Source organism: Dipteris shenzhenensis, chromosome 27, assembly GCF_047967505.1.
Source record: "Dipteris shenzhenensis isolate YYH24624 ecotype China chromosome 27, Dip_SZ_1.0, whole genome shotgun sequence".
Classification (NCBI taxonomy): Eukaryota; Viridiplantae; Streptophyta; class Polypodiopsida; order Gleicheniales; family Dipteridaceae; genus Dipteris; species Dipteris shenzhenensis.
In genome coordinates, this window is record NC_141622.1 from 49,079,688 (window position 1) to 49,151,776 (window position 72,089).

General features: G+C 44.4%; 1 protein-coding gene across 1 annotated transcript; it reads right to left on the reverse strand.

Annotated features, from left to right (window-relative positions):
- Positions 1 to 9,584: 9,584 nt before the first annotated feature.
- On the reverse strand, positions 9,585 to 41,117 carry LOC147884424 (cytochrome c oxidase subunit 5C-like). Its single transcript, XM_087398976.1, has 2 exons — positions 40,976 to 41,117; positions 9,585 to 10,021 (listed from the first exon to the last, which is right to left on the reverse strand). Exons 1-2 carry the CDS (start codon positions 41,067 to 41,069, stop codon positions 9,918 to 9,920), a joined length of 198 nt encoding a protein of 65 aa, XP_087255102.1. The 5' UTR covers positions 41,070 to 41,117; the 3' UTR covers positions 9,585 to 9,917.
- Positions 41,118 to 72,089: the final 30,972 nt, after the last annotated feature.

A 72,089-nucleotide genomic window follows, 5' to 3' on the forward strand; every position in this document is an offset into this window, starting at 1 on the left:
AATCTTTGAAGATAAACTTCAAAAGTTAGATTCAATTTTGACATATCGAGGGCCTTGAGCTTGCCGACGATATCATAGTCATCTTCCTTCTTCAGGAACTCCTTCCTGAAGATACCCTCAAATTCTGTCCAAGTATCAGGCTTAGGCTGAAGTTCTTTCCACCAAAGCAAGGCTTTACCTGACATAAACCCTGCTGCTAGCTGAATCTTTTTCTCATCTGGATAGGGGTGAAATTGGAAGTGTACTTGCCACTTGTGCAACCAAGTGTCAACCACCTCCTTTGTTCTTGATTTCTGGTCACCTGAAAAGGGATCCGGAGTGATATTCGGGCCTAGCACGGAGGCCATGGCATCCACATGCGTGAGTGCCTGAACCGTGCTAGCCAGAAGAGTCAAAGTAGCTTGTATCCCTTGGAGTTGCTGTGTCAACCCCGATTGATTAGCGTTGATCTGCTCAAATTTACCATCCAGAGCAGTCGTGAACTCACTGAAGGCTTTCTTAGTGATCAGGTCGTCATAGAGACCCTGATCATCCTCTCCCACTGGAGTGTAATCTAAGTCCTGCTCTCCCATAGCGAACTCGGGATTCGGAGCATCAGACATGGCTGAAATCTGATTTGATTACAAACGGAGAGAAATAACTGACTGAAACGAAGCACGGAGGGAGATGGAGCAGAAGAAAACCGTCGCAGATAAATCTGACAGAAGAGATGCTGAAATCTGGAAGACCACGAGTCCTGGTGCCTCCCCGAATCTGCTAACCGCATGCGCAGTCTGCAATAGGAGCTGTGCGGACTGCTGACGTGGCCTGTACGGCTGCTGACGCAGGCCGTATGGTGGCTGCTGGTGCTGACGCAGCTGCTGTTCGGTACAGCAGCAGATACAAAAACAGGCAGGACAGTCCGTACAGGCTGTACGGCTGTCGCTGGAGCTGTACGGCTGGTACGGCAGCTTTGGGAGTTGCGCAGGGCTATCGTAGGCAGGGCGGATGCAGAAGAGCTGTTCGAACAGGGCGCGGCTGAAGAGGGCGAGGCTGGCTGGCACAAATTTCGAGGTAGCTTCTCGAATCTTGGGCTGCTTGTGGGTTGCCTAGCACCCAGCCCCCACCTATATAGGGTGCAGGGCTGCCTGATTTGGAAGCTAGGCTTCCAAAAAAGGCTAAGCCCCTCCAGCTTTGGAGGGGTGCTTTTTTTCGAAAAAAGCACCTGAGCCCCTCCAACTTTGGAGGGGTGCTTTTTCGGAAAAAGCACCCTGTTTCAGCGCAGGCTGTTCGCAGCCTGTTGCGCTGGCTGTGGACAGCCTTTTACACAGGCTGTCCCGCCACACTGCCTCGCCTACAGCGCCCCTTCCTACGCTCCGCATCCCCTACTCCCTGGCTGTCTATTTCCTGCCCTACTCTCCTTCCTTTCTGCTCTCCTTCTCCTCCCTCAAAACTTCTCTCTGTAGCCTTCAGAAATTTCGATTCTATTTCACACCTCTTCTTCTTCCTTTTCCAGATATTTCTTCACCCCTTCTACCCCAGGTAGACAGCAAAAACGCAGCAGGAAATCTCGAATTTTAGGGCATACCTGGAAGAGAAATCCGTCAAATTTCTCGCATCAGAAGTTCCTACCTCAGGAGTTGGCTCTGATACCAACTGACACATCCCAGCACTCCTGAAACCCCTGATCTGCAAAATAACCACACACAACATCAGAACTGAGCAGGCTGCTCGCCACCCAACCGTGACATCTACGGGATGTGATCCCGAATCAGAAGATGTCCCCCCGAGCCACGAGCTGAGCTATTGGCACGAACTCCCAATCAGATCCCAACCAGCCTGGTGTCCCATACCACCCGGTGGCGCTGTGAAGCCCTGGATCTGCCACTGGGCCTTGGGCTACGCTAAGATGCAGGCGCGCGTCCGCGACACAATCCAGGATCAGACCTTGCACCTGGGAACGAGACTTGCTCCCAACTGCACACTGAGAACTGAACCCCCTGGGCCTCTTTTATAGACTCGGGCCCCGGCGCCAAAAATAGCGAAGACCTATAAATAGTTCGTACCCTTGCCACTCAACCCGAGAATCAAGCCTGCCTAGCTCTAAGCCTCCCCAGGCTAACCTGAGCTAGTTCTGTGTAACTAGTACACGTCAGATACCACTCCGTGCACATGACAGGTGTCCTTTGTCGCCTACCTTGTTTGGCCTCTACATTAACGAGCTTGAGACAGTGATGCAGACACAGGGGGGTGTAGGTTGCTCTCTTGCGGGCACGTTGATCCAGATTTTGCTCTATGCAGATGACATGGCTCTCTTGTCTTCCTCACAGAGGGGCTTCAGAGACACCTAGACGCACTACAGTCCTTTTGTGAGTCTCATGATTTGAAGGTCAACCTGGGTAAAACCAAGGTCATGATCTTCAATACATCTCGAGCCATCATGCGTCAGGAGCGTTTCACATTTGCGGGGTCATCTGTTGAGATAGTTTCATCATACACTTATCTTGGGGTTATCTTCTTCGGACCGAGCTTCACTATGAGACCCGCAATGCAGGCACGCTTGAGTAAAGGGTATGCCTCATTGGCCAGGCTAGAGAGGCAGTGCTTGCGCTCACACTTTCAGGATCCACGTACCAAGGGGTTGCTTTTTGACTCCTTGGCTCGCCTAGCAGGGATGTACGACAGCCCTTGTTGGGAGCCAGACTTGTCGGATACAAAGTGGGCCCATGTGGAGCGGCTATAGGTTCTCATGCTATCACGGATGATTCGTGGTAAGTCATCTGTTCCTCACCAGATCATTCAGGCTGAGTTTGGGTCACCGCCTTTACAGCTAGATGCTGCATTTCAGGTCATCACATATCTGTACCGGATTAGGGAATATGGGGATTATACCTCGGGGCGTAGCAGGCTACCATGGATAGCTCTATCCTCTTCTATGGCACTTGCAACACGAGGAGATCAGAGGTGCTGGTATGCACATAGAGAGAGATGGTTTGAGCGGCTGGGGCTCCACATGGATAGACTACCTCCCTTCCAATATAGCATGGATGCTCCATTCTCTCCCCTCTTATCACACGAGGTCAACCAGGTTATCCGTGAGGATCTACTACAGCTACACACTTTTCGGACCTGGTTGGAACCGAGTGAACTCCCAGTGAAGCTTAGCTTCTACAGAGATCACTTCTTACATATCACAGTGGAGGGTTTCATTGACCCACCAGGATACACACAGATTCACCTACCCCACTCAATGAGGATCTCTCTTAGGCAGTTCCAGGTCTCTTCACACAGACTTCGCATCGAGAGCGGCAGAGCAGAGCGACTACCCAGGGAGCAACGCATATGCACCCTATGTGACATACAGGAGGTTGAGACAGAGGAGCATTTCATCTTCAGGTGTCCTGTGCACTATGAGATCCGAGGACGTTTCCACTACCTGTTCAGGGATAGTTATGGGATTTTAGCCCGTTTCCTCTCCTACCCAGACCAGCGGTGTTTGGCAGGTTCATTCATGAGGAACTTAGACACCGTGAGAGGATACTCCAAGCACGGAGACAGGAGCAGACTTCTTCCTTGGTTGATCCCTCTTAGAGCTCTATCACGGAGTTCTTTCAGTTAGATCACATGGACCCCAACGAGACGAGGCCTCGACATGACCGTGACCTGGAGCCCGTGACCCAACAGCTCAGACAGAGGGTTGACACACAGATCACACTTGGAGACATCCCCTCCTTGTTTAGAGTCAGAGCCCGACCGACGAGGTTCACAGTAGACCTGGTTAGATGCAGAGCTACGACCAGAAGACGTGCTAGGACCGCACCTCTGAGTAGCCGACAGCACTCTATTGCCAACTTCATGCCTGCACTGCCTCATCCATCCTGATATCTTGCTGTTGCTGGGGATGATGATAATATTGATGATGATGCTGAGATTGATATATAGTCGACCATCGACATGACTATGTTGTACTTAGGACTTAGTACTCCCATTCTGCATTTTTGCATTTTTTGCATTTTGCATTTTGCATTGGTATGGATGGTTGTTTAGTAGCTCCACTACCACAGCTCGTTGTATCAAGATTTTCACATTCTCATAGACCCATCGGTCTTCCGAAGACTTTAATAAACTTTCTTTCTTTCTTTCTTTCTTTCTTTCTTTCTGCTCCCTTTCTGCTATCCTTTCCTCAATCGCATGCTCCTGTTCTGACCTCAAAGACTGTCTAGAGTTGATCGTGGAGTTTTCAAACTGCCAATATCTGAATCGTTGCTGTTTGGAGCTATCTGGAGGTGCCAGTCTTCAGTTCGTTGCATCAGAGAGCTTCAGTTTGCAGCCGCACCTGTCAGGAGGAGTTTGCCACTATTTTATATCAGTTTGGGACTGTTTAGCTAAGGATTTCAGCATCTTGTTACTAGCCTAGACCAGCCAGGGGTAACAAACAGTGTTCTCCTTGATCAGAAGAGCCAACCTTTGCAATCACAATTTTCAGCCAGCAGATGTTCTTGCAGTTTTTCAGTTATTGCTTTGTCCAAAGATCTTGCCAAATGCCTGGGGACAATTAGGGTTTGCTGTCCTTCAGTTCGCAGTTTATCTGGGCAGTTGTCAGTGGTTGTTCTTGATGCCCTTCATCTGTTTGAGCTTGCCCTGAGGTCCTACCTTGGATTGCTAGGGTTTTGCACAAGGTTTCTGTTATCAGTATTTAGTGATTGATCTATCAGATATTGGCCAGGCTATGGCTCTGTTGTAAAATTGATCTCTCTGATAATATTAAAGAAATATCGCAAGGGGCACCACGTTTTGGGGCCAATACGGTGTCAGGTGTGACCCCGGGGCAATCTAGCTGTGGGATTGTTGTTCAAAGTTTCTTTCTTGCAAATCTGAATTTTCTAAGTTGCTCTAATTTCTGGTAATTGATCATTGATTGTATCTACCACCCTTTGGGAATTCCAAAAGCCGGTGACACAATATCATGGGTACCGATAAAGCATCTGCAACAAATTCATCCACACTGGCTAACTGTTCCTTAAGGTCTTTCACCTTACTCATCCACACTGTCTCCCTTTGGCATCTTAAAATTCTCAAGTTGCCTTCTCAAAAATGCAATGTGCAATTCATTGCACACCTGATACAACCTGGCAAGTGTATCTCTAGCCTCCTTGGCTATCTTGCATGAACGGATATGCAGAATGATGGTCCATCTCACGGACAATGCAATCAAGGCATGTGCATTGGCATTCCTTACAATCCCATCTATTCTGATCTGCTGTCACGGATCCTTCTGATGTAGGAAATCTGGATGATCCCGAAATAGGAGAAAAACCTACTGAAGCAGTACTGGTAGTGGCAGTGGTAGGAGCAGGTGAAGCCGGCCGAACTCCTCCACTAACGACATCCCAAACAGCTTTTGCACCAATATGTTGATGCATCATATAAGACAACGGGGTAATTTGTCCCATCGAGTTTACCCACTGGTGCAAGCATTCAAAATACATTGTTACCATTTCCAATCAGGCCAGATGCACAAATCCCCAAAAGAGAATCTCTCCTCAATGCAATTGCAACAGCCTCAAGGCCATGTCTGCACAATCTGACCAAATGCAAGTTCCTGCCCACTGAATAAACCTGCAATAAAACCCCAAAGGCACGAGGGCCCAAAAAGGACCAAAGGGCTCCAAGTTCTCAAAGGACAAATGTGCCAAAAAAAAAAAAAACACTTCGAATTCAGGTTCTTACCAGGGTGGAAAATTCAGAATTCGACTCGAACTAGGTGCAGCAATCGAAATCTGAGCCCAGAAACTTGCAAAACCGGGTGGTTTTAGCAAAACGACTAGTGGTTTTCTGTTATACAGCAGATCTCAAAAACAAAAAAAGGCAGCAGCAGATCAAAACCACTTAGGAAATTGTGAAGCAGAAATCCTCCCCAAATGTAGTCAGCAGCCTCCAATATAGTCACCGAATCACTGCAGCAGCATATCCTTTCCAGCAAATCCCTGTAGCAGGTCAAAGACCCTTGATTTTGATGGGAGACCTCAGTAGCAGTTTAAATATGAAGGGACAAGGCTGATTTTATTTTTGCGAGGCAGCCAGCAGCAGATTGCTGTAATTGTATTCTGTAGCGGGTCAGCCTGCTTCAACAGAGGGATACACAGTTGTAGGAACTCTAGACTCAGTTAAGTCTGTGTTTAGGAGAAAGGCAACTTCAAACATCATCAGAACACATCACGAGCAGGTTTTAAGCAGGCTGATATGTAGTCTGGAAGAAGGTGGCCAGCAATAGCAGCACCATGAGCAGAAAAATGAGCTTGTTTTGAGCTTGTATGCTTCCTCCAAAGAAAGGTGGCGACAGTAGGCTGTATATTTGATTTGAAAACCACTGAAATGGAAGCATCTGCTGCAACTGTGAGGCGTCAAGTTGAAACACAGAGGCTGCCAAATGAACAGCAGTCGACGAGGCACAACCAAAAGATGTGGCCGTGGAAAATCTGTAGCAGGTCGGCCTGTCTCCAACAATGGCAGCGATGGCAGCAACAAGTGTACCACTGGAATTGCCCAAGTAATCATAGTGTGCTACTCTGTTTTGCACTGCTTCTCTGCTTATTGCTATTCGCCTTGCTGCTCCTAACTGCTAGCTGCTGCTCTACGCTGCTCTCTCTTTGCTTTTGCACTGGCTCTCCGCTTATTGCTAGTCAACTTGCTGCTCCGAGCAGCTAGCTGCTGCTCTATGCTGCTAACTCTTTGCTTTTGCTGTGTTGCAGTTAGCTGATTCCAGCTGCTAACACCTTGTTTCAAACTGCTCTTGCTGAGGTTTGTTGACTACAAGCAATAGCGACAGGACAGAGAGACTAACCATAGATAGAACGGTGACTAGTAGAAATCTCTTCCTGAGTAGAGGCGGCTGCCACAGCAGAAGTCAGCCAGCACGAAGCAGTACTGAATGAGCACAAATGGAGGCAGAGTTGCACAAACAAGGATTGGAGAAATGGTGGAGGATGGGACCATGGGCGTGAGCTAGAATAGCTTTGATACCACTTGTTGGAGCTGAGGGAAGCAAGAGAGCAAGAGTGCAAGATGCTGAGAAGTACGAAATCTGGATTGAGAGTGTGAGAGAGTGAGAACAGTCACCTCACAAGTACGAAGGATAGAATCTATGGCACACAGACGGTCACATGAGGTGTGCTAGCTAGGCATTAACTGATGGGGGAAAAACCTCCACTAGCTGGAGTGAAAAATGCCCCTGTCTGGATTCTACTGGATCACATGGCACTCAACAAGATGAATATTGTCAATGATAGAAGACTACACGTAGACAAGATACCTTTGGCATGAAGTATTCAAGTATTTAACAGTAAGCTAGACTGGATTGGATCATTATCAAAGGTATGATAGGGAAAACAAGAGAGTTCCCTAAAGTGTGGAAGCTATGGTAGACAGCCAAATTACATGGTCTCATGTTATTTATGGATATCAATTAGGGCATCCTGCGTCATTCTTTGAGAGCAATAAAAATGTTGAAAACGTTTCAAAAAGTATTCACCTAAAATACTATAGGAAGGCCTCATATCTTAAAATACCAAAGCAATCTAGAATAAGAAATACCTAGACTTTACAGGAAACAGAGTTAACAAGTTTACATAGATGTTTTGAATTGTATATATTTTCAGTAAGCATGATGAGGTTGTGTAGTAGGCTTACTAAATATGCCTTTGTAAGACTAGAATATATCCAATCGTACAAATTTAGAGTTTTTGTTGTTCTGAAGTCCAAAATCATACAAACAAAATAAAAGAGAGGTAACATGATTCTTTTTTTTTTTAACAAAAGGAAGACATACTCAGCAAACAAAGCAACACTAATGTCGTCATCAGTGCCCAAGCATAAGCAGCTATACTAGGTTTCTAAAGACCCGCGGAGTCTCTTGGGCAAGCCCGGTGCTTACTAAAATACGTCAAAAAAACAAAAGAGCAAGAAAAAAAGAAATGAAGAAGAAATGAAGAAGGTGACTAAGCAAAAATAAACAAGCAAAAAATAGGAATAAAATCTCTCTCTCTCTCTCTCTCTCTCTCTCTCTCTCTCTCTCATGTAGGAGTGAAAGAAAAAATTTACAAATGAATGAATTATTTAAACCATAAAAGACTAAATGGACCTCTTACACTTATGTACCGCTTCCTACAAAGATGCAAAATTACATTTCCTAACTTAAAAAGCACATGCATACTCAATCAAACTCTCTTTTGAAACTAAAAGAAAAACGGGCTGTTCAGCTCCCCACTTTTTGTTTTCAGCTTATGTTCAATTATTGTAAACATGCCTAAGGCCGGTACACCATAGATAAAAGGCTTCATATCTCATACCTTTTTCATTATTTTTCTTGGATTATACCTCGTGTATTAGTAAAGAGATCAAATTACTAAATGTGATAATTCATATAATATTCAAAGAATGATAGTTCTAGACTTAAGAAATCATGACCTAAGGAACCAAAATATTATGGTAATTTGAGACTTGAGAAATCATGAGCTAAGGAACATTTTAATATCATGGGAATGAGCAACCATGACCTTAGGAAAACAACCGAGCCCTTCATGAAGCAACATAAAGGTAGAATTTAAAAAGCTTTTTAATCAAGGGAATGAGAATTGCGGGGTATCTATGCTCAAAAAAGTAATTGATATCAAAGAACAATTTTAATTAACGAGTGAATGTTGTTCCAAAGAAGACACAACCCTCTATCTATAGCAACAATTGGTTGAGTAAGATCTACAGCTCTAAACATAGCACAACCTTGGTTATACGTATAAGTATGCGTTAGGTAGTGAAGCTTCATAATGATGATGTTATCCCTCAAAGTGATGGCATGCAGTATGGAGTGCAAGCTCGTATTGATTCAATTTGGTATTGAACGTATATGTTAAAATGGTGGAAAAGTGGGCAAGCCAATATGATTGCATGTGGGTGATATGAATTCACTAATGTCCCATAACAAAGTGCAATACAATATAAGGCCTCATGCTCGCATGGTCACAATACCAACTCGAGCCAGTTTGGGGATGTGAGCAGAGCTTCATTGGGCGGCTGGGCTACCTACATGGCCCTCAAACAAATATGTGGCAAACAGAGATTCTTAGATCGCTAACAAGGTATCACAGTAAGTATTGTCTACTCATCATCGTTGGTCACACACAAGCTTGTTATATGTATGCAACAGCGACGTCTTAGGTAAGGCAGGGTGGATCGAAGTGCCACATGGCATGCAATCATAGCAGGTACAACATGAATCACAGTGACAAAAGGAGGCCAGATGGACAACTAGGCACATGGAATCGACCTAAAGCCTTGTCTAAATGCTTACAATTTACAAATCACAATATTCCTACACGGACCTTGATAAGATTAAAGGTGCACCAGCACCTAGATTTCTATGGAGGCATTTGCAAAAAAGCTCCAACATAAATAGATCAGATACTACTTTAAAAGAAAATGCATTAGAACCAAGTCTAATGATTCATCCTAATATAAAATCATATGGATGAGGGCCAACAAATGTTGGCGAGTCACACCATCCTATGAATCACCACAGCACCTATCCCAATGTCTGCAAAGAGGTCACCTTCATCCAAATCTGTGATAATATCTCCTTGCCAACATGGAGCCCATGCATGTACACACACGAGCACACACACAAACATACATGCAGTACTATTATACAACAGTCTCATTATATAAATCTGTTTCTACATTAAGCAGCACGCCTATGACTCCATATTTGAAGTTAGCACAGTTTCTGCTTTTAAAAGAACAATGATGATGTGGCTCCCATTATTACAACTTTTCAAATGCCAGTCAATCTGTCCCTTATAATATGTAGGACAAAAAATTAAATCGTATTGCCTAGCTCACTTTGCATCTAACACTCTTGCACCTGTAAAGACCCATAGGCAGAATCACTCTGGAACCACCACTGTAATTTCACCTTTCTCCAATAAAGAATAAAATTCTTCCGTCTTGCGCCTCTCGTTCAAGTGATGAATTTTCCACAGTGCACCCCCTGCAAATGCCCCAAATACAAGGATCAGCCTGAGTCCTACTGAAAAGAGAGGACAAATCCTTGGCCAATCCACACTACAGCATAAAAACCATAAAAGCACTCACCTTCCTGCCATTGTAAGTCTTATATTTTAAAAGCATAAACAAAGACAGTCTCATCTAGACTTTGAACAAACTAAGAATATTTTACAATTTGACATTAACAGAGAGCAAACAGAAATCAAGAATAAACTTAAGAGTTGAAAACAGAATATTGACAGGCTCCAAATCTTATATAACGACATGCGAATAACAAAAACAGGTTAACCAAACAAAAGGCATTCTAAGGGCCTTAGCACATTAATGAAAATCTATCTGTCCTCATTATACAATCCTAGATGAGCCTTCTCCTTTAGTGCTAGCCTTTGTCATGGCTGAGTCTGCCCTTCACCTCCGGAGTGCAAACCAGTACAAAGACTATGTATAGATGGATGCTCAAATATGTGTGATTTGTATGTGTGAGAGCATATGTTTATACTATGGTCTACACCCACTGTTGGGTGCTGATGACGTCAGTGGGGATGCCATATTAGCTAGTCACTGCTATGCGTTGATAGGATAAAATCTGTATATATTTTTCTCCACATAGATTGTGCATGAGGGTAGACACTGAACACATGATAGCGTTAATTTGCGGGTTGCGTGTGAATAAGCCAATGTAACTGGCTGCACATGTAAAAGACCTTTTTATTTTGAACTTGAAAGACTAAAAGTTTTTTGCACGGACTTATTAGGGGAGAGGGATTCCGTAGATGAAAGAGACTGTGAGCGTGTGCATAAGCGAAGGGTGAGCGTCTATGAGCAGTATGGGCTGGTACGGAATCTGAAGCATGGGCTTTGTACGGTCTGCAGTATGACATTGTACGGGTGTAATTGTTGATTGGTACGGGCTGGTAGTACGGTGCCTTGATTGCAGGCTGAACGGGCACATACGAGTTATTAAAGATGTCTTCTACGAGCTGTACGGAGGACGATCGTCATTAAATGCAGACTGTACGGATTACTGTGTGGTTGTACGGGCCTGCTGTCGTACGTATAATTGTACGGCTGCTTGTGTGGTGAATGTACTTACAGATTTATAGATGATGGTACCCGCCAGTTCCTCTTGTGAACAGCTTGTGAGCTTGGGGGTCTAGCTGGCCAATGAGCAGTGGGCTGTGGATCCGTGGCTTTCCCCTCTTTTAAAGAGTCTGGGTGTGTTCTAGTCAAATTGTGTGGGAGGTTGACTTGTTACTTGTGTGCTCTGGATACCCGCTCTCAAAGTCGGTGCATAAGCTCTACCTTGAGAGCTACCACATTACAATACTGATCCCGGGGAAGTCCTGAAGATACGATTTTGTCTCTAGAGTTGGATTCTGAAGAAGTGGATATGATTGTATGGGGTCAGCAGTAAAGTATGAGTCATTTGGTGTTTGTCTAAGGACAGTCCTGTGTTTCTTTTTTTTTCACATCAGCGTGATGGAGTTTATGGTTTTCAACCTTGAGTAACTATCATGAGATTGAAACTGCAATATGTTTTGTCTTTAGAGGATGATTTGGCATGTCTTGGCGCACGTCTTAGGCAGAATAGCCTATCAAGATTACTCCTACATGGAGTTGTGACCCTTTCTCCAAAGAAGTTGCCTTGCACCCTACGATATTCCGAAACCATAGGAAAGGCTGCAGCCCTGGTTCGACAAGCATAGCTTCAACGTAGACCCATCCCTACCTAGGGATATTAAGCTAGATCTCTGATTCACCTCTTTTCAAAATTTCAAGGTTAACCACCTCGTCCAGTAGGATTATGGCTTACGCATCATGTGCGCAGGGCAATCCACCGAACTTGCATCAACCATGGACCTAAATCTAAGAGATCGTCTCCATCATGAATAATAGAGACCTTCTCAACCTTGTTGTCATGTGCACGGATTGGTATCTGACGTGTACTAGGTACACAAGACTAGCTCAGGTAGCCTAGGGAGGCTTAGAGCTAGGCAGGCTTGATTCTCGGGTTGAGTGGCAAGGGTACGAACCAGTTAGGGGTCTTCGCTATTTTTGGCGCTTGGGGCCCGAGTCTATATAAGGGGCCCGGAGGTACAGTTCTCAGAGAGCCAATGGGAGCAAGTCTCATTCCCAGGTGCTAGGTCTAATCCTGGATTGAGTTGCGGACGCGCGCCTACATCATAGCGTAGCCCAAGGCCCAGCAGCAGATCCCAGGCTTCACAGCGCCACTTGGTGGTATGGGACACCAAGCTGGTTAGGATCTAGTTGGGAGTTTGTGCTAGTAGCTTAGCTCGTGGCTCTGAGGGGACATCTCCTGACTCGGGATCGCATCCCATAGATGTCATGGTTGGGTGGTGAGCAGCCTGCTCAGTTTCCTCACGTTTGGTGTGTTCTTGTGTTTGCTTGCAGATCAAAGGTTTCAAGAGTGCTGGGGTTGTGTCAGTTTGTATCAGAGCCAACTCTTAAGTTAGGAACTTCTGTTGTGAGAATTTTAGACGAATTTTTCTCCAGGTATGCCTCAATTTCGAAATTCATGTTCATGCTTTGCAAGTGACTGCTGGTTCATCGGTTAAGGAAAGTGGTACTGAATTGGGATAGAAGGAAGCAAAGAGAGAGTGAAGAGTGATTTCGTTGCAAGATATGACGGGCCAAGAGAGAGGGAGAGAGGTGTAGTTAGGAGGAAGTAGTGAGGTCCGAGTAGAGGAGTGAGAAGGGAGCTAGGAGAGAGCGTAGAGCTGGGGCGAACCAAGGGGGATCTTGTGTGTTGGCTGGCTGCTTAGGGGACGTGATGGCAGGTAGAAGAGGAGCGCAAGAAGGTGCGCATCAGAATAGGGCTAGATCGCAATCTAGGCTAGTTGCTTTTCGGGGGGGCCTGGAGGCTTAAAAAAGCACTATCCCTCCGTTTTTGGAGGGTGAGCTTTTGAAAAGTAGGGCTTTACTAAAAGCCTACTCTCCCGTTATTAATTCGGCCACCTGCCTTCTCTCCTAGCCTATGGATTGTGCAACCTTCAAGCCCCTCTACGTCTTCACGCTCGGGAGCCAAAACCACTGTACAGCTTGCTGCAGCACTCTGTACGGGCAGCCAGGAGCAAGAGTCCCGGGTCTAAGAATCCAACCTGAATCGTCAGCTCAGCTCAGCCCATCTTACCTTCTCCATCAGCCAGCTTTCCCTTCTTCCATCGTCTCCTTGCTGGCCAGCTTTCACTTCGTCTCTACCTCCTAGCTCTGAGGCCACCTGCTTGTTTCTCTTCTCTAGCCTATCTTCTTTTTCAGATCAGTCAAGGCTGATTCCGTAGACCCCGTCCTTGCGATGCGAGACCAGGGTATGAACTACCATGCGGATGATGACCAGGGTCTCTACGATGATTTGATTACGAAGACTACCTTACGATGGGAGACCAGGATATGAACTACCATGCGAATGATGACCAAGGTCTCTACGATGATTTGATTACGAAGACTGCCTTCAGTGAATTCACCACTGCTCTCGATGAAAAGTTCGAGAGACTTAACACGAATCAAACGGGATTGACACAACAACTCCAAGGGATTCAAACTTCCCTCTCACTTTTGACTAGCACTCTTCAGACGCTCACGCATGTGGATGCCTTGGCTTCAATGTTAGGTCCGAATATCACTCCAGATCCTTTTCCCGGTGATCAGAAGTCTCGTACCAAGGAGGTGGTTGACACTTGGTTGCACAAGTGGCAAGTACACTTCCAATTTCACCCTTACCCAGATGACAAGAAAATACAGCTTGCAGCAGGGTTATGTCAAGAAAGGCTTTATTGTGGTGGAAGGAACTCCGACCCAAGCCTACAACATGGATAGAATTCGAAGAAGTCTTCACGAAAGAGTTTTTGAAGGAGGAGGAAGATTACGATATCGTAGGCAAGCTCAAAGCCCTCGATATGTCCAAGCTGAATCTGATTTTTGCGGTTTATCTTCAAAGGTTTCGGGATTGTAGACCAGAGCTACAAAGATGGATCCAGTAACCTTGTTAGGTTTCTTTGTCAGTGGTTTGCCTGACTCGTACAAGCTACAGATCAAAAATAATAAGTGTACTACTTTGCAAGAGGCCATGAATTATGCGCACATCTATGCTATGTTAAGGATACATCTAGTCACATAGTGTCTCAAGTCATCTCATGGTGGTCAAGGATAAATCTATGGCTAGGATCTCATGCTAGCAAGGGTTCCCAAGGGTGTGAGGCAAACAAAGGGATACATAAGATCCCCCCAATGGTTATCTCCCCTGCATGTACATGCACACAATGTCTGCAGGAGGTACCATGGAGCTAAACACATACACATGGCCTATATCATATGGTGACCAGAGGTGTTTACAAAGAACACAATAGTTTATTCCATTCATTTTGGAGGACTATCCAAGCAGAGTACCTTGACTCAACATAAAAGAGAGATATGGAGCATATGTGGAGCTGGTTCAAAAAGCATAATCATCATAGGAGGCTTGTGGAGGCACATCAACCGAAAGTAAATTGGCAGTTTCTGGTTTTGTAGTTCCTTCCTTCTTGGCCTTGCAAAACTTTTCATGGTGATTGTTTTTGCCACAATATTTGCAAGGATTGATCTTGAAGCGATCTTTAGAGAGGTGATTGTCTTCCCACAATGTTTGCAACGTGGAAACTTGCCCATTTGAGTTTTTATGACATAGGCTGTGTCATTGCCTCTCCGGAGTTCCTTGTGCCTTTCTTCTTCTTGAAGGGCAGTAATAAGACCTTCAAGAGTAGGATTAGGAAGATTTTTCAATGTCGTGACAACATGATCATAATCTTCATGCATACTTTTGAGCAATACTGCCATTGCATCATCCGTAGTGATTGGAGAGTTAATAGAAGCAAGTTGAGTCATGAGACTCTGCATGTGATTGACATGGGCAGCCAAGGGAGTGCCATTAGCCATCTTCAATTCAAAGAAAGCAATCTGAAGTGACAATTTTGAGATGTGAGAGCTCGCACCAAAAAGAATATGAAGCTTTTGCCAAGCTTCAGAAGGAGGCTGAACATAAAACAAGAGAATGCTTATCGAATGAAGAAGGGTGAGGTCCATATGTAGGCACCTCTACATGAGCCACCAAGATCCACAATCATCTCTTCAATCAGCTCCTAGAATCTCTCAATCAGCCTATGTGGCATCTACCACCACGTAACAATGCTTATGGGCACCTAACTGTGCCTCTAGCACACACATAGAACCCAAGGTGTGCCTGGGGCATACACCTTGAGATATTCCAACAACTGCTTCATATGCGAGAAGCGGGGCCACACTAGGAATGATTGTCCTAAGCGCAAGAACTAGATGCAAGCGCCGGGACCGAAGCTCCATCCGGGTCCAAGTACCAAAGCTAGGGGAGCTAATCAAGTTTCGATGACAAGTACTTCCGTAAATGTCATTACCTGCCCACTTTCTTATAAATGCACTTTTAATAATTCGTTATTTGGTTCCCATGATCTTTTCCGAGTTTATGGAGAAGTTAGGGACCGAACAGTTCACATTCTCTTTGACCCGGGCAGCTCTCACAAATTTTGTTAATTACGAACTTGTGCAGAAGACAGGGCTGTCCACGATACCTAGCGATCACACGATAATTGCACTTTTAATAATTCGTTATTTGGTTCCCATGATCTTTTCCGAGTTTATGGAGAAGTTAGGGACCAAACAGTTCACATTCTCTTTGACCCGGGCAGCTCTCACAATTTTGTTAATTACAAACTTATGCAGAAGACGAGGCTATCCACGATACCTAGTGATCACACCTACGAGGTGCTACTTCCTGTTGGGAAGCAGTTTTGGGATCGCAAGATTGATCCGGATTCAAGACTACACAGCTGCTCTTACGTGCTATGTCATGCATTTGGAACATGTGGACTTGTCAATCGGAATAGAGTGGTTTAAAACCCACGATATTTGGATTGGATGGAAAGAGCATACACTCTCTTTTTCGGATGAGGACACCCGATTTTGTATTCAGTGTGATAATATTTCCTCTTCTCAGCGACCTATTGTATCTGCGATGCAGCTTCGGAATATATTAAACACTTCTCATTATGATATGTATCAATGTGTTTTGATTTCGCTTTCTTCATTTGTTGTCTCTGTTAATAATAAAAATGGTTTAAGCGTGTTTGAACACTATGAATTGAGAATGTTGTTGGACGATTTCATGGATGTATTCCCTGCTCAACTACCGGAAGGTTTACCTCCAGAACAGGCAATAGACCATCGCATAGATTTAGTACCTGGGACTCAACCGATTAGTGTTCCACCTTATGGGACGAGCCAGCTTAAGGAGGATGAGTTAGCTTCACAGCTATAAGATTATCTGAATATGGGCTATATTCGCCGAAGTAAATCACCTTGGGGAGCACCTTGTGTATAGATTATAAACGATTGAATAAAGTGACAATTAAGAATCGATACCCTCTTCCTCGTTCCGATGATTTGATAGACCATTTGGTCGGAGTAAAGTATTTCACTAAGATTGATTTGCGTATGAGTTATTACCAAATCCGTATCTATGCTAAACAGATACATAGAACCGCATTCCGAACGAGGTATGGCCACTACGAGTTTCTTGTATTACCTTTTGGTTTCACCAATGCTCCTGCTACCTTCCAGCAAATGATGAACAATTTGTTCCAAGATTTTCTGGGCAAATTCGTTGTCGTGTTCTTACATGGCATCTTGGTATATAGACGAACGCTAGAGGATCACATTGAACACAGTTATTCTAAAAGAGCACAAGCTCTTTGCCAAGATGAGTAAATGTGACTTCTTTATGAAAGAGATCATTTACTTAGGACACAAGATTTCTCTAAAGGTATTACCATTAATCTGGATCGTATCCAAAAGGTTTTGGAATGGCCTATCCCTCAGACTATGAAACAACTTCGTTCTTTCCTAAGATTCACAATTTTTCTACGGAAGTCTGTGCGTGATTATTCACACATCACGGCACCCCTGACCAACATATTGAAAGGTCGTGGACGCAGGTCTACCCAGCCGATCTCTTGGAATGATGCATTGAACAAGGCTTTTGAAACCTTGAAGTTAACTATTAAGGAAGCACCCGTTCTTGCATTACCTGTAGGCCATCTTCTGGTGGTTCTACTGATGCCCTATAGGCCATAACATGTGCCTGGTAGACATAAATATAGGCACTTATAGTTTTAGTGCCTTTTAGGCCACATAGGACACTTAGTCCTATGTGACACCTAGGACACTTAGTCCTATGTGACACCTAGGACACTTAGTCCTAGGTCTAGGTACAAGTACTTTGTACTCTTTCTTTTTCTATTACTCAAGATTGACGTGACGGCTAAGACTCTCTCTATCATCTAACGATCCTACAGTGGTATCAGAGCCACATTCGACTCGTATCCTGCCTCCCGATTTGCATCTGTTCCCTGTGCCGCCATCCGTACAGTCCATACGATGATCCCACGTCAGAATCTGTACGTCTTCTACCAGCTGCTTCCATACGTATTTGCATTGTACTTGCGCCATACAATCTGCAACAAACGTCAATACATAGGACACCTACCATGCCTGCGCCGCCGTACAACTTGCACACATGACACCCGTCTACCTGCGTCGCCGTACAACGATGTACCTACGCCGTATCTTCCGTACCTGCATTCCATACTGCATCGTACATCTTTCGTACAGCCATACAATAGGTCTCGTAACTGCTCCGTACAGATTCTGTACAACGTACATGCATCCATACACTGCACGTACTTGTTCCGTACACGACAATCCGTACCTGCATTGTACTTTGTACTTGCACCGTACATGCTCATCATGTTGTACCTGCACCATACCCGCTTTGTCCATACAGCTTGTACCTTACAGAACATTATCAAAATTTGGGGCTGTTATCCTTATCTTCCTTCTACTGTTTAAAATCATCTCAAGCCATTTCAACAGTTTGGAAAGCCTACATCTTGAGGTCTATATTTTGGGACAGGTGCATTTTTGCTGTCAATTTGTGGATAGCAAGTCCTAATTTTACAGTTGCAAGTCTCGAGGCTATTTTCTTTTTGGGATTTGGCCTGCAATTTCTCGTTTGATTGCAATACATTGGGTCAGATTGGAGAACATTGAGTCACATTTGCATGACATTGAGTCACATTTTCAGACGTCGAGTCTTTTCTGCAAGACATTGAGTCAGATTATCATACATTGGGTCACAGTTGCAAAAATTTCAGCAAAATTTGGGGCTTTTCTGTATTTGCCCTCTATTTGGCCTATTTGCCCTCATTAAATTTGGGGCTTTTGCCAGCTTTGCTCGAAAATCATAAACTAGGCATCTGTAGCCATCAAAAATCACTCTGAAAGCTGAGGTGGCAATTGCTGAAATTGAAATCAAGTTGATTTCAATTCCAGGCACAAAAAGAACATTTGTCAAAGTGACATGATGGCTTGAAATGGATGTGAGCTGCACATCTCCAATTTCTTTCACAGCATAGGAAGCATTATTAGCACATGCGACAGTGCCCCCTCGAGGTGCATCAGCTAAACAATGAAATAACTGTCTGCAAGATGTGACGTGCTATCAAAATACCAAGACTGAGCATCATTAGCAGTAAAGAGTGCATCAGCTTTGGAGGGATCAAATGAGCAGTGGACAGCCCATGCCCAATCATCCTGGAGAGCATGTGCATGTGAAACATTTGCTGGCTCATGGGATTCAATAGCATGTGAGGCATTAACTGTCAATCCTGCTTTCTTTTTCTCTGAAGCAATGCGCTTCCTGCATTCTGAAATGTCATGTCCAGGCTTGTGACAATAGTTGCATCTTTTCTTCTTTGACTTACCTGCTGTATTTTTAGATGCATGGGAGAAATTGCAGCTGCTATGCGCAGATTTAGGCTTGCCCATAGGCTTGGAAGCCTTGCCTTTTCCTGTCTGCTGGGAAGCAAATGCATGATCAGGAATAATGGCTTGTCTGTTAGCACGACTTTGCTCTTCTTGCAAAAGCAAAGTAACTAGCTGATCAAAAGATTAGTGGTCTGGATTACCCACGGCCACTAATCGAAGGGTTGTAGCAAACCCTTGATATGTCCTGGCAATCGATTCAATGTGGTACTCACAAGCTGAGAATTTGGCACCACCTCATCAATATTGGCAAGTTGTTCCATGAGGTCCTTGACCTTTGTCAGATATGCATCCATAGAATCACCTTCATTCATACTGACTTCATGTAATTGCCTTCTCAAATATGCAACACGTGCCTCATTGCGAATCTGATAGAGAGAAGCCAATTAGTCCCAAGCATCCTTTGCTGTCTTGCAAGACTGGATGTGTGGAATAATGATTCTCTTGCATGATAAAGCAATACATGAATGTGCATTTGCATCTCTTGCATCCCATCTTGACTGTTCCTGAGTTGGGGGAGCAGTAGCAGGAGTACTGGAAGATAAGGCATCAGGAGGAGTACTCCCTGCAGAGGGACCAGCAGTAGAGGCAACCACTGTAGCATTAGTTGGCCTCAGATCAACCCCAGAAACAATATTCCACAAATGCTTTGCAACAAGAATATGTTTCATGAGATAAGACTACATCGGATAGTTGGTGCCATCCAACTTATCATCTTCACGAAGAACGCCAAATAGATCTTGATTGTTCCCAGCCATAGCAAATGTGATACCCTGAAAGAGACCTGAAAACCCAAAAGCCTCAAGGCTATCACTGCAAAGAGCTCGCTGTCCAAAAATGACAGCAAATATCTGCAAATTTCCAACCCAAATCAAAGGGCAAATGTAGATCTGACCCAAATGTGACTGTGGCAGGCAATGTTCACTGCCATAGTTCTCATTGGCACTTTGCACAAGGGGCTTTATCACCTTGATCATCACTCAGCTGCACTTTCTATTGAAGCATTTGCTATTTCAGATTCACAGCTTGCTGAAACTCATCTTTGGCATGAGAGAATGGGTCATCTCAATCATAGAGCTCTTGCAAAGCTACACTCACAGCAGATGGCAAATGATGTACCTCAAACTCACACAATTTCCAAACATGTGTGTGAGGGTTGTCTTTTGGGTAAGATGCATCGGTTTCCTTTTCAAAAGAATTGTCCAAAACTCTCACAAAGGAAATTGCAGCTAGTACGCAGTGATGTCTGTGGCCCAATGAGGACAAATGCCATTGGGGGGTACAAATATTTTCTGACTCTCATTAATGATTTCACAAGATATTGCTGGGTATATCCTTTAAAAGCCAAATTTGAAGTTTTCTCATGCTTTCAGAGGTGGCTGAATATGGTTGAGAATGAATCAGAATGCAAGCTTGTCACCCTCAACACAGATAGGGAGGTAGAGTATATGTCAAAGGAGTTTGATGCATTTCTGTCTTCACGGGGCATTGTTCACTCATGCACTACTCCTTACACTCCTCAGCAGAATCCTGTTTCTGAAAGTAAAAACAGGTCCATGATGGAGATGGCCAGATGCATCCTTAAGGCCAAGTCTTTGCCCAATAAATTTTGGCTTGATGCACTGATGTGTGCCAACTATGTGCTGAATAGATCACCTACAAGGGCATTGAAGACTGTTACACCTTATGAAGCATGGAAAGGCAGGAAGCCTTCACTTTCACACATGAGAGTTTTTGGGTCTCTTGCATATGTTCATGTACTATCTCAGCTGAGACATAAGCTTGATGACAAGGCAATCAAATGCATATTTATTGGTTACAGCCAGGAGAGCAGAGGGTATCAGTTACACCAACCAAATACTGGGAAGATTATTGTCAGTAGAGATGTAATCTTTGCTGAACATTCAGCTTCTCCTCTTGTGGACTGCAAAGCTAAGCCAGATGTTGACATGTTTGATGCCTTTGACTCTTGGTTACCTCTGCCTTCATCAGAGGACGACTTTGACCAGCAACATGAGCCTCCTGCAGACCCTTCAACAAGCAATGATCAGCCAGTACCCCATGCTGATTTGCAGGTTTCTCTTCCAACACAAAATGGTCCCAATATTCGATGCAGTGATTGAAGAAAGAGCTGTCAATAGACAGCAAAGGCAAGTTCCCAGATGGCTTCTTGATACATTGAGGGACAGCAAACAAGATCAACCTTCTGCTGCCCGGACAAGATCAGGGAATAGACAGATGCATGGTCACTTTCTTGAGTTTGCACTCCTTGCTACAGCTTGCAATGGGAATTAGTAGATCTCCCTCCCGGCAAGCATGCCATTGGTACCCGGTGGGTCTACAAATTAAAAAGGAAATCTGATGGCAGTATAGATCGATACAAAGCCCGTCTTGTTGCAAAAGGGTATGCCCAACTACAAGGCATTGACTTTGAGGAGACCTTTGCTCCCACATCAAGGATTACTACCATTAGATGTGTCATTGCCATTGCAGCCCATCATTGGCAAGTGCACCGACTTGACATCAAGACTGCTTTTCTTCATGGGGATCTGCAGAAAGAAGTCTATGTCACACAACCTCCTGGCTTTGAGGTTGTTAATTCTGAAAACAAGGTATGCCGGCTTAGAAAAGCCCTTTATGGTTTGATGGCAGTATAGATCAATACAAAGCCCCGTCTTGTTGCAAAAGGGTATGCCCAACAACAAGGCATTGACTTTGAGGAGACCTTTGCTCCCACATCAAGGATTACTACCATTAGATGTGTCATTGCCATTGCAGCCCATCATCATTGGCAAGTGCACCGACTTGACATCAAGACTGCTTTTCTTCATGGGGATCTGCAGAAAGAAGTCTATGTCACACAACCTCCTAGCTTTGAGGTTGTTAATTCTGAAAACAAGGTATGCCGGCTTAGAAAAGCCCTTTATGGTTTGAAGCAGGCACCCAGGGCATGGTATGCCCAAATTCATGCACACTTACTATCCCTTGGTTTTCAGAATAGTCCCACAGAACCCACTCTTTATGTCCGTGGGAGTGGATCTGATTTTTTAGTGCTGATTTTATATGTGGATGATATGCTCATCACGGGCCCAGATACTCAGCATATTGCAGCTTTCAAGGCTGATTTGCAGCAGGTTTTTGAAATGTCAAACATGGGACAGCTCCACTATTATTTGGGCATTCAGTTTGCTCATGTTGAGGGGGGTATCATGATGTCACAGTCCAAGTATATTGGACAGCTCCTTGATCATTTTCAGTTCGAGGATTGCAAGCCAATTTCTACTCCTGGCTTCAAATTCTCAGCTCATGATGGGAGCCCACCATGTGATATCACTCTTTATCAACAGGCTGTTTGATGCCTTATTTATTTATGTCACACCAGACCTGACTTACAGTATGCAGTATCTCAGCTCAGCAGATTCATGCACATGCCCAGTTCACAGCATTGGCAGGCACTGAAGAGAGTCTTCAGATATCTCAGAGGCACTCAGGATTTAGCCCTCTTCTATGGTGATCAGGGTTCACTTACCATGCATGCTTACACGGATAGTGACTGGGCAGGATGTTCCGACACCAGAGTGTCACATACCAGCAATTGTTTTTTGCTTGGCAATTCATGTATCTCTTGGCTTAGCAAGAAGCAACCAACAGTTGCCACATCTAGCTGTGAGGCTGAGTACAGGGCAGCTTTCACCGCTACAGTAGAGTGTGTTTGGCTTCGCCAGTTACTTACAAATCTTGGTATTTGCCAGACATCCTCCACTATGGTCTACACTGACAACCAGAGTGCTTTGGCCATTGCGCGTAACCCAACTTTTCATGCGCGTACCAAGCATATTGAAGTTCACTATCATTATGTTCGGGAGCGGTTGTCAACAGGAGACATAGAGTTGTCCTATCTTCCCACAGAGGACAACATAGCAAATATGTTTACAAAGGCACTTCCTCGTCCCAAGTTCGAAGTCTTTCGACAGGCTTTACACTTGGTTCCCTTTGTTACATGATCTGACATCCCTTGTACATTCATAGGTGGCTATATCCATTTGGATTAACATGTGCCACCATGACCAGAAAATACCAAGTATTCTGAGACGTTTCCAAAATACTTCAGCCCATCCCATGGAGGGGGGTTTGTAGGCCATCTTCTGGTGGTTCTAGTGATGCCCTATAGGCCATGGCATGTGCCTTGTAGGCATAAATATAGGCACTCATAGTTTTAGTGCCTTTTAGGCCACATAGGACACTTAGTCCTATGTGACACCTAGGACACTTAGTCCTAGGTCTAGGTACAAGTACTTTGTACTCTTTCTTTTTCTATTACTCAAGATTGACGTGACGGCTAAGACTCTATCAACTCTTTGCACCTTGCTCTCTCTCTATCATCTAACGATCCTACATTACCCGATCCTACCCGACCTTATGTTTTAGAGGCTGATGCGAGTGATTTTGCGATTGGGACAGCTTTATTCCAAGAGGACAAACCTGTAGCTTTTGAGAGTAAGAAGCTAGACAACACCCAATATCGTTGGCCCACACTAGAAAAAGAACTCTATGCAGTTGTGTATGCTCTGAAGGTTTGGAGATACTACTTGTATGGTTCGAAGTTTCTTGTATTGATCGATCACCAGTCGATCAAGTATGTGTGTGACGGGTCTGAAGAAAGGCTAGATGGGCAAAATTAATGCAAGATTTTGATTTTGAAATACGTTATTAAAAGGGTTCGCTGAATAGTGTGGCGGATGCCTCAAGTCAAGTCAAGTTTGTAAATGCTATGTCATTTACGGAAATATCCTCAGACCTATTTCAATCCTTGAGAGGGCTTTGCGCAACTGATAGTCATTTCAATTCTTGTTGGCAGAAACTGACCTCTTGCCGCCTGTACTGTAGGTGGCACAATCCCTGAGTCTTGGTCAACCATGGAGGATGATTAGGAACGGCTTGTTGTTTCGGAATGGAAAGATATGTGTGCCAGATGTTTCGGATCTTCGATCCAAGATTCTCTGGGAGTGTTATGATGCTCCTAGTGGTGGACATCCAAGAATACATCGGACTTTGTCTCTTGTGAAGCATACCTTTTATTGGCCTAAGATGCGTGCCTTTATTGAAAACTATGTGGTAGGTTGCCGGGTTTGTCAGGTTACTAAGGTAGAACGCCTTAGAAGCACGGGTTTATTACAGCCATTGCAAATCCCGGATAATAAATGGAAAAGTATTTCCATGGATTTTATTACCGGTTTGCCTGGAACGCGCAAGGGTCATGACTCCATTTGGGTCATACTGGACCGTCTGACAAAAATGGCTCAATTCTTACCTACTAGAACAACCATCTCAGCTGTTCAGCTGGCTCACAAGTTTGTGGACCACTTGTTTAGGCTGTATGGTTTGCCATCTGACATAGTCATAGTCAGTGACAGGGACTTGAAGTTTACAAGTAACTTCTGGACACTTGTTTTTGAGAAATTGGAAACTACTCTAAGTATGAGTTCCTCAGATCATGCACAATCTGATGGCAGTACAAAGAAGGTCAACCAATTGGTTGAAGATATGATTCAGGCATATGTTTCTAAGAGACAGTCGTCATGGGAAGATTATCTCCCTATGATAGAATTTGCTTATAACAGTGCAAAGCATTCGAGTACTGGTTACAGTCCTTTTATGCTTATGTACGGGTTTCAACCTAAGTCACCAGTTATGGTTAAGTTAAAGGGAATCCAAAATGATGATGCAAAGACATTCTTGCAAGACATGCAAGAAATGTTATAGTTTGCCAAGGAGTCTATTAGAGGTGCCCAAGATCGAGACAGATTTTATGCTAATAGACATCGTTCACCTAGAGAGTTCTCTGAAGGAACAATGGTATATTTGCGTATTCCCAAGGAATCCAAGAGCCTAAGCATTGGTTTGGTTCCGAAGTTATCCCCCAAATACTATGGTCCGTTCAAGGTTATTAAAAGAATTGGACCAGTTGCATATAAACTAGACTTACCTCCTGATGTTAAAGTACATCCAGTATTTCATGTCAGTAGACTGAAAGAGTTACTAGGTGCGGATGATCAATTTGTTCTTCCTCAAGAAATAATAGAAGTTACAGATTTGACTTTTATTCCACACGAACCTGAGAGTATTCTTGAATTTCGTGAAAGACACATTCGTAATAGAACTATCACGGAATACAAGATCAAGTGGAAGGATCATGTTGAGAAGGATGCAACGTGGGAGACATTACAGAACCTCCAAAGGACATTCCCGAGTTTTTTAGCGAACTCAGGAGTGAGTTCTTAGAGGAGGGGAAGTATGTCATGTGCACGGATTGGTATCTGACGTGTACTAGGTACACAAGACTAGCTCAAGTAGCCTGGGGAGGCTTAGAGCTAGGTAGGCTTGATTCTCGGGTTAAGTGGCAAGGGTACGAACCAATTAGAGGTCTTCGCTAGCTTGAGTCAATATAAGGAGCCCAGAGGTTCAGTTCTCAGAGAGCCGATGGGATCAAGTCTCGTTCCCAGGTGCTAGGTCTGATCCTGGATGAGTCACGGATGCGCGCCTGCATAATAGCGTAGCCCAAGGCCCAACAGCAGATCTCAAGCTTCACAACGCCACCTGGTGGTATGGGACACCAGGCTGGTTAGGATCTCGTTGGGAGTTCATGCCAGTAGCTCAGCTCATGGCTCGGAGGGGACATCTCTTGATTCAGGATCGCATCCCGTAGATGTTGTGGTTGGGTGGTGAGCAGCCTGCTCAGTTTCCTCACGTTTGGTGTGTTCTTGTGTTTGCTTGCAGATTAGAGGTTTCAAGAGTGTTGGGGTCGTGTCACCTGTGCTAAACTAGAGCCGATACTTAGGTGTGTCACCATCTATTGGGTCACCTCATAGTCACCATACCTAGGATGCAAGGGGCTATTTGCCTATTTACTTCCCATAAATCATGGAAGAAAGGCGACCAGATTTCCAAGAATGAATCTCCCTCTATAGACACATTTGGTAGCCTCAAAGTAATTTATAAGGATTAGGACCTTGCTAAAGACGATCACAGGCGTAGCCTCATAGCTCTCAATGTCTTGCGTAAGTGAGTTCAAGACCTAGGAGAAGATCACAATCAATCAGGGATTACAAGGTTTTCATCCAAAATCTTTCCTTGAAACGATCAAATCATATGCTCGTCTTGGATTCTACCTAGGCAGATCTTCGCCTAGAGGTAAATCTCCTTGAAGCACAGATGCAAGCTCTGACTTATCTTTGTCTAGAGTCAGATCTCGTCTCTAGCGCATCTTCACCTAGAGACCAATCCCCTCATAGCATTGGGACTAGAAACAGAAGCCGATAATACCACATTGGAAGGTCAAGTATTTGACAATGACGTAGCAATTCTGTAGGCGCTCATGGCCATAGAATACCTCAAGATAGACCCTCCAACACTAGCCAATAGCAATCAATCAAGTAAAAAGGAGGGTGTGCAACGCCAAAAGGCCAAGGTAGAGCACTTTAATGAATTCGAAAGAATGCAAACTAGAGTGGTGGAATCGTATTTGACAAAGCCCACAAAAGCACCTGAGTCCCCAAATTTTGAATGGGATCCTAAAGGACTTGAAGGTGCATGTATGGCCAAAGAACCACTCCTCGGGATTGAGACTCCTATTGAAAATACATCACTAGTATCACAAAGAAAAAAACTTAACAAGTTCAAACCCGATGTGAGAATAAAGAGTGAAATGGTGAATACTCATACAAAAAGAGAGCAAGTGCACATAGCTGAATTGGACCAAACATCTTCCACAACATCCAGTGGAGCTAGTAGCCAAGCAAGCACCTCAAAGTGCCATGATGGCCTAAGGAAGTTCCCAACCATGATGGCCTAAGGAAGTTCCCAATTACTTCAAAAACGACACCAGGGAAGAAGTAACAATAGCAATGCCCAAGCCAATCAAGGAATCAGAGCTTACAAAAATAGAGAATAATGAGGATACCCCAATGTATGAAGGACCAACCTGGATGGAGAAGAAGAAAAGCCTGTATGGTTTTAGATCAGGAATAACCACTTTTTCTCTCATCTTGAACCATTCTATGAAAGAGAGATCTTCCTCATCCAACTTGCTTCACTAGAGATTATTTTCACAAGCACTTGTTGAGAAGAGTCTTGTTTTTTTGGGGTCCCCATTTGGTATTCTTCATCCCGTGGTAGCCATTGCTGCACTGCATTTGTTATGTACATTGCTTTCCTTTCTCTTCGATTTCGTTGTCTAAGCATTGCACTCATTCTTGACAACCAACGTTTCGGCCTTTGTTGCATACGCACCATCACCTTGCCATCAATTTGCACCGCATACCTGGAACAAATGCGAAGGCATGAAGCACACTAGGATGAAGCGAAGCAACCGCACGCAACCACGATTCAGGTATAACACAGTGTCAACAGAATCTGTATTCTCACATGAATACTAAAGATATGCTTGATTGTGGAGGACTTTGATTCTCTTCGGGAGGCAATGTTGTTGAAGAATCTGAGTGGGGATGTGTTTTGCCAATGAGTCAAGGTTTTGGACAACTTGGCGAAGGCGTGTCCTCACCAGGCTCAAATCCTCTCTTCAACCATGCAGGGGACAAGTCGCACCCAGGACAGCCACTCACTCTAGAGTTCTGGCACCTGGGAACTAGATCTACACGGAAGTTCCTGAGTTTTTAGTGATGATTTTGCAGATCTTGACCGGTAGCATGGATATTGGACACTCTCTATGGCACATCAGAATTCTCGAGTAGTGGAATTCAAAACCTATATGTATTGGACATGGGCTAAAACAATTGGTATATAGTGGTTAACTTTTCATGAGATGAAAACTATACTTTCAGACATTAAAGTACCTCCTTTTGAGAAGCAAGAAAAGCAATGGGATACATGACTTAACCTTCACATGGTCTGATTTCCACAGGGTCTAAACCTCAAGCTTTGGGGGATGGTTATGAAACAGTGAACTACGAGCTGCAAATTTCTTCCAAAGGATACACCCATGAAGATCTGGAAAAATCATCTATGAAGGTAACAAAATATAGATGATGTCCCAAAGATGGTGGTCTCATGGGACCACACACATCACTATCTATGAGCTGCAACTCTCTCGACTCTAACATATCCATCTCTAGGAAAGCATTCCTGTTCATGTTTCGAACATGCACCCTTCACAGACATGTCTAGGAGTCGTCTTCTTCGGAAGGCATATCATGTACCATCTCATGAGGCATATCATGTACAATCTCATGTCTCTGCAACACTGCAAACTGTCATAGTTCAGATGGCCAAGTCTTGCATGCCATAATTCTGCATTTTTCGTTTCAGCAGCACATTAGACAGGTTGCTGTCATGTTTGTCCGGCTGGTATGTACCGACTAGTTGATAGTCTATTTCTCTATCCCTCGCAATGCACTTATCATCTTCAAAAATGACAGCCAAGGCTCTTTTTCCAAAAGAGGACACAAAAAGTAGGACATTTGGAAGGCATAGATCAGTCCCATCAACTGATGATAGCAAAATCCTCCCAACTCCTTTCACAGGATATGAAGAGCTGTTGGCACAAGACAGGCATGAATCAGTCCTAGATTGAGAGCCACCTAAGTGAGGCTTGGTTTTGCCTTTAACCAACAAGACTCGATCTGTGAGAAGTGTAGTAAGAAGAGAGAGAACAAACCACACACAGAAAGGAGAAGTAGAAGTAGAAGTAGAAGTTGAATTTTATTATCATCCTTGGGGAGCCAAAAATGACCCATGGGACCTAATCCTCAGTACAAAAATCTCCTCCGCTATGGAGGGGTCAAGAATTTTCAAGTTCTTGACGGTACAAAAAAAGATGAGTGAAAAAAGATCCCAACGCTGCAAGGGATCTCAAGAAAACCCTCTGAACTACTAGGGGATCCTCCACTGTGAGATACCACCACAGGTGACGAGGGGGCCTCTTTATAGGCACTCCACCCCCCAGTCAACTGGCTATAACAGGCCAACCAGCAGCCATAGATGGGCCGACCAGCATGCCTCTAGGCGCGCCTACACTAGACTAGCCTCATAGGGGGGGGGCACACCCACAACAAAGGCCCTCACTCTGTCCTAGCCTAACCATGGTTCATCAAGAGATGCTGACCTCCAATACCCCTCTCAGCTCCTAGATGTAATATCATCTCCAGGGGGCTCAGTGTGCCACTAGAGAAACTGAAAGAATCCGTCGCGTGAGCCTCCGTCAATGAAGACCGCCACAAGTACTGTCGAAGAAGCACCCTCTTGGCACAAACCGTCTCAACACAATCACTGGAAACCTGAAACTGTTACTCCCAAGCCACAGGTGCTAAGCATACTCCTCTGGTCTTGTACTATACTAATACAACAATCCAACAGGTATAACAATCCAACTTGTGCTGCCACCAACACAAGGTCTGCTTCCCTACATGGCACTGTATCATAGAGCTATACAGCCCCCTCTCAAGTACAAAGTAGTAAACTGCCTCCAGATCGATAAACCTCTGTGCTCCAAAAACAATGGGCATCCAACTGCTCACTAGGATCAATCTGCAGTGTCTGGATTCCCGCACTAGAAATTATCTAACCCATCCACGTCTCCGGCAGCTTAACAGATGATGGCTGCAGACAGCATAACACAAGGAAACCCCTCTAGGTCTGCCAAGTCATGATGTTCAAACAAATACAATCTAGTTTTCATACTGCCACCTGAGTCAGCAGGAACAACTCGTCGTGGCTCAAAAGCCTTCCTCAAACAAAGACTCTTTCACCAGTACCCCTGTCTGGCAGGTCCCATTGCCAAGCAAGCAATCCTCCATCCGGAACCAGAATGCTCACATCGTGATACTAGAAAGTTGGAATGATCAAAGTGACGCTGCAGAATCTTCTCCTTCTGCTCACTAGTCCTCTCACTCTTCTGCTAAGGACATTCTCGCCAATAGTGACCTTTCTAGCCACAATGGTTACACGTTGATGACACGGAAGCGGTATAGTGATCCTATAGAAGCTAAGCTTCACTGGGAGTTCACTCAGTCCCAACCAAGTTCGAAATGTGTGTAGCTGTAATAGATCCTCACGGATAACCTGGTTTACCTCGTGTGATAAGAGGGGAGAAAACGGAGCATCCATGCTGTACTGGAAGGGAGGTAGTCTATCCATGTGGAGCCCCAATCGCTCAAACCATCTCTCTATACGTGCATACCAGCACCTCTAGTCTCATTCTGCTGCAAGTGCCATAGAAGAGTATAGAGCTATCCATGGTAGCCTGCTACGCCCCGAGGTATAATCCCCATATTCCCTAACTCGGTACAGATATGTGATGACCTGAAATGCAGCATCTAGTTGTAAAGGGGGTGACCCAAATCAGCCTGAATGATGTGGTGAGGAACGGATGACTTACCACAAATCATCCTTCTTACATATCACAGCAGAGGGTTTCATTGACCCACCAAGATACACGCAGATTCACCTACCCCACTCGCTAAGGATCTCTCTTGGGCAGTTCCGTGTCTCTTCACACAGACTTCACATCGAGAGCGGCAGAGCAGAGCGACTACCTAGGGAGAGGCGCATATGCACACTGTGTGACATGCAGGAGGTTGAGACAGAGGAGCATTTCATCTTCAAGTGTCTTGTGTACCATGAGATCCGAGGGCGTTTCCACTGCCTCTTCAGGATAGTTATGGGATTTTGGCCTGTTTCCTCTCCTACCCCGACCAGCGGTGTTTGGCAGGTTTCATTCATGAGGCACTTAGACACCGTAAGAGGATACTTCGAGCACAGAGACAGGAGCAGACTTCTTCCTCGGCTGATCCCTCTCAAAGCTCTATCACAGAGTTCTTTCAACTAGATCACATGGACCCCCACGAGACGAGGCCTCGACATGACCATGACTCCGAGCCTATGACCCGACAACTCAGACAGAGGGTCGACACACAGATCACACTTGGGGACATCCCCTCCTTCGTTAGAGTCGGAGCCCGACCAACGGGGGTCACAGTAGCCTTGGTTAAACGCAGAGCTACGACCAAGAGACGTGCCAAGGCCACACCTCTGAGTGGCCAACAGCACTCTATTGCCAACTTCATGCCTCCACTGTCTCATCCATCTTGATATCTTGATGCTGCCGATGATAATGATGATATTGATGATGATGCTGAGACTGATATATAGCCGACCATCGACATGACTATGTTGTACATAGGACTTAGTACTGTCATTCTTCATTTTTGCATTTTGCATTGGTATGGACGCTCGTTTAGTAGCTCCACTACCACAGCTTGTTGTATCAAGATTTTCACAGTCTCATAGACCCATCGGTCTTCCGAAGACTTTAATAAACTTTCTTTCTTTCTTTCAGCTGTCAAAGCCTCCGAGCAACTGTCTTAGGAATGATCCAGAAACATCTCCTCCTGGTCGAGCACCATGCATACCAATTCCTCCTAGGTCAACATATTCATCCTTCCACTGGTTATCAAGGACGAATAGAATGCAGAGTATACGGAAGACAAGTGGGATAGTAATATGGCCAATCCTCAGAGGATATCTACTTTCCCACCTGGAGAATCTTGTGCTAAAGCTCCTGTAACTTATTGATGTGCTCCAGCATTGGTGAGGACTTCGTGGCATCCAACCTCATCTGAACTTTCAAAGAGACCCTCTTCATGGGACATATTCGATTGTACAAGGACACCAAATGCTCTAAGATACTTTTCGCCACCCTCATGTGCTTTATATGATTAATCACTCGAGGAGTACAGTTTAGGAAAATGAATGACCTTACCCTCGCATTTACACAGCCCTAGAGCTAATACATGGTCTTCGCCTCCTTTTGCTGCAAGATCCCTAGATTTTCTGCAAGAAGATTAGGCCTGACAACCCCCACCAATATGAATTCTGCTAAGTCAAAAGACTGCAAAACAGCCTCCAGCATGACCCACCGCACATCATAATTGAGTCCATTCAAATTGACAGTCCAGGAGGTTGGTGATTTTTACCTTCCTATATGCCAACTCAACCAGGGTAGCCATATCGAAGTGAATAGAGAGTCGAACTGAAAGGAGAGCAGATGGGAAAGAAGGTAGAGAAGGGGCTTGACAGAGAATGGGAGGAGAGGGTTGGAATGTTAGATATCAATACTCCACTCTCATATAACTATGCGGGAACCAGCTAACTCTATTTGTAAGCCCCCCATATGAGAAGAAGGCATTTGAGTAGCTCGGTTATCTGGTAGGTCCTTGTTTGGACACCAGATGGGGACCATGTGTGGCCTGATGGCTGGACGGCTTCAAATAGAGTTGGCACACCGCCAACTAGGCTACATGCAAGTGCGGGAAGGCATCCCTTGACTGACCGCACTGAGGATAGACGGAGCATTTCCCGGGGCAGTCCACTCTCAGGTTGTGGGGCCTGTTTGGAGCCTCAGATGATCCCGGATGGCTGTGGGCCGAATGGAAACGGTAGGTTAGTTGCTCTGTTTTGCGCACCGGTTCTATCGGATGGTCGGTGGCCTATTTTGGGACCGACCCCCAGACGACCGTTTTGGGTGGACTGGGCCGTCCACCCAATTCAGCCTAACCGACTACGACTAGTAGCTATATAAGAGCAAGCCCATGAAGCCCATTTCATCACTGACTTCAGTGACCTTGATTCCTTAGCATTCAGCCTCTGTCTTCTACTGTTTCTAGCACACCATCGAAGCTTCTTTCACAGGAGCGCATGGCTGGGAGGCAGCACCATCTATTGTATCAGTTCTACAGTAATCGAATTTTTGATTCTCCATACTATCTTGTTTTCTCTCTTGCGTACAAGATCCTGTTATCTGTTGAGCACAGACATATTATTTACATGGTATCAGAGCCCGGACTCTAGCAAGAAGATTTGATAGTGTGTTTCTATTTGCGAGCAGATTGTGAGAGATGGCCCAGCCCGCAAGACTGTGAATCCCATCGTTCGGAAAGCGAAAAGTTGAACGGCTCTAACTATCCTCTCTGGAAGTTCAAGATGAAGACCATCCTAAGCGCATATGAGCTTTGGGACACTGCTACTGGGGTGGACGTGAGGCCGGTTCCGAGACCGGATCCAACCAATGCAAGACAGCAGATAGTACCAACTGCGGATGAGATTCTCACGTGGACAAGAAGAAATGCAGATGCGTTGTGTTCTATTGTCTGCAGTGTTAGTGATTCCATCATGGCGTTAATTCAACATGTCACCACAGCGAAGGAGGCATGGACGGTCTTGAAAAATCAGTACGAGACCACGAATCAGACGCAGATTCAGAATCTGGAGACTCAACTCGCGAACCAAAAATTGTCTGAGTCTGAAGCGGCAGAGAAGTTCATCACCAGGGTGAAGAATCTGCGCGATCAGATGATTGCGATTCGCATCACCATCACCAGCGAGAATCTAGCATGAAGGTGCATACGGATTCTCCCACCAAAGTACGACGGTCTTGTTACGGCACTGAATATACAGAATAGAAATCCGTCCCTCAACTTTGAGGATTTCAGCGCGATGCTTCTGGAGGAGGAGATGCGTCAAAAGACGAGGACTAGAGAAGATTCAGCTTTCTGGACCGGATCAAAGAAAGGTAAGGGTAAGGACTCGGGTAACCCATCTTCTTCTGATGATAAAAAGAGAAAGAAGAAGATCAAGTGCTTCTATTGCAACAAGGCAGGGCACAAGCAGAATGAGTGACGAAAGAAGATTGCAGATGAGAAGAACGGAGTAAAGAAAGAGTCCAGCAACAACGCGCAGGCAGTACCAATAGAGTTGTTCGTAGCAATTGAGGAGATTTGCACGGAGGCAGTTCATGTACCTGCGGATGAACCTTGGATCATTGACAGTAATGCATCGCGCCACATGACCAGTTGGAAGGATTGGTATACCTCTCTACAGCCGGTAGGGAATGACATCATGGTAGTAGTCGGCAATGATGCAAAATGTCCAGCAAAAGGAAAAGGTATGATTGCTCTCAAGTCAGATGGAGTTGTAAAACAGTTGTCCGATGTTCTTTATGTGCCAAATATCAAGAGGAACTTCTTGTCCGTTTCTGCGATCACGGATCGGGACCTCAAAGTTCAATTCGATAAGAATGATGCACAGATCCTGGATCTTCAAGGAAAGGTCGTTGGTAAAGGTACACGGCGCAAGAACATTTACGAACTCTCAGCTTTCAGTGCTCGAGCGGATGTGAAGAACACTAAGCTATGGCATGAGAGGTTTGGTCATCTAAACCTTAGTTCTTTGAAGGAGATGCATAAAAGTGGAATGATTGCAGACCTACCAGAAATTTCAGATCTGCCCGATGTATGTAAAGCTTGCATGATGGGCAAGTAGCATCGGTAGCCCTTTCCTAAAGAGGCCAGCAAAGCAAAGGCTCCTCTAAAGCTCGTTCACACGAACCTCTGCAGAAAGATGGAGATAGAAGCTTTGAGTGGCTCCTTCTACTTCATGACGCTAATCAACGACTACAATAGAAGGATATGGATATACTTCCTGAAGACGAAAGACGAGGCTTTTAGTAGGTTCAAGAAATGGCATGTAATGGTCGAGAAAGAATCGGGGAGGAAGGTGAAGAAGCTGAGATCAGACAAAGGTGGAGAATTCACATCGACTGAATTCGAAAGTTACTGCAAAAGTCACGGAATCAAGAGGCAGAAACCCCCACCACATACATCACAGCAAAATGAAGTAGCAGAACGCAAGATGCGCGTCATTTGTGAAATGGCCGGAGTATGATGAAAGGGAAAGATTTGCCAAAGACTGTCTGGACTGAAGCATGTAACACTGCAGTTTACATCCTCAATCGTAGCTACACGAAAGCTGTGAACGGGATGACTCCACTACAAGCCTTTTCTAGTAAGAAACCTTCAGTTGCACATTTCAGAGTTTTTGGATGTGGCTGTTTTGTGCATGTCCCTGATGCTATCAGGACCAAATGGGAACCGAAGAGCCGAAAGTATATTTTCTTGGGCTACAGTGAAGAGGCGAAGGGTTACCATCTCTATAACCCTGTTACCAAGAAGGTAATTGAAAATCGCGATGTGGTCTTCTCAGAACAGCTGCATCAATTGGAGGAGGATGCTTCCTTCCCAGATAACCAGGACCAGGATATCCATCCAGTACCGCCACCAACAGCAGACCGAACTCCCCCAACAGTGCTTGGGAGGATTCAAGACAAAGAAGATGAAGAAGAGCCTGTAGAACCACAACAGCAACATCCATTTCCAAAGTGGATAAAGCAGCTTTTGGACGGCAAAGAACCTCCACCCATTGAGGAGAAACCATATGAACACCGCCGGTCCAAGAGATTAGAGGAGCAAAGAAGGGCGCAGGAACACTTGGTCAACTATGCTTTGATGACAGAAGTGATCCGTGCTGATGAACCCAAGTGTCTTGAAGAGGCACAGTGTCTTGAAGAGGCACAGGGCGATGATAGGTGGATGGAGGCTATGCAGTCGGAGTATGACTCCATAATGAAGAACACTTGGGACCTTGTGGATCGACCACCAAAGCGCAAGGTAATCGGAACCAAGTGGGTGTACAAGATCAAGTACAAGTCCGACAGTACGTTGGATAAGTACAAGGCTCGGCTCGTGGCAAAAGAATTTGCACAAGTACATGGTTTTGATTATCAGGATACTTTTGCTCCCACAACTCGACTAACCACAATTCGCAGTGTTTTGGCTTTAGCTGCCCAAGGAAGTTGGCCCGTGTTTCAGATGGATGTGAAATCTGCCTTTCTGAATAGAGATCTCAAGGAGGAGGTATACATGGAACAACCACCACGTTTTGAGATCCCCGGTTCAAAAGGTAAAGTCTTCAAACTGAAGAAGGCACTTTACGGACTGAAACAAGCTCCACGAGCGTGGTACCAGCGAATTGATGCATACGAAGAGCCCATCTGGTGCAAATTTGTATATCTTCACAGAAGGAGGCAGGTGTATGATCGTGGTTCTTTATGTGGACGACCTTGTCATAACAGGGAACCATGAAGATAAGATCTCGTAGACGAAGCATTTGCTAAGAAGAGAGTTTGAAATGACAGACCTCGGACTGATGCATTTTTGTTTGGGGATTGAAGTTTGGTAGGAGCCGAAACAGATCTTCATTTCACAGCTGAAGTATGCTGGAGAGATACTGAAGGCATTTGGCATGGTTGAGTGCAAAACAGTTGGTACCCCTATGGAGGTTGACGCGAAGCTCTCAAACGAGGATTCATCACCACTGGTGGACGAAGCGAAGTACAGAAGGCTTGTGGGCAGCTTGATTTACCTGTGCAACACACGACCGGACATCAGTTTTGCGACTGGTGTACTAAGTAAGTTTTCCAATAAGCCCCGGGAGAACCATTGGAGGACAGGGATGCGAGTGCTGAAATACATCAAAGGCACACTTGATTATGGCATCACCTATACCAAGGGCAACATCTCGACCGGATTCTGTGACTCGGATTGGGCAGGAGACGTCGACAGCAGAAGATTAGTGACAGGGTACTGTTTCTCACTTGGATCTGGAGTTGTGTCATGGGTTAGCAAGAAGCAACCCACAGTTACTCTTTCTTCTACCAAGGCCGAGTACAAATCTGCATGCTCTGCTTCTTGCGAAGCAGTGTGGTTGAGGAGGATTTTAGGGGAGGTGCAGTGCAGAACAAGCCTACGCAGTTATCATGTGACAATCAGAGTTGCATAGCGATTGCAAAGAACCCGGTGTTCCACGCTCGCACAAAACACATTGAGATTCAATATCACTTTGTACGCGAGCTGATAATGGATGGAGAGGTCGACTTGGTGTACTGTCCGACTACAGAGAATGCTGCGGACATCTTCACGAAGGCTCTTGGAAGAGACTTGCTGGAGAGGCATCTTCATCAACTTGGCATTGGGCCGAAAAAGTAAGTTCACTTGCGGGTGGACATTGAGGAGGGGTGTTAGATATCAATGCTCCACTCTCATGTAACTACGCAGGAACCAGCTAACTCTATTTGTAAGCCCCCAAATGAGGAGAAGGGATTTGAGTAGCTCGGTTATCCGGTAGGCCCTGGTTTAGACACCAGATGGGAGCCATGTGTGGCCTGATGGCTGGACGGCTTCAGATAGAGTTGGCACACCGCCAACTAGGCTACATGCAAGTGCGGGAAGGCATCCCTTGACTGACCGCATTAGGTAGACGGAGCATTTCCCGGGGCAACCCACTCTCGAGTTGCAGGGCCCGTTTGGAGCCTCAGATGATCCCGGATGGCTGTGGGCCGAACGGACACCGTAGGTTAGTTGCTCTGTTTTGCGCACCGGTTCTATCGGATGGTCGGTGGCCTATTTCAAGATCGACCCCCAGTCGACCGTTTTGGGTGGATTGGGTCGGCCACCCAATTGAGCCTAACCGACTATGACTGGTGGCTATATAAGAGCAAGCCCGTGAAGCCCATTTCATCACTGGCTATAGCAACCTTGATTCCTTAGCATTCAGCCTCCGTCTTCTACTGTTTCCAGCACACCATCGAAGCTTCTTTCACAAGAGCGCACAGCTGGGAGGCAGCGCCATCTATTGTATCAGTTCTACAGTAATCAAATTTTTGATTCTCCATACTATCTTGTTTTCTCTCTTGCGTACGAGATCCTGTTATCTGTTGAGCACAGACGTTGTATTATTTTCTTACATGGAAAAGATAATGAAGAGGCTTGGGGCCTAGGTATCTTCACACCTACACTATCTGTCCCTCGAGAACACCTCCTTTTGAATCTGAAAACACCCTTCAAAGACACTACGTCTTCCTCGACACCCGGACCTGTTCACACCTCTGCACACTCCTCTTCAAAGACTAATCTCCACACAGCTTGTTGGTTCCAAGTTCCCTCCACGTCTCGTGAGAAACCCAAGGCAGCTTCCCTATATCCTCAATCGCGAGATCCAAACTGTGAGAAGCACATGGTGTCCAAACAAGAGCTAAAAACTCGTCCTCAAGCATCCTCCCCATGGCCACAAAATTGGAGCCATTATCTGTGATCACTTGCACCCCATTTACACAAATGAGACCATATATATGCACCTATCACCACTTCCATGAAGCTAATGCATCTATAGCACGAAGAAACAGGTTCCTAAAATAATAGAGGGAATCCTCTCAGCCCATCAAGCTGACCCTCCACAGGTTATCAAGCTCGAGGTCATAATGTTAAATACATAGGGCCAATTGGACCTAATAAAGTGTTTCTTTCTCAGCTCCCCCTTACAATTATGTTATTTTCAAGCTTCTAGTACATGATGCAATCGTACAGCTATGCAAGCCTATAACAAAGTGAAGCAATAGTTCATATTTATAGCATGTTGGATGCATCCTGTGTGCCACCACAGGCTTTTTTTTTTTATTGCAGTTTGTTTTACAATGTTGTATTTCTGTCTTTCATGTTAGCATAACTCCATCCTATAGCAAAAGTTTTCTATGCCTGTACATAATTGCATTCATGCTCCAATGAGTATCAGAGCATGCATGCTCGAAAGACAGCATGTGTAGGAGGCTGGTTATGATCAGATGGAATAACGTGCTGAGAGGGTAAGTAATGACCTAAAGAATCCATTGGCCCTGGGCAGACGTGTGGACGAAGTGGGAACTTAACCCATTAGCACTACTGTGCAATTAGGAGGGCATATAACGGCCAGTGAATCATAACCCCACAGATACTGGGATTCCTAGGCGTGGCTAGGCAGGGGGAATGGTCGCTTGTACGCACCTCGAAGAGGTCCTTTATGGCATGCCACCTATTTGACATCTGTCAACTGATCATCAATACAGTATGAGAGCAGAGCACATCCCATCAATGAGAAACAAAGTCTGCCACATTGCAACAGTGGCAAAACTTGGGCAGATTGCAACAAATCCTATGCAGCACCGTTTGTGCAGAAGGGTGATGTATGTGACATGTCAGTTTACTACAACAGACTGGCGCCAGCACAGAGGACAGCACAGCAGATACATGTACAATACGAGAATGACAGCGCAGTGCAACGAGCGACATAGGTGTGCATGATCACGGCATGTAAACCCCTAACCTGCATAGGGGCAGAGAGGCACTTGACCAACATGTCACAGCTGGCACACAGTGCAGAGGGGCAGAGATCCTCATTGATTCGTACCCTCCAAACAAAGTCAAGGAGGCTGCCAAATTGACCTTTTCAGGCATTAGCCTGATAGAGGTGTGGAGAAGGCAAGTAATGCCCTCAAGGGAACCCAGGTCAAAGCGCTGGCAGACACAAGGGTGAAATGTGTAACCATCTTACATCCACTAGTTTGTATTAGAACGGAGGTATATAATGGTCAGTGGATCATGGAGCGTCAAAACTCCATCAACCTTTTCAGGTAATGAAGGCTGCTAGGAGTGGCTAGGCAGTGGGATATGGGTCCCACACAAGGCTCCAAAGGCAGGTCGCTAGACGGAGTTCATGGCACTATGCCCACTTGACATGTGTCAATGGATCTTTTTCCGCTCCAGTTCCTTATGGACTCTATCTTAGCTATACCTGATCTGCAAACAGTAGATTCATAGAAAAGGACTGTTAGAACTTTATACAGCTCTTCCTTACCCACAAGCTCCCAAACTGTGTCGAAAATGACTCCACCTATAGTTGTTCTCAGATTAGGAAGCGTCTATTCTAATCTGTCTCCCAAAGACGAGTATGCTCTACTACATCTTTTTCGCAGTAACTATCCCCAATTTCGCCATCCTTGTGTGTTAGCAGTATGGTTACAAGTGGTCAAGTGCTACAATTGGCTTGACCTCTCCCCATCATCAAACATGTTAGTAATAAAAAAGCATAGCCCACTAGCCATAGTTAAGGCCACATGGAGAAAGAGAGAGAGAGAGAGAGAGAATGTGCTTTATGCAAGATCTGGAGTCGAGAAAGGGGGAACCTAAATGCTTCTCTCATAGACCACCAAAAGGTCATGTAACAAAGTAAAGTTAATTACTCTAGCACTAGTTGATATCATGTCACCTAGGGGCCATAGGCAAGGGCTATAATAGAGCTAGCTGCATCAAAACTTTATTGATTTGACAAGAAAAATACAAGACATAATCATGCACCTCCTCCATCATACCATTCCATCTATTGAACCCCACCTAAATTCTGTAAGGATTACAATGACCAGCAGGACAGTAGAGACGCTCATGAATATACTAAGACACTTGCCTTTCAAGGTGGTAAAAACCGTAAGGATTGAATGTAGATTTGTCAATTATGGCAAAAAGTAGAGTCCCACTTATTCTCCCTGTGCAATTCCTTAATCCAATCAGAATGTACATCCACTGAAGGTATCCCAAATTGATCGTACCAAGTGTGAGAGTCGCTTCATGAGGATAGGGCTGATTACCATATAGCTACATGATCATTAAGGTAAGGTCCTTCCGTAAAGATATCTATAACAAAAATCATAAGGGACTGGGGGTATTTGCATTATCCGCTAAATTCCTCGCTTCTACAAAATACTTCTTTTCAAAAAGGAAAGTGTTTTTTTAGGCTAGTTTTTGCTGCTTCTACCATAGTAATCCACCTTCTCGGGAATGAAACTTAAAGAAGCCAAGACACCTTTCAAAGCTGAACAACACAAAATCTGCCACTTTTCTAGTGTCTCGACCCAATCCTGATCCAAATGCTTGAATCGTCCATCAAAGAATTCAACTATGTAAACGTTCAGAGTAGGAGTACCCGAACTTTACAATGCCACGTCGTTTTCAAAACTAGGATGAGAAAACCTCTTGAATACTTTGAAAGTGTTTAGGGCTAAGTTTAAAGAAGAGAAGAACTATTGAACGTAGAGCTTTGACGGAAAAAAGTTTATAAAAGTCTAGGAAAGACCGAAACCACAAATCCACCCAAAGACACTTGATCGACACGACGAAAGTTCCCGTACTCGCAGCATCCACATGAATCGAAACGAAAAAGGGAAAAAAATGGAGACTAACTTTGCCGCGGAAAATGATGCATCAGAGAAATGTCTGCAAGCTGCCAAAATTCAAAACCGTAAGTATGCGAAACGCACCGAAAACTCCCGCAGCGAGGCCATAGCAGATCTCCTTGAGCACATTTGGACCGGCCTTCTTGGCAGCAGCAGCAGCAGCAACCGCGTGAGCCATGGTCACCAATTTGCCAATTCTGTGTTCCTCGGTTGTTCTTTATACTACACACTAGTCCAACATGGGTTGTTCTTTATACTACACACTAGTCAAACACGGGTTAAAATCTAAGCACCTACATTGCATTTGGGAGGACATTATCTTCAATTTGCGAGCCAGCTGCTCAGAGTGTGGTATACCGGACTCATCAGGAACCGCCGATAGGGGGGAACACTTCTGCAAGGCTTGGCCTACAAGCGTATTCTACACATTCTCTACCGTTGGATGTATAGGCCACCAAGTTGGTTGTTAGCCCATGTTCTAGGCAGTGAGCTGGGAGAGCCGACGATAGGCTGCTATTAGACAACTAGGCTTCTCTTTCTCTTTGTATTTACCTCAAAATCCTTGGTATGATGATGAGTGTAGAGATATGAGATCTCACCTTACATGTGAGTGAGCATTAGGCTACCTTATGACACGTGGGGCACAATAGGTTTCACGACAACTCACATGTCATAAGAGGTGGTTCTTCCAGACACACAGATGGACAAGGTGACCCGATCATTCTAAGGAGGAGACCCTGCCATCAGATGGGGCTTAATGTTTGAGAGGAATACACCCATTACCATCACAGATCTAGGGGTTTGTAATAGCTATGTGAGTACACTTTATGATGTCCTAATGGAAACGCCACTTGACATGTCTTCCATTCCCAAGCCCACCACATGTTGCATGTTCACTACACAAAATGTATGGAGCACACTATATCGGCTTCATAACTAGGGAGCTCAGGATCATGAGGGACTATGGACTAAGCATTTGAAACATGGGTAGGAGATCCTGGCTCTGACCTTAGCGGAGTTGCTCAACCATGTTGTATGCCATGTCTTTTCATCTATCGAAGCACTACCACCACTGTGCCCAAACACAAAGCAGGTGACCCCATGGACACTAGGAATTATCACACTGTCATGATTGGCCACACTTTGGACAAGATATATGGATTAGTTCTCGAGAGGGATATCAATAGTCATGCAGAGGCATGCGGGTAGTGCGCTCTAGGACAAACAAGTTTTTGATGACAACACTCCACCCTTGACTACATCTTCACTCTGAGGGCCACCATTGAGAAGGCAAGATCGAGGTACTAGAAGTCTACACTTGTTCTATAGACTTCCGGAAGGATTTTGACATTGTCCCATGCGACTATATGCTGAGGAGTCTTCAAGAGATACAGATTCTAGAGGTTTTTGATGTGCGGGGTGATGAATCGGTATGAGTCCATCAAAGGGAGAGTTGGGACCTGGGCGGTCTATCAGACTTTCTTGATAACACCATTGCGTTGAAATATGAATTCCCTCTTTTGTAAAACCTCTTTAGGCTCTATATTGATGAGCTTTATTGACTGCCTAGTAAGCGAGGAGTCACTGTTGGCCGACTTGATGATGTAGATATTGCTATATGTAGATGACATAGTCCTTAAATAATCTTCGGTAATGGGGATACAGAAGCATTGGAGGTGTTTTGCAAGGAGAGAGACTTGGCTGTCAACCTTGGAAATATTATGACCTATGATCTTTAACATGCATGGTACTACATTGAGACAGCTTCACTTGCCAAGGTGAGCCACTAGAGATAGTGTAGTCCTACACGTACTTGGTAGCATTCTTCACAAGGCCAATTTATAGGATGATCAATTCAGCTAGAGCATGACTCACACATGGACACGAAGCTTTGGCTTGACTAGAAAGATAGGGCTTTGAGGTGCACTTTTAGACTCGCCCCGCTGACAAAGAGCTGGATTGTGGACACCCTAGTGAGGCTGATGGCCATGGCTATAGGTGATTATGGCTTCCAAGATAATTTGGAATAAGCCCTCAATCCCACATTAGATAGTACATGCAAAGTTTGCCATGACACCTCTCCCTATCAATCCCATATTCTAGACAATGACTTTCCTCCATAGAGTGTAGGCCTTACCTCACTGGAGACTATTGAGGCTAGCACTACAGTCTTCCATATGACTAGCATACATGGTATGCACATGTATCCACATGGTTTGCCATACATGGTTTCCAAATGGACCGGTTTCCCTCCTTCTAGTACATCATGGATGCATCGCCCGAGTCAATCCCTTGAGATGAGATTAAACGTATCATACAATTAGACCTCCTCCATCTCTATGCATTTCAAACTTGGGGGGGGGGGGACCAGGATTTCTCCACCAGGCTTTAGTTTTATTGTGATCATTTCTTAAGAGTATTGGAGGATGGACTCATCATCAGATCCCAGTACCTTGAGGACAAAGGAGTCTCACATGCATTGCGATTGGGTACATGCAAGTCTCATTAGATCAAGTGAGGACTGAGGAAAGGGGAGATGTAGGCATATATTGTCACTTTCTCTTTCATTTCCAAGGTCCGAGGGTGTTGATCACCTACAGTCATGTCGTCGCTTGTTGTAGCATATATGTTCATCAGTGTAGCATAGGTCCTCTGGTCATATTCCAGAGAGAGGTGTAGGCTAAAGTGTGGAAAGTGGTTCTAGCATACACTAGGAAAGGAAGAAGAGTTGATCACATGGATTGGTGGAGGTTTTCACCTCCGTGGAAAATCAAGGGTTTAGAAAAGGGTTTGTAGGGCTTAGAAGAAGGATATGATTGAGGAAGCTAAGTAAAGGTTCCAAGGTTTAGAGGAACTCCAAGGTTAAGAGAGGGTTGCATGGTTGAGGAGTGGAGAGCTAGTCTCCTTCACTAATTCACAGGGTTAAGGGTTTAGAAGGAGGTAGCCTTCTCCTCCTCCCTCCTCCCTCCTCCTTCTACCCGCCCTTGGGTTATGTTTGATTATGAAATTGGCACTATGATGCAGTAGTGGTAACCCATTTATTGTGGTAGAGCTATCGTCGATGATGTATTTTGCAAACTTCTTGGCGATCCCTCCCTTGTAGTGAGAAAACTCCATAGTGTCTCTACTTAGTTTGTAGAGAGCCAATATCAATCATTTCTTCAAATAGACAACCATACAGCCCCTCAAGATATATGGCTCGTTGAAAGAGACGACTAGTTGTTTGAGCATCTACTATTAGTGCATTTGGATTGAAACTGAGCGGGGGTAAATGGTCATTAATTGTGAGGGCCACCCCTAGGATGATAGCGAGAGCATCACTATATTCCATACTTTCATTGAGTGTTTTGTCATAGCTTCCTCGCATCTCTGATGCATTTTTGTTCAAAGCTATGATTAGTGTTCCTTGGCTTGTCCATTGGAACTTGGAGTATCTATTTATGAGGGGCCAATTGCAAGGTGCATCTTTCTTATCTGGATCATGTCGAGTGGCATCCCATTTGTAGCAGTGGGGTACCGCTTCGAATGTGGGATGTGCTCAAAAGGACGATGGTGCTTGTAAGTACTCAAGGACATACTTTTCTTTAAGCAACTTTGGCCTATGCTATGTTGATTGTGGTTCAAATTTGTTGCTAATGTCTGGAGTAATCTCTGGTTGATGAATGCTCATGGAAATTCCACTGAGATCCCATCCTGCTCTTGACTGTATGTCTAGGTATTGCCTCTAGAAGTCACCTATGGGATTATCCGACAGTGGAATTCTATTTGTTTCTGTATTCAATTCCCATGTGGGTGTTTGGTTTGCATTATCCAAATTGTGAAGCTCATTGTTGTAATCATTATCACCGCCATCCATTGTAAATTCATTAGAGATCTAAGGGATATGTGGTTGTGGCGGAGAGGAAAAAGTTATAGGGGACATATAGGAGGTGGAAGAAAGTAGGGAATGAGAGAAAGAGGGAGGAGGGATGCTGGTAGGAGGTGGATGAAGGGGAGAATAAATTGATTTAGCAATTTGATAATCCTCAAGAGAAGGATTTTCAAGTGGTGGGAAAAATTTTAGTGTTACCGGATGGTAAGACTTAGATTCTTGGATTAGAAAGAAGTGTTGTGAGGCATGGTCAAAGAGGCATGTAAAGGAATAGTGGTTAAAATGGATTTTAGGAAATGTATAGAGGATAATACTGGAGTTAGCAAGGGAGGTGACAAGATGAGAGTAGAGGGTGGTGACATAGGGAAGATTGGATGGAAGTACACCACATTCCTCAGGTAGATCTTTATCAAATTTTGTTGAAGGCATTGTTAGCTTCAATGTGGGAACCATACAAGGATATCCCAGGTTGATTGATGGTGCTTGTTGTAGTAGGGGTAAGAGTCCTACTACTACTTGAAGAGGAGGACTGCCCATTAAGCATTCATACAGAAGTATGATATCTGGTCTTAACTGTATGAGGTTTGTATGTACAAATAAACAGAATATATTCTTCTCATCCTCATTCATTTTTTGGCATAATTCTTGGAGGGTCTTATGGATTAGTGGCCTGTTCCAATCAAGACCAGTGACTGCATGTAGCATTTTGAGTTGCAAGTGGTTGCACTGAATGCGAGCTCAGCCTTGTAGATGATCTGCAACAAAATCATGGTATACTATTGTAGTGCTTTGTAGCAATAGATCTTGTGTTGATTCCTCCATGTCATCATCGGCTTGATTCTGAAGTTGAAGTTCCAATTTGAAAATTCTTTCCTTTTGTTTTTGTAGCTCTGTGCTCTATTTATTAGACTTACCAACAAGTGATGTGGTGTAGGCAAGCTTTAGAACGTTCAATTGTTGAGCTACTTTTGATGAAACCAAAAATTGATCATTAAGCACGTGAAGTTGGAGTAACTCTTGTTCTTGGGCATCCAGTATGACATTGGCATGCACAACCTATTACTTGGATCCTCAACCTTCTTGCTCTAGTCTTTGAACTTGGCATTTGAATTTTGTGATGCTCATGGCTTGTATCGGTTGTGGCAATGAGTTGATCATCTTTTACCTACAGATTCTGTTTTAAGAGCATGATTTTTAAAAAAAGATAATCATAGGAGGATTTCATTATGTGGAAGGACTGATCTGCCTCTTCTTTTTTGCTCAAGTCTTTAGAAAGCTGAAGGTGTTTGTCTTGTAGACAAATTGTCGCTTATTGTGCATCCTTTCTACTTTTGGCTAGAGTATTTTGTAAAAGGACCTATTGTATAATTTTCTCTGCCATGCTTTCTTTGAGCCTTAAATTCTCCATCTCTACACTCTGCATCTTGGTTTGAAGTGTGCTGGCAACATCTGTCTTTCCCATTCACATTGTTGCTCTTCTAAGCCATACAAGCCAATAGTTTTGACCACTGTTGCATTTGGTGGCTGTGATGCTGTATGATTTGGGAAGTGGAGTTGCCTTGTTTATATGAGTATAGAGTTGGCTTCCATGCATCCATATGGTATCCTGATCCTTATCCTGTATGGCAACCTATTGCTGAGTGTCATTCAAGATGATGTGTGGTTAAGGAAATGAAACTGTAGACTTATCACAACAGCATTGACTTGTGATGATTGAATTTATGGATCTTGGCATTGTAGAGCAAGACTAGGTCACCTTCCTTGATGTCTTTGTCTTTAACGTTTTGTCAAACCATGCCTTCCTTCCTCGTTTTTTAGTTGTCATGGCATGGTGGGTGACTAAGGGTCTCTATATGATTCTCTAATTGTTGATAGAGTCTTTCTTTCAAGGATGCATGATCTCCCATGCATTCCTGTACTGCTATGCATAGGCTTGGTATTAGAGATAATAGTGGGACCACAGCTTCAAGGCCTCTTCAAGGCCATATACCAATTGAAAAGGAATATTTCCTATAATGATCTTGAGTGTGGTTTGATATGTCCATAAGGATGCATTTAGTCTCTCTGCCCAATTAGAACACTTTGGTTCTATTACCTTGGTGAGGACAACGCATAATATTTTGTTGGTGGATTCAGCTTGTCCATTCCCTTGGGGGTAGTAGGGTGTGCTTTTTCTATGGATCACCATAAAGCCAAACAAGAGTTCTTGGATAACCTCATTAACAAAATGTGTGCCTCTATCTAACACAATTTCAATGGGACACCTGAATCGAATGATCACATTCTCATACAAGAACTTTGTTGTGCTACTTTAGCTTCAAACCATTTGGTGACATAATCAATGGCCACAATAATGTAGCGTGTCTGTGTTCCCTTTACTGGTTGTATTGGATGTATAGGACCCACAAAATCAATCCCCCATTTTTCAAATGGTGTTTGTGCAGCAATTGTTGTTAGGGAGTTGAAGTCCTTGTGTTGTGGTTTAGTAGCTCGTTGGCATACATCACAGCTTTTGACATATTCATAGGCACTTCTCCAAAGTGTTGGCCAACAATAGCCTGCAAGAAGGATTTTTCCTGCTATTTTTTCCCCTTGGAAGTGTCCTCCTAAAATGCCTTGACGGAATTCACCAAGGATTGGCATGATCTCACATGGCATTATACGTCTCCTTAAAATCTGGTCCTTGCCCATCTTGTATACTTGTCCTACAACAATGAGCTGATAGGGTGCAACTTTTAGAATTAGTTTTTTGGCATCCACTTACTTCATTTTAGGGGGTAGTCTTTCAACCATTAAGTACCCAATGATGCATGTGCACCAGTCAAGCATAGCATTAAATTGAAATAATGTGGCATTTGGTAGGCCATGTTGTATGCTTCCCTGCTCTTCTCCTATCCTCAATCATGGCATGTGATCTTCAATGTAATGTTGAGCTCCTTTCCTCACCACTATTGTGAAATTGAATTCTTGTGGTAGTAGAAGCTATTTAGTGATCTAGTCTATGGTACATGGACGATTCACAAGATACAATAAGGCTTGATGGTCTGAGTAGAAGATAAAGTCAGTAGCCAATAGATAGTGTCAAAATTTCTTCACATTGTAGATCATTACCAAAGCTTCTCTTTCTATTGTGGTGTGATTCACCTCTACATCATTTAGCTGCCTACTTGTAAAGTATATTGGGTAGTCTTTGTTGTGTTTGCTATGTTGACATAACACATTCCCTACCACATATTTGGAACCATAAGTATATGTACATGAAATTCTATGTCCCAATTCGGTGCCATTAGGATAGGGGCTGTGATCAATCTCCACTTGAGGGTTTTGAATGCTTGTTCACATTCATCTATCCAGATGAAGTTGACTAGGAGCTTATATAGAGGCTTGCAATCATGGCATACCTAAGTATGAACCCTCTATAGTATTCAGCATGGCCCATGAAGACTTGGACACCCTTTGCATTTTGTGGGGGGAGGAGTTGCATGATGATATTTATTTTTTCCATGTCAGTTGCAATCCCATGTCAAGAGACTATGTGTCCCAAGACTCTACTCCATGTGTGACCAGGAATTGGCATTTGAGAGCATTCAAAGAGATTCTATACTCTATGCATTTTTTTAGTACTCCTTCAAGGAATTTCAAGTGATCCTTATTTCTCGAATGTATGCACAAGTCATCAAGGAAGACTTGTAGGAATTTGTTCAAGAATGCTTTGAAGGTGGTGTACATGACCCTTTGAAAAGTTGCTAGGGCATTGCATAATCCAAATGACATGACTCTGTATGCAAAAATTCCCCATTCAGTGGCAAATTCTATCTTTTCTTGATTTTCAAGAGCGATTTAGACTTGGTTGTACTCACTGAACACATCCAAGAAGCTATACACTTTAGACCTAGCTGCCCTTTCTAAAACTATTTTAGTCAACGGTAGGGGGTAGTGATCTTTGATTTTTGATGTATTGATGTTCTTGAGATTCATGGATATTTTGAGCTTCTTGTTTTTCTTAGGAACAATCATAATTGGTGACACCCAATTGGTATGATTGGTCTCATAAATGAAACCGATATCCAATAACTTTCCTAGTTCTTCATAGACATGGATGCCATACTTGGGATTTATCTTATAGGGTCTACATACCTTAGGTTTGGATCCTTCCCTAATTGGTATGGTATGTACTACAACTTCAGTGTAAATCCCTTTCATTTCCTTGTAGGACCATGCCATGAAATCTCTATATTCCATTATCAGTGCTTTTAATTCTTTTTCTTCTTCTAGAGTGAGCTATTCTCTGATGTATACATGCTTTACTTCTTCTCCATCCAAGGCAAGATTCAATTTTCATGTCTTGGTTGGTCCTTCATACACTGGGGTATCCTCAATATTCTCTATTTTTGTAAGCTCTGATTCCCTGACTGGCCTGAGCATTGCTATTGTTACTTCTCCCCTAGTATAGTTTTTAAAGTAATTGGGAACTTCCTCAAGCCATCATGGCACTTTGAGGTGCTTGCTTGGCTACTAGCTCCACTGGATGTTGTCGAAGATGTTTGGTCCAATTTAATTGTGTGCACTTGCTCTTTTTTTGTATGAGTATTCACCACTTCACTCTTTATTCTCACATTGGGTTTGAACTTGTGAATTTTTTTGCTTTGTGAGACTAGTGATATATTTTCAATAGGAGTCTCAATCTCGAGGAGTGGTTCTTTGGCCATACATGCACCTTCAAGTCCTTTAGGATCCCATTCAAAATTTGGGGACTCAGGTGCTTTTGTGGGCTTTGTCAAATACGATTCCACCACTCTAGTCTGCATTCTTTCGAATTCATTAAAGTGCTCTACCTTGGCCTTTTGGTGTTGCACATCCTCCTTTTTCCTTGATTGATTGCTATTGGCTAGTGTTGGAGGGTCTATCTTGAGGTATTCTATGGCCATGAGCACCTACAAAATTGCTAAGTCATTGTCAAATACTTGACTCTCCAATGTGGCATTATCGGCTTATGTTTCTAAGTCACAATCAAAGTCTGCACCATTTATGGCCTCTTCAAGATCACTATCCCATTCAACACTTGCCATGAAGAATGGCACTTCCACCTATTCTGATTCATCATCCTAGATTGGTGCTTCTAGTTGGATCATTTGTGCATCTACATCTGGCAACATTGGATGTCTTATTTTACAGTTATCTATTGTGGCCAATGCCTATATCCCAATTGTTGATGTCACTTTGTGTCTATGGGTTTGAGTACATTTGCAAGTAAAGGGGATGCATGACTGGTGGTTGTAGTGGAAGAAGTGTCTTCAATATTTTTGGGAATAGTGGGTTTGATTTCCCCTGTTCCCAAATTGATCGTGCTAGGGTAATCTATTTTCGATTGTGATTCAATCAGTGCCACAAGCATGGAGCACCAAATCTTCCCAAATCCACGGTCTTCCCAACAATATCTAGTATGTTGTGGATCCCTTGGGAAGATCCAAGATACTAAATTGAAGAGTGAACTTGACTCTAGTAATTTTTGTCGGTGCATTACCAACAATGCCCACTAGCTTCATTTTAGTGTGGTTGGCTAGGCGGATGTTGAATGTAGCCTTTTGCATTGGAGATAGGCCCCAATATTCATAAGTATCACTTGCTAAAATGTTTACATTAGCTTCACTGTCCACTATTGCTCTAACGGGATGGTTACATATTTAATGTCATCTTTGGCCCCAAATTTTATTGAAATAACCTTACCTTTTTCTTCAAGTGAGGGGAAGCATTATGAAGATTCTATCCATCCCTTGAAACTCTCCCACATTGTAGGGTAATTTCTTACTAAGGTTCCAATTGGCATCGTGATGGGGTGCTTATCAAGGTGGTTGTGTGGTACCATCCAATTAGGGATGTATTGCTTGTTGCTTCATTACTCTTTAGAAGGTGTTGGGTTCAATCATCACTGTGTCAATGCTAGGTGATGAGGGTGCTCCAACCTCTGTTGAGAGTTCACGCTCAACATCATGTGATCATGTGTGCATAGCACCATCACGTGATCATATGTGCATAGCACTAACCTTATAGAGTGCTATAAAGGAAAGGGTTAGATCTCCTAACCCTAACCCTAAAAGGGTTTGTATACATTCTATTTTTTCAACTAAATCTAGTGTACAGTTAGTCATTTGTGGTGTGCTCTCTAGCTGTGCCCTCTCTCCTCATCTCCACTCTTCTCCTCTCCCCTCTTCATATTTTGTCATGGTATCAGAGCTCCCTTGCCTTCCGCTGAGGCATTGTGATTCTTGAGAGTGTGAGAGAGATTGTGAGATTGAGAGTTCTCTTGAGTGATTGTGAGATTCTTTCGTTCACTTCCGTTGAGAGAATTTTCGTCGATTCATTTGAAAGAATTTCCGTTCATTCTGATTGTGAGAGAGAGATTTCATTGAGCTAGGAATCCATTGCTTGTGAGAGAGAAATAGAATTGTCTTCTTTCTTCTGAGAGATATAGATGAAGGTCCATTTTTGAGAGGTCCCATGACAGCTCGCTGAAGAAGACAAGGCAGCTCTATGTTCACAATAATCATAGCGACAATCTATGAGCTTCAAGTAGCTCAATAGCAAGCTTCAAACGCACCACAGTCCTTCGTCCACTGCTTTCTATAGCCGCCAGCAGCCTATCAAGATAGAGACCTGAGTCTCCAAAGGCTCATAGCAAGCAGTGCGCCACGGCTCATATCAATGAGCTGCTCCATCGACGGACCTGCAAATGGGCTGCCAACAGCCAAGTAAATGATTGCAAAGCTCCAACAAACGAAGCTCCAACAATACTCACAGCTGCCGACTGCCTTATGGGCTTTTGCATGCTCAAGTGCCTCTGACAGTGTGCCCTCAAGCTCTTCACCACCCACGCAACAAACTTCCAAGGGTTCACAGTTGCAGCAACCTCCATCTGTTGAGACAACTCTGCGCCAATGAGCTCCAACTCTACGACAACTCCAGCTCGACCTTATCCTTGGCGGCAGCAACGATGACATAGCCAAGAACTTCACAACACGAGTCACAGCGCCTCTCCATAACGGCGCACTCATGCGTTCTCCAGCGATTGCAACAACAGTAGCTCGTAATCGTTCTCCACGCTCAGCAACGCAGCAGTCACGGGCGACGACCATCAACTATCCACAGCTGCCTTCATCAACTCGCTCTTGCGAAATTGCTCCAACCAGATCCGCCATGGAGCTCACGGGCTCCCAAGCTCATAGCCAAGCTCACGGGCTCCCTTATCTTGAGAGCCTCAACCAAGCGGCCGCCTCCTACTACAGTTAGCTCCCAAAGCGCCATATGCCATAGCGCTCTACAATGATCTCCGAATGACAGGCTGCGCCATCAACAGAGAGACGCCCGATAGCAACGGAATCTACATAGATTCTGATGAATCTTCGAAAGATTCCGACTGCCCATGAAGCAACACGTGGCAGATAGGGTTGGTTAGCAACCCTAGGTTTGGTTACCCACCAGTGGTCAGTCACTTGACACATGGTAGATTTGACCTAACTAGGGTTAGGTTCAGTCAACCCCCAGTTAGGTGGTTTGATCACAATTGTGCCACGTGGCAACGTCATCTTATCAGCCACATCACCGATTGCCACGTGATCACCGACTGCCATGTCATCACCGACTGCCACATCACCACCGACTGCCATGTGACCTACCACGTCATCAGCCACGTTACCTATGCCACATCATCAGGGACATGTCATCAGTGCCATGTCAGCATTGCCACATCACCCTACTGACATCATCTGTGCCAACTCAGCACTGCCACCTCAGCAGTCCAGTCAGCACTGACCCCTGCAGGCACAGTCCCTTGCCAGGCACATTGTGCACACATTGCATGTGCACACTCCTGCCACCTCAGCACAGAGCTTCACTGGCACACCTCTTTCTAAGCACAGTGCCACATCATCACTGCATGTGACTCACAGTGACACATCATCATTGAGCACCATTTGCACTCCTTTTGCTCCTCCACCTAGATCAAGTCGTATCTCTTGATCCAGGAAGAATTTGAGGGTGCTCCAAAAAGGAAAGTCGCTCGTTTTTTTGTGCTCTACGCGCTCGTCACATCGTGTGCCTGCAAAGGTCAGTGCTAACTAGACAGCTGAGGTGGCACTGCTGAGGTGCCACAGATGATGATGTTAGCAGATGACATGGAAATGATGATGTGGTAGATGATGTGTCATTGATGATGTGGTAATGGTGACATGGTACTAGTGACATGGCTATGTTGATGTGGCCGTGATAACATGGCTACCACTGTGGTAAATAAGGTGATGATGTGGCAATTGGTTGCCATGTGTCAAGATAATAACACCTATTTCATTAATTTTGGACTTTTTGTGTTGTTTTTGGACGAAGCCCAAAAATCCTTCCCAAATGAAAACTTTACTTTATGAAAATATCCTTTCCAAATCAAAATTTTACTTTCTAAAAAGTTTCTTCCCCAATCAAAAGTTCACTTTGTGGCACTGTCATATTCACATAAAAATATTGTTTTTTCAATCTATACTTTTGCACCAACATGCAAGAATTTGAAATAATCCTATATTAGAAATTCTAGCTATATCTAAGTTATTTGTTAATTTAATTATTTTTAATATTTTTCCTCGACGTTTTTCCTTCCCAAATCAAAAGTTCACTTTGTGGCTCTATCATATTCACATACAAATATTGTTTTTTCAATCTATACTTTTGCACCAACATGCAAGAATTTGAAATAATCCTATATTAGAAATTCTAGCTATATCTAAGTTATTTGTTAATTTAATTATTTTAAATATTTTTCCTTGACGTTTTTCGTTGACGTGATAAATTTATAAATCCATGAAAGGAGACTTAAATATTTCATGAAAATAACATTGTCACTTGGCAATATGCACAAAATTTAACAAAACTTTTAATAAATAGAAAGAAGACATGATGCCATAAGACCAAAGAGGGATAATAGCAATTGTAGCTTTATGTATATGATTACATTGAGAGACGTTGCTCTTAGCTAGAGTCTTTATATCCAAAATGATATAGATTGAACATATGTTTACAATTTAAATTGTTGCTCTTAAAGAGCCTCAATTCGTGCCATCTGCATAATTTGACACCCCATTGTCTTATTGCTCAATGTCACGACAGTCCCTTGCCAGTTGCCATCTGTATAATTTGACCTAGGCTTGTCTTGCCAAGCCTTGCCCCTTGGGTGCATTGACTCCCCATTGTCTTATTGCTCAATGCGATAGTCCCTTGCCAGGTGCCATCTGCATTAACTCCCTGTTGTCTTGCCAAGCCTTGACCCTTGGGTGACATCCAGTGCAAAATACAGGTGCCATCTGCATTAACTCCCACAAGTTATCTTGCCAAGCCTTGCCCCTTGGGTGCATTGACTCCCCATTGTCTTATTGCTCAATGTGATAGTCCCTTGCCAGGTGCCATCTGCATTAACTCCCTATTGTCTTGGCAAGCCTTGACCCTTGGGTGACATCCAGTGCATATTTTGACTCTCATTTGACATATGAGGTGATGACTTTGATTATAATTGTCTTGGATTGGCTCCTTGCCTAGTACCCAAATAAAATCCTTCTGAATCAATGGACTTCAATACAAAGCTTTAATCATGGACATTCTTCATTTGCGCTATCTCCTTCTACTTCCTCCATGGCGAGCATCCTTAAAAATTCGTGTATATGCAAAATAGTTTGCTGTGGTATTTTTATTTTTCCTTCTACCTCATATCCCATGTGCTTCTTTGATTTCTTTGCCCTTGAATGCCAAGACACTATGATTGTCTCCGTCGAAACTTGAGAGACTGCTTCATCATTTGGGACCCACTCCTTCATTATACAATTAGTATATATAATGTGTTGTTATCCATATTCTCCTTCCTGCCCTTTGGCTCATACCATACCGCTGTAAATGTTGTAGCTCTCCCTTGGTCATCTCTTTGCACATCAACTACTTTTGCAACCCAAAACTTCACATTCTCATATTCATCATCCGATGGCCGAACCACAACAATCAACCTCTATATCTACTTGTGGCATAAACTCTCTCTTCTTCGGTCCACAATATGGACGTGGGAGTAATGATACAAAATCATTTTCAAAGACTGGAGCTGGGCGCAAATCGTTATGAACATTTGGCCAAAACATATTGCATTCTTCCTTGACATCCTTTGAGCCTCGCATTCTCTCAAGGTCCTTTATTAAATTTCGTGTCTTGTTAATTACAGTGGTAGTGTGTTCTCTCCAAGTAGGCTTCGAATCAGGATATCTCTGGAGCATTTCCTCTTTGTATGTAATAAATGCTTTTAATCCATCTATTTCACAATTAGACCTCTCATTAAATTCTTGTATAGGAGCCCATGTTGGATACCTTTCCTTGCTGGGAATTGAAGTTAAGAGACTGTAAGGTTCTTCAGGTTCCCATTTTGTATCATGAGAATACTGTTGCCATTGCATTATGGGTTTTTCATCTTTAAAAAAAAAACGAAAGTAGTGTGGATTGGTATGACCTGTCAATGCATCACCACCCGTTTGTATGAAAGGTAGAATGAAGCTCTTCCAATCATACATTCTTTCGAGCCTCTCACATACTGTACTTTCCTTACGACCACCAACTTGCCTGCCACATCTTCTTACCAAGTCATCTATTGTCTCCACATCCTTGCATTTAAGCTCCCTTAAGACTGTGCTAAAAACCTGATCGATATCCTCATGTGTATGCCCAACATACAAAAATCCACATTCGACCTCATTGAAGATTCGATGAGCAACTAGCATGGAGCAGAAGGCAAACATAAGTACATTCTTATTTTCTCGCCAGCAATTATCAGCTTGTATTCTCAAAGTCGGTGGCAGGCGACCTTTTTCTGCATGTACATTCCGAATTGCCTTCATAATAGATGTTACAACTTGATTGCTATCATGTAGATGCAAGGAATCAATCCATATATGTGCAAAGAACTTAATTCCATGCACTAACACTCCACATAGATGTGTCTTTAGAAAGTGCTTTCCTTGTAATTTAGGTGGAGTGGCAACAAAACGAGGCAATATTGTTGTATTCTGATCCATGCCATCTACAATAAGGCACATGTAGTCATCAGGATGCGAAATAGCTTGCTCCTTCCAAAATGCATATTTTTGTCTGGAATGTCGAATAAGGTCATGATGAGATTTTCGGTTTTTTTTTTATAATTCCCTTTGATTTGGACATGTTGCACTCTCAATCGCTCGCTTTAAATCATCACAGACATTGCACTTTGACATTTTTTGCCTCCTTGGGATTTTAACATATCCAAAGTTCTTCTTCCAAAGAGTATACAAAGTATGAGAAGAAGCTACAGCATCCCCTCTTTGCCTTTGCTTTTCTGCAATAGAGTCAAATACTTCGAGCTTTGTCAAGCCCATTGGAAGGTGCATTTCAGTGATCGCGTCACCGTTAGGGAGTTTGGTAGATATATGGGGTTGAGGCAAAGCATTTTCATGTATGAAGTCTTGTAAAATTGCTGCTGCCCTGACAATTGAGATTCTTGATTTGGACCTTCCTCTATTACCGTGAATGCTAAATTTGTTGCCGCCCTTTGCCTTGGTGACTAAATCCCAATATGTACCATGGGATAATCCAGTAATATTGCGATATGCCTTATTGCAAATCCTTTTTCCATTTACGAGAGGTTTTACCTTTTGTCTTGAACTTAGCCTTTTATTGCCATTCTGAAGAAAGCAAGAGAGACTTGTGAGAAGGTATTCATTTCTTTCACTTCCCCTTCTTTGCCACACGTGTCCTCTACATTCCCTGATGTTTGCAAGATCAATGAAGCGCATACATCTTCGCTTGCAACATAGATATCCCAATGCATTTAACATGTTCTCCTTCTTCATTACTCTCTTCCTCTTTGGTTGCTTTTGTGGATCTGCCTGGATTCTCTTTCTCTTCATGCATATGTATGACCGTTTTCGTTCCTCGTGCACATTGTTATCTGTATTTATGCACTTCTTCTCCTCACATTTGTTTGTAACCAAGCATCCATGATTGGTCGTTGCATCCTTGTTCATATCACAATCAAAGTTAAATACTGAATAATCCTCTGTTGATCTCATCCTCATTTTTAACATACTCTTAGGACCATTCAATGAATTCAATATTCTACGAGAGTATTGAGAACCTTGAAACTCTTCCACTCCTGAGAGAACATCACTCATTGGGACATCTTGCATGGCTTTCACAAATCCACAACCTTGATTGACACCAGGTTTGTTAATATGCATGAACTCATCCACACTTGACAAGACATCGCTACTGAAACCTTTGCCTTTCTCACTGTGCAAGAATTCATCCACCCCAGATAAGGCTTCGCTTCTAAAATCATTTTGTTTCTTGGAACCAATGAACTCATCCACTCCAGATAAGATGTCACTTCTATAATTGAGTATATTGAAATCATCCACATTTGAAGTGATAGAGCTTGGCACATGGGCACGCTTTTTAGGTCCTTTGATATTGTAGTATGCGTTGTCTTTATCATTGAAAACCACGTGCCTCTTTCTCATGTTTAAAAATTGCATGCTCCATCTCATATTCTTGCCTACCTCATAGTAGGGATCACATAAGGATGTTATGTTATCAACCATACCATCATCAGTGACTTTTAGAATCCTCATCTGCGCAAATGACCATTGCTCCACTTGTTCAAATCCCAATACTTCACCTTCTGCTACAATCTTATTTGCAAATGATCTCATTTGTAAAATGTCCCCTATAGTAAAATCCAAGGTGGTGCACTTTGTATTCTTGATAATGTCTGTTGCATAAGTCTCATCTTTGTCCCATGCTATAAATGATTTGTTGGATGTATTGTAGGGCATAACATCTCCAAGTGTTTCCATATCTCCACATTTATACTTTAGCTCAACATGTGCGCTAAGAATCTTTGATACAGTAACTGCTACCTTATCTTCGCCAAGTCTTCGAAAGTGGCAAAGTGAATTGGGATCACTATCATGGATTGTAGCAAATGCAACTACTTCTCTTTTGCTACATAAAATCACATCCATCCCTGGAACAAAATCTATAGCCATCTCCTTTGTGAGAGTCCTTCGCAAGCAAGCTGCACTGGCAACAATTACATAAATATTAGTCTCTTTTTAATAATCTACTTATTTATTATAATTTTTAATTAGTACTTAATTTATTAATGGGAGAAGTTATCCGATCAAGTACTCATCAGATGGACATGCCAAGTTATCCTTTGCATGGTCAATCAAGCATTAAATACTACTTTTGCTCTAGTGTCATGCACATCCGTAAAAAAACATGAGCCTACTAGGTACGTTATCCAATCAAGCTATCCAATCAAGCACTAATGGGATGCGGGTGCCAATTTGCATGTAAGTCAATTCCACCTAGTTGAGGTATACAAAAAGTGTTGTGCCCATCGGATATGCTTTGCATGGTCCATCGAGCATTAAATACTATTTTTGCTCCTGTCATGCACATCCATAAAAAAAACACGCTGCTAGGTGTGTTATCCGATCAAGTACTTATGCGATGGGAATGCCACTTTGCATGTAAGTCAATTCCACCTAGTTGAAGGTGTGTGCAAAGTATTGGGCCCATCCAATATGATTTGCATTGTCGATCAAGCATAACACACTATTTCTGCCTTACTGTCATGCACAACCATATAAAAACACGGCCATAGGTGTGTTATTCAAATAAGTACTTATCAGATGGGGGCTCCACTTTGCACGCAAGTCCGTTTTAACTATGTTGAGGTGCGTGCAAAGTATTGTCACCATCGGATATGATTTGCATGGTCGATCACGCATTATACACCATTTTTTCCCTAATGATATGCACATTCGCACAAAAACACGCCATTAGGTACTTATCGGATGGGTGTGCCTCATTGAGAACATTTCAATACCACCTAGGTTGAGGCATAAAAAAAGTTTTGTGCCCATTGGATATCCTTTGCATGGTCAATCGAGCATCAAATACTATTTTTACTCTAGTGTCATGCACATCCGTCAAAAAACACGCTGCTAGGTATGTTATATAATCAAGCACTTATGGGATGGGCGTGCCACTTTGCATGTAAGTTGATTCTACCTAGTTGAAGGTGTGTGCAAAGTATTGTGCCCATCGGATATGCTTTGCATTGTCGATCAAGCATAAAAAACCGTTTTTGTCTTAGTGTCATGCACATTTGTCAAAAAACGCAGTCCTAGATGTGTTATTCAGACTAGTACTTATCGGATGGGGGCTCCAGTTTGCACGCAAGTCTGTTTCAACTAGGTTGAGGTGTGTGCAAAGTATTGTCACCATCGGATATGATTTGCATGGTCGATCACGCATTATACACCGTTTTTTCCCTAGTGGTATGCACATCCGCAAAAAAACACGCCCTTAGGTATGTTATTTGACCAAGTACTTATCGGATGGGTGTACCTCTTTGACAACATTTTAATACCACCTAGGTTGAGGTATAAGAAAAGTATTATGCCCATCGGATATGCTTTGCATGGTCGATCGAGCATTAAATACCATTTTTGCCTTAGTGCCATGCACATCCGTAAAAAAACACGCTGCTAGGTGTGTTATCCGATCAAGAACTTATGCGATGGGAATGCCACTTTGCATGTGAGTCAATTACACCTAGTTGAAGATGTGTGCAGAGTATCGTGCCCATCCGATATGCTTTGCATGGTTGATCGAGCATTAAATACCATTTTTGCCTTAGTGCCATGCACATCCGTAAAAAAACACGCTGCTAGGTGTGTTATCTGATCAAGCACTTATGCGATGGGCGTGCCACTTTGCATGTAAGTCAATTACACCTAGTTGAAGGTGTGTGCAAAGTATTGTGTTCATCGGATATGCTTTGTATTGTCGATCAAGCATAGCACACCGTTTCTGCCTTAGTGTCATGCACAACCATATAAAAATACGGCCATAGGTGTGATATTCAAATAAGCACTTATCAGATGGGGGATCCACTTTGCACGCAAGTTTGTTTCAACTACGTTGAGGTGCATGCAACATATTGTCACCATCGGATATGATTTGCATGGTCGATCACGCATTATACACCATTTTTTTCCTAATGATATGCACATCCGCAAAAAAACACGCCATTAGGTGTGTTATTTGACCAAGTACTTATCGGATGGGTGTGCCTCATTGAGAACATTTCAATACCACCTAGGTTGAGGCATACAAAAAGTTTTGTGCCCATCGGATATCATTTGCATGGTCGATCGAGCATTAAATACTTTTTTTACTCTAGTGTCATGCACATCCGTCAAAAAACACGCTGCTAGGTATGTTATCCGATCAAGCACTTATGGGATCGGCATGCCACTGTGCATGTAAGTCTATTCCACAAGTTAGAAGGTGTGTGCAAAGTATCGTGCCCATCGGATATGCTTTGCATGGTCGATTGATCATTAAATACCATTTTTGCCTTAGTGCCATGCACATCCGTAAAAAAACACGCTGCTAGGTGTGCTATCTGATCAAGCACTTATGCGATGGGCGTGCCACTTTGCATGTAAGTCAATTACACCTAGTTGAAGGTGTGTGCAAAGTATTGTGTTCATCGGATATGCTTTGCATTGTCGATCAAGCATAACACACCGTTTCTGCCTTAGTGTCATGCACAACCATATAAAAACACGGCCATACGTGTGTTATTCAAATAAGTACTTATCAGATGGGGGCTCCACTTTGTACGCAAGTCCATTTTAACTACATTGAGGTGCGTGCAAAGTATTGTCACCATCGGATATGATTTGCATGGTCGATCACGCATTATACACCATTTTTTTCCTAATGATATGCACATCCGCAAAAAAACACGCCATTAGGTGTGTTATCTGACCAAGTACTTATCGAATAGGTGTGCCTCATTGAGAAAATTTCAATACCACCTAGGTTAAGGCATACAAAAAGTTTTGTGCCCATCGGATATGCTTTGCATGGTCGATCGAGCATTAAATACTATTTTTGCTCTAGTGTCATGCACATCCGTCAAAAAACACGTTGCTAGGTATGTAATCCAATCAAGCACTTATGGGATGCACGTGCCGCTTTGCATATAAGTCTATTCCACCTAGTTGAAGGTGTGTGCAAAGTATCGTGCCCATCGGATATGCTTTGCATGGTGGATCGAGCATTAAATACCATTTTTGCCTTAGTGCCATGCACATCCGTAAAAAAACACGCTGCTAGGTGTGTTATCTGACCAATTACTTATCGGATGGGTGTGCCTCATTGCGAACATTTCAATACCACCTAGTTGAGACATACGAAAAGTTTTGTGCCCATCGGATATGCTTTGCATGGTCGATCGAGCATTAAATACTATTTTTGCTCTAGTGTCATGCACATCCGTCAAAAAACACGCTTCTAGGTATGTTATCCGATCAAGAACTTATGGGATGGGCGTGCCACTTTGCATGTAAGTCGATTCCACCTAGTTCAAGGTGTGTGCAAAGTATTGTGCCCATCGGATATGCTTTGCATTGTCGATCAAGCATAAAACACCGTTTTTGCCTTGGTGTCATGCACAACCATGAAAAAACACGGTCCTAGGTGTATTATTCAAACTAGTACTTATCGGATAAGGGCTCCAATTTGCACGCAAGTCCGTTTCCACTAGGTTGAGGTGTGTGCAAAGTATTGTCACCATCAGATATGATTTGCATGGTTGATCACGCATTATACACCGTTTTTTTTCCTAGTGGTATGCACATCCGCAAAAAAACACGCCCTTAGGTATGTTATCTGACCAAGTACTTATCGGATGGGTGTGCCTCTTTGACAACATTTTAATACCACCTAGGTTGAGGTATGAGAAAAGTATTATGCCCATCGGATATGCTTTGCATGGTCGATCGAGCAGTAAATACCATTTTTGCCTTAGTGCCATGCACATCCATAAAAAAACACGCTCCTAGGTGTGTTATCCGATCAAGCACTTATGCGATGGGAATGCCACTTTGCATGTAATTCAATTCCACCTAGTTGAAAGTGTGTGCAAAGTATTGTGCCCATCAGATATCCTTTGCATGGTCAATCAAGTATTAAATACTATTTTTACTCTAGTGTCATGCACATCCGTAAAAAAACACGCTGCTAGGTATGTTATCCAATCAAGCACTTATGGGATGGGCGTGCCACTTTGCATGTAAGTTGATTCTACCTAGTTGAAGGTGTGTGCAAAGTATTGTGCCCATCGGATATGCTTTGCATTGTCGATTAAGCATAAAACACCGTTTTTGCCTTGGTGTCATGCACAACCATGAAAAAACACGGTCCTAGGTGTATTATTCAAACTAGTACTTATCGGATGGGGGCTCCAGTTTGCACGCAAGTCTGTTTCCACTAGGTTGAGGTGTGTGCAAAGTATTGTCACCATCGGATATGATTTGCATGGTTGATCACGCATTATACACCGTTTTTTCCCTAGTGGTATGCACATTCGCAAAAAAACACGCCCTTAGGTATGTTATCTGACCAAGTACTTATCAGATGGGTATGACTCTTTGATAACATTTTAATACGACCTAAGTTGAGGTATAGGAAAAGTATTATACCCATTGGATATGCTTTGCATGGTCGATCGAGCATTAAATACCATTTTTGCCTTAGTGCCATGCACATCCGTAAAAAAACACGCTCCTAGGTGTGTTATCCGATCAAGCACTTATGTGATGGGAATGCCACTTTGCATGTAAGTCAATTCCACCTAGTTTAAGGTGTGTGCAAAGTATCGTGCCAATCGGATATGCTTTGCATGGTCGATCGAGCATTAAATACCATTTTTGCCTTACTGCCATGCACATCCGTAAAAAAACACACTTCTACGTGTGTTATCTGATCAAGCACTTATGCGATGGGTGTGCCACTTTTCATGTAAGTCAATTCCACCTAGTTGAAGGTGTGTGCAAAGTATTGTGCCCATCGGATATGCTTTGCATGGTCGATCGACCATTAAATACTATTTTTGCTCTAGTTTCATGCACATCCGTAAAAAAACACACTGATAGGTATGTTATCCAATCAAGCACTTATGGGATGGGCGTGCCACTTTGCATGTAAGTCAATTCCACCTAGTTAAAGGTGTGTGCAAAGTATTGTGCCCATCGGATATGCTTTGCATGGTTGATCGAGCATTAAATACCATTTTTGCCTTAGTGCCATGCACATCCGTAAAAAAACACGCTGCTAGGTGTGTTATCTGATCAAGCACTTATGCGATGGGCGTGCCACTTTGCATGTAAGTTAATTCCACCTAGTTGAAGGTTTGTGCAAAGTATTGTGCCCATCGGATATGCTTTGCATTGTCGATCAAGCATAAAACACCGTTTTTGCCTTGGTGTCATGCACAACCATGAAAAAACACGGTCCTAGGTATGTTATTCAAACTAGTACTTATCGGATGGGGGCTCCAGTTTGCACTCAAGTCTATTTCAACTAGGTTGAGGTGTGTGCAAAGTATTGTCACCATCGGATATGATTTGCATGGTCGATCACGCATTATACACCGTTTTTTCCCTAGTGGTATGCACATTCGCAAAAAAACACACCCTTAGGTATGTTATCTGACCAAGTACTTATCGGATGGGTGTGCCTCTTTGACAACATTTTAATACGACCTAAGTTGAGGTATAGGTAAAGTATTATGCCCATCGGATATGCTTTGCATGGTCGATCGAGCATTAAATACAATTTTTGCCTTAGTGCCATGCACATCCGTAAAAAAACACGCTGCTAGGTGTGTTATCCGATCAAGCACTTATGCGATGGGAATTCCACTTTGCATGTAAGTCAATTCCACTTAGTTGAAGGTGTGTGCAAAGTACCGTGCCCATCGGATATGCTTTGCATGGTCTATCGAGCATTAAATTCCATTTTTACCTTAGTGCCATGCACATCCGTAAAAAAACACGCTGCTAGGTGTGTTATCTGATCAAGAACTTATGCGATGGGCGTGCAACTTTGCATGTAAGTCAATTCCACCTAGTTGAAGGTGTGTGCAAAGTATCGTGCCCATCGGATATGCTTTGCATTGTCGATCAAGCATAACACACTGTTTTTGCCTTAGTGTCATGCACAACCATATAAAAACACGGCCATAGGTGTGTTATTCAAATAAATACTTATCAGATGGGGCCTCCACTTTGCACGCAAGTCCGTTTTAACTATGTTGAGGTGCATGCAAAGTATTGTCACCATCGGATATGATTTACATGGTCGATCACGCATTATACATCATTTTTTCCCTAATGATATGCACATTCGCAAAAAAACACGCCATTAGGTGTTATCTGACCAAGTACTTATCGGATGGGTGTGCCTCATTGAGAACATTTCAATACCACCTAGGTTGAGGCGTACAAAAAGTTTTGTGCCCATCAGATATCCTTTGCATGGTCGATCGAGCATTAAATTCTATTTTTACTCTAGTGTCATGCACATCCGTCAAAACACGCTGCTAGGTATGTTATCCGATCAAGCACTTATGGGATGGGCGTGCCACTTTGCATGTAAGTTAATTCTACCTAGTTGAAGGTGTGTGCAAAGTATTGTGCCCATCGGATATGCTTTGCATTGTCGATCAAGCATAAAACACCGTTTTTGTCTTAGTGTCATGCACATTCGTAAAAAAACGCAGTCCTAGATGTGTTATTCAAACTAGTACTTATCGGATGGGGGCTCTAGTTTGCACGCAAGTCCGTTTCAACTAGGTTGAGGTGTGTGCAAAGTATTGTCACCTTCGGATATGATTTGCATGGTTGATCAAGCATAACACACCGTTTTTGCCTTAGTGTCATGCACAACCATATAAAAACACGGCCATAGGTGTGTTATTCAAATAAGTACTTATCAGATGGGGGCTCCACTTTGCACGCAAGTCTATTTTAACTACATTGAGGTGCGTGCAAAGTATTGTCACCATCGGATATGATTTGCATGGTCGATCACGCATTATACACCGTTTTTTCCCTAGTGGTATGCACATCCGCAAAAAAACACGCCCTTGGGTATGTTATCTGACCAAGTACTTATCGGATGGATGTGCCTCTTTGACAACATTTTAATAACAACTAGGTTGAGGTATAGGAAAAGTATTATGCCCATCGGATATGCTTTGCATGGTCGATCGAGCATTAAATACCATTTTTTCCTTAGTGCCATGCACATCCGTAAAAAAACACGCTGCTAGGTGTGTTATCCGATCAAGCACTTATGCGATGGGAATGCCACTTTGCATGTAAGTCAATTCCACCTAGTTGAAGGTGTGTGCAAAGTATCGTGCCCATCGGATATGCTTTGCATGGTCGATCGAGCATTAAATTCCATTTTTGCCTTAGTGCCATGCACATTCGTAAAAAAACACACTGCTAGGTGTGTTATCTGATCAAGCACTTATGCGATGGGCGTGCCACTTTGCATGTAAGTCAATTACACCTAGTTGAAGGTGTGTGCAAAGTATCGTGCCCATCGGATATGCTTTGCATTGTCGATCAAGCATAACACACTGTTTTTGCCTTAGTGTCATGCACAACCATATAAAAACACGGCCATAGGTGTGTTATTCAAATAAATATTTATCATATGGGGGCTCCACTTTGCACACAAGTCCGTTTTAACTACATTGAGGTGCGTGCAAAGTATTGTCACCATCGGATATGATTTGCATGGTCGATCACGCATTATACATCATTTTTTTCCTAATGACATGCACATTCGCAAAAAAACACGCCATTAGGTGTGTTATCTGACCAAGTACTTATCGGATGGGTGTGCCTCATTGAGAACATTTCAATACCACCTAGGTTGAGGCGTACGAAAAGTTTTGTGCCCATCGGATATCCTTTGCATGGTCGATCGAGCATTAAATACTATTTTTACTCTAGTGTCATGCACATTCGTCAAAAAACACGTTTCTAGGTATGTTATAGGATCAAGCACTTATGGGATGGGCATGCCACTTTGCATGTAAGTCGATTCTACCTAGTTGAAGGTGTGTGCAAAGTATTGTGCCCATCGGATATGCTTTGCATTGTCGATCAAGCATAAAACACCATTGTTGCCTTAGTGTCATGCACAATCGTCAAAAAACACGATCGTAGGTGTATTTTCCAAACAAGTACTTACCGGATGGGGATGCCACTTTGCACACAAGTCAATACTGCCTAGGTTGAGGAACGTGTAAAGTCTTGTGTCCATTGGATATGCTTTGCATAGTCTGTCTCACATGATACACCATTTTGTTGCTAGTGTTATGCACAATCGTCATAAAATACATAGGAGGTGTGTTATCCGAACAAGTACTTATGAGATGGGTGCACCACTTTGTATGCAAGTCAATAAGACCTAGGTTGAGGAGTGCACAAAGTTTTGTGCCCATTGGAGAAATGTAGATGCGATAATATTAGAAAATTCTTGGTATATGTATATGTGTGTGTGTGTGTGGCAAACAATTTTGGCACAAAGTAAACACCTAGTGCACAAATTATGCACTTCATACCTTGAGTAAATAAGCTTGTTGATGAGGATAAATATGCCCTTGAATAAAAGCACAGTTGTTGTATGACCACAATAGGATCGCTTTGACACCTGTGATTTTGCCCATATGTAAGTTTACAAATAGTATAAAAAATCATGTAATAATATATTAATAGTTTGCAAATGTGTATAGCAAGTGAGTAATGGGAAGTGGAAGTGGGAATGAGGAGGGAGGAGTGGAATAGGATAGGGAAGTAATAAGGGTGTATGATAATAAGTATAAAAAATAGTATAATAATATAATAATAGTTTTTAAATGGCAAGTGAGTAATGGGAAGTGGAAGTGAGAGTGGGGAGGGAAGAATGGAATGGGAGAGGGGAAGGTAATAGGGGAGTAGGCTAATAAGGGAGTGAAATGAGTGAGGAAGTTAATAGGGGATGAAAAAGAGGGGGGTGAGATGGGGAAATATGGGATTTTGGAAAATGGGAGGAGTATGGGACGTGGTGGAAATGTGGGATGGGAGTGGTGGCAATGGGGAGGAAGAAGAAATGGATGGATGGGAGGAGGGCTAATGGATGAGGGATGGGGGTTCAATAGGAGAGGGGGAGTAATGGGAGCCAATGGGAGAGGAGATAAATGAAAAGCCAATAGGAGAGAGGGGAGGAATGGAAAGCCAATAGGAGAGGAGGAGGAAAACCTAATTTTTCTTATATATAGTCTTCCTTCATTCATTCATTCTCCCCTCATTTCATTCAAGCAAGAAAGCAAGGACGATCAAGAGAGCAAGGAAGGAAGAGCAAGAAAGCAAGAAAGAGCAAACTTACAAACTGTTTCCAGGTACTTGCAAACTTTTTTTTCTAGTTTCTTTTTTAAAATTTGAAGAGAGAGAAACTAGAGAGAGAAAGGTTCAGGGGAGGGGAGGGAGGGGAGGGAGGAGGAAGGGAGGGGAGGAAGAGGGTGGGAGGGGAGGGAGGAGGAAGGGAGGGGAAGAAGGGGCGAAGAGGGAGGTGGGTGGGAGGGAAGGGGGTGGGAGGGGAGGCTGGCGCGGCGGGTGGGAGGGAAGCGGGTGGGAGGGGGGCTGGCAGCTGAGAGGGGGGTGGGGAGGGCGGCTGAGAGGAGGGGGGAGCGGCTGACAGGGGGAGGGGGGGGCGCGGCTGAGAGGGGGGTGGGGAGGGCGGCTGAGAGGAGGGGGGAGCGGCTGAGAGGGGGAGGGAGGGGGGGCGCGGCTGAGAGGGGGAGGGGGGGGGCGCGGCTGAGGGGGGGAGGGGGGGGGAGGGTGAAGAGGGGGGGCTGGCGGCCGCGGCCGCCAGCCCGGGAGGGTGGTGGGGGAGCGGCTGAGGGGGGGGAGGGGGGGTGAGGGTGAAGAGGTGGGGGAGCGGCTGAGAGGAGGGGGGAGCGGCTGAGAGGGGGAGGGGGGGGGGCGCGGCTGAGGGGGGGAGGGGGGGGAGGGTGAAGAGGGGGGGCTGGCGGCCGCGGCCGCCAGCCCAGGGAGGGGGAGGGGTTGCGAAGGGGGGGGGGGAGGGTGAAGAGGGGGGGGGCTAGGTGAGAGGAGGGGGGGGGGGGCTAGCGGCCGCGGCCGCCAGCCAGGGAGGGTGAAGGGGGGGGGATGGGTGGGTTGCGAAGGGGGGGGGGGGTGAAGAGGGGGGGGCTGGGTGAGAGGAGGGGGGGGGGCTGGCGGCCGCGGCCGCCAGCCCAGGGAGAGAGGAGAGGGGGTTGCGAAGGGGCTGGTGGGTGAGAGGAGAGGGGGGGGCTGGGTGAGAGGAGGGGGGGGGCTGGCGGCCACGGCCGCCAGCCAGGGAGGGTGAAGGGGGGGGGATGGGTGGGTTGCGAAGGGGGGGGGGAGGGTGAAGAGGGGGGGGCTGGGTGAGAGGAGGGGGGGGGGCTGGCAGCCGCGGCCGCCAGCCAGGGAGGGTGAAGGGGGGGGGATGGGTGGGTTGCGAAGGGGGGGCGGGAGGGTGAAGAGGGGGGGGCTGGGTGAGAGGAGGGGGGGGGGCTGGCGGCCGCAGCCGCCAGCCCAGGGAGAGAGGAGAGGGGGCTGGGTGGGTTGCGAAGGGGCTGGGTGAGAGGAGAGGGGGGGGCTGGGTGAGAGGAGGGGGGGGGGTTGGCGGCCGCGGCCGCCAGCCAGGGAGGGTGAAGGGGGGGATGGGTGGGTTGCGAAGGGGGGGGGAGGGTGAAGAGGGGGGGGCTGGGTGAGAGGAGGGGGGGGGGCTGGCGGCCGCGGCCGCCAGCCCAGGGAGAGAGGAGAGGGGGGGGCTAGGTGAGAGGAGGGGGGGGGCTGGCGGCCGCGGCCGCCAGCCAGGGAGGGTGAAGGGGGGGGGGATGGGTGGGTTGCGAAGGGGGGGCGGGAGGGTGAAGAGGGGGGGGCTGGGTGAGAGGAGGGGGGGGGCTGACGACCGCGGCCGCCAGCCCAGGGAGAGAGGAGAGGGGGCTGGGTGGGTTGCGAAGGGGCTGGGTGAGAGGAGGGGGGGGTGAGAGGAGGGGGGGGCTGGCGGCCGCGGCCGCCAGCCAGGGAGGGTAAAGGGGGGGGGATGGGTGGGTTGCGAAGGGGGGGGGGAGGGTGAAGAGGGGGGGGCTGGGTGAGAGGAGGGGGGGTTGGCGGCAGCCCAGGGAGGGTGAAGAGGGGGGGGATGGGTGAGAGGAGGGGGGGCTGGCGGCCACAGCCGCCAGCCCAGGGAGAGAGGAGAGGGGGCTGGGTGGGTTGCGAAGGGGCTGGGTGAGAGGAGAGGGGGGGGGCTGGGTGAGAGGAGGGGGGGGGGCTGGCGGCCGCGGCCGCCAGCCAGGGAGGGTGAAGGGGGGGGGGATGGGTGGGTTGCGAAGGGGGGGGGAGGGTGAAGAGGGGGGGGCTGGGTGAGAGGAGGGGGGGGGGCTGGCAGCCGCGGCCGCCAGCCCCAGGGAGGGGTTGCGGAGGGGGAGTTGGGGGAGAGGAGGGGGGTGTCGCCAAGGAGGGAGGGAGGGTTGAGAGGGGGCCAAAGGGAGAGTGGGGAAGAGGGTGGAAGGGTTGGGGGGGTCGCCAAGGGGGGTGGGGAAAAGGGGGGAAGGTTAAAATGGGGTAGGGGGAAAAAGGGGTAGGGGAGGAAGAGGTTAGGCGACGGGAGAGGGGGAAGGGTAGCGGGAGGGGAGGGGGGAGGGGGGAGGGGGAGGGGGATTTTGGGGAAGGAGGGGGGGAAGGGTAGCGGGAGGGGAGGGGGGAGGGGGGAGGGGGAGGGGGATTTTGGGGAAGGAGGGGGGGCGAGGGGAAGGGAGGGGTCGAGGGAGGAGTTTTGGCGGCGGAGGGAGGGGAGGGAAGGAGGTTGGAGGAGAGGATTGGGTCGAGGGATGGATGGAGGGAAGGAGAGGAGAGGAAGGAGAGAGAGGAGAGAGAGAGAGGGAGAGGAGAGGAGGGAGCAGAAGGAGAGAGATGGGAGAGGAGGATTTGACTTACTATCACGAGCAAGAACGAAAAATAAGATTTGACTTACGAGAAGAATGAAAAGGACTTACGAGAAGAATGAAAAGGACTTACGAGAATGAAAAGGACTTACATGAAAAGGACTTACGAGAATGAAAAGGACTTACGAGAATCAAGAAGAATGTTGAAGAAAGTATCAAGAAGAATGTTGAACATAAATTTGAATTCAAAAGGAACGTATGAGAAGAAAGTATAAGAAGAATGTTGAACACAAATTTGAATTCAAATTTATAATGAATTCAAATTTCCCTCTCTTTTTTGAAAATTCAAATTTATGCGTAGGAGTGGACTAGTTTTAACTCTCTCCTCATTTCATTGAAGCAACCAAGAGCGGAAGAGAAAGGATAAGCCGAGCCTTACTTTTTTCACTTTTTCCAGGTACTTGCATTCTTTTTTATTCGTCTTGTAATTCTATTTCTTTACTTACAATTCTTTTCAATTAGTTTCTTGTTAAGGTTTTTGAGTTCTATTTCTTAAAATTCATATTGTAATTCTTTTTCTTTACTTATAATTCTTTTTCAATTAGTTTATTCTTAAAGTTTTTGAGGAGGGTGGTCTTTTAGAAGGCATTACAATTCTTTTTAAATTAGTTTCTTATTTGAGTTTTTGAGTTCTATTTTAATTAGTTTTTTATTTATATTTGAGTTTGTAAATTTGAGAAATGGGAGAATAGGGAGGGAGGGAAAGAGAGAAATTAAGAGAGAGAAGAGGGGCTCCTTAAATGAGAGAGGAGAGGGAGAGAGGGAGAGAGAGAGAGAGATTCACACAGAGAAGAGAGGCTCCTTAAATGAGAGAGAAGAGTAGGGAGGGAAAGAAAGAGAGAGGAGAGAGGCGGAGAGAGATTAAGAGAGAGAAGCGGGTAAAGAGAGAGGAGAGAGGGAGAGAGAGATTAAGAGACAAAAGCGGGTCTCTTGGGGGCCGTGGCTACTTGAGGGAGGGAGAGAGTAGGGAGAGAGAGGGAGAGAGAAAGAGAGAAAGAGAGAGAGGGAGAGAGAGAGAGAGATGTTTATGGGAATGAAACGTGGCGAGAGGAGAGAGGAAAAGAATGCTATTTTTTACATTTATTGTCATATGAAGCGCCTTGTAATAAACCCGACCATCCCAACCATTCACTAATTAACGAGTATCAGTGGGATGCATAAGTGGATATCATGTGGGCTGCATAAGTGGATATCAGTGGAATAGTTTTTAGTGGATAGATTGCACCAGTTGGGTATCAGTGCTCAGATATCAATGGATGGACAGATTACATGAATCTTCACGAAGATTGAAGCTTTATCACTAGACGACATTTTATATTACTTGTAAAGCTTTATTGGCTAATTCTTTTACATTTGTACAAATATTTAAGCCTTGTAAAGCCTTTTAGGCTATTTCCCACATTTATTGCCATATGAAGCCTTGTAAAGCCTTTTGGGCTATTTTCCACATTTATTGTATCAAGGGTTGTATATTGTACTTTACTTGTATGTATCTAAATTCTTCATTATCTTTTCTTGTAGGATTATGGAGCAATCAGCTAATGTGATGGCTATGCTAGATGACTCTGAGATCAGAGAATGGGTTTCTGATGTCACTTTGAATTTCAAAGGAAAGGAATATAGCCCCAATGGCTTTGGTAGGTGGACTCGATATCACATGGGTAGAAGAGCTTGGTTTCTTCATCAAAAGGAAAAGAGACTCTTTCTACTTATGTCAAAAAGGGAGTTCAATGGTGTTGAAGATCCATGGGATGCTACTTTCTTCAAAAAAGATATGACTTCAAGCCTTGTAGTAGGCATAATAATTCAGCGAAAAGACACCTTTGTGGATATTTTAACAAAGAGTTCAGATCCTGAAGTTGGCGGTATGCATTTTATTGTGTCAAGGAGAGACGCAAAGACCTTTGTGATGCCTCCTCCTCAACCATCAAAGTTTCCAGAGCTGCAAAGGGCATTGGAGACTCTTTCATATACTTGGGAGCAATTTCCTAGTGTGGTGGCAAAAAGGATGCATGCAAAGATAATGTTTGAATACTTTCAGGATGCAGAATATGCTCTCCATATGCAAGAATCATCACATGAAGGAGATCAAAAAGCTCAGACTTCAATGCAGGGACAAGAAGAACAGGCACACTGTCACAAACCTGTAGAACATGAGCACAAACTTCTAGAGCCAGAAATGGTGGATGTAACTAAGGATGATGAAAAACAAGCCTTGAGTGCACGGGAATTAGCAAAAATTGAAGAAGATCAAGGTCGATCCACTGCAGTTATGCTAGAAGCTCTTGCTAGCAAACCACGACGTGAAATGCAAAAGGCTAGTACTGCAAGAGCCACGGTTCCAAGCAGTAAGAAAAGACATC

What these genes read in the sequence shown, in the direction of transcription:
- LOC147884424 (XM_087398976.1), bottom strand. Translation starts at nt 41,069, where the DNA reads ATGGCTCACGCGGTTGCTGCTGCTGCTGCTGCCAAGAAGGCCGGTCCA. An exon ending in CCTCGCTGCGGGAGTTTTCG is followed by an intron (nt 10,022 to 40,975) that starts GTGCGTTTCGCA and finishes GGGCATTTGCAG; the next exon opens with GGGGTGCACTGTGGAAAATT.